This window comes from Rousettus aegyptiacus, unplaced genomic scaffold (assembly GCF_014176215.1).
Source record: "Rousettus aegyptiacus isolate mRouAeg1 unplaced genomic scaffold, mRouAeg1.p scaffold_m13_p_2, whole genome shotgun sequence".
Lineage (NCBI taxonomy): Eukaryota > Metazoa > Chordata > Mammalia > Chiroptera > Pteropodidae > Rousettus > Rousettus aegyptiacus.
In genome coordinates this window covers 15,587,133-15,659,221 of record NW_023416295.1, presented here as the reverse complement: position 1 = coordinate 15,659,221, position 72,089 = coordinate 15,587,133, and the positions used below count along the sequence as shown (strand labels likewise).

At 41.4% G+C, this 72,089-nt stretch overlaps 1 long non-coding RNA gene across 2 annotated transcripts; it reads left to right on the top strand.

The window, feature by feature from the left end:
- Window positions 1–13,941: 13,941 nt before the first annotated feature.
- On the top strand, window positions 13,942–66,474 carry LOC107516785. Of its 2 annotated transcripts, none has more exons than XR_001598377.2 (5): window positions 13,942–13,984; window positions 62,074–62,229; window positions 63,322–63,474; window positions 64,471–64,571; window positions 64,919–66,474. It is a non-coding gene; the product is annotated as an uncharacterized LOC107516785 (long non-coding RNA). The 2 variants fall into 2 exon arrangements; XR_001598376.2 differs by having other exon boundaries at window positions 64,895–66,474.
- The last annotated feature ends 5,615 nt before the right edge of the window (window positions 66,475–72,089 follow it).

Genomic DNA, 72,089 nt, shown 5'->3' with positions numbered 1-72,089 from the left:
TCAATCTGCTTATGAACAAAACCCAGCAGCTTTAACCCCCTACATCAGTGTTCAAGAAATGTTTTATGAGCAATAGGGGGCATAAGGGGTGTGCGTGATACCCTACTCTTCCCTCCCATGTTCTGTTTCTGGAAAAGAAAGGCAGTTTGGGGGAAGCACTGGGTCACTTTCTTGAGAGGACCACAGGGCTCAGGGGAGTGGCGGCTGAAGCCCAGTCCCCAGTCCCCATCCACTCATAACTCACTGGAGAGATATGCAAAGCTGGCAGAACTGCTGAAGGCCTCCTTGCCAAGGCAGGCTTCTCTCCAAGTGGGCTTCTATATTTATGTGAAACAGAAATAAAACACAGCAGTAAAAGGCAACAGATACACAGTCAGCCAACCCCCCACGAGTGCATGTTTAATAAAAGGCAAGATAAGAGGCTTTCAAGGGATCATCCAGAGCCCCATGATGGCTAGGTGGGCCTCAGTGTCCTGACCTAGGGGCAGCTGGAAAGCTGTATACAGACAAAGGCCAGGCAAGTCTTAACACCCCTCTGTGAACCTTTGCGTGGCTAAAATTATGACATTGGACCCTGTATTAGTTTTCTAGGGTTGCCATAACAAAAATACCACAAACTAGGTGGTTTAAAACAACAGATAATCATTCTTTCCCAGTTCTGGAGGCTCTACATCTGAAATAGAGGCGTTGACAGGGCCATGTTCTCTCTGAAGGAGCTAGCAGAGGATTCTTCTTTGTCTCTTCTAGTTTCTGGTGGTTGCCAGAATCCTTGGTGTTTCTTGGCTTGTAGATGCATCACTCCAATCTCTGCCTCTGTCTTCACATGCCTCCTCCCTCACGTGTCTGTGTCCTTTTGCCCGAATTTCTCTCTTCTTATAAGGACACCAATCGTATTGGATTTAGGGCCCAGTCAAATGCACTTTGACCTGATCTTAATGATTGCATTTACAAAGATCTTATTTCCAAATAAAGCCACATTTACTGGTTCTGGGTGAACATAAATTTAAAGGGGAAGGTGGCCACCTAGAGAAGCTAAATTCACCTTTTGTCAGGGAAGAATGGGAGCCAAAGAGACACAGTTTGCTTCGCTCTCTCAAGCTCAGAATATTGCACCTATTTGCCAGTTTAGCAAAGTCCTAAGGCAAGTGGGAAGGTGAAGGTCGATGGTTGTGAAATCTTTCTTTAGGCTTTTCACATCGGCAGGTCTTCAAGAAGTCCCAATACTTAAGCCCCCTTTCAACATAACCCAGACAAACAGAGTTATCATCGCTTTTTAAAGGTCTCCAAGAAAGGGTATACCCAGCTCATATCCTTGGTGGACAGAAGAAAGTCCACATTTTAAATGTAATCGATCAAATAAAAATCCTGTCTGAGCTGTGCCAACCCAGTGGGGTAGCAGGATATCTACTCTGAATTTTAGCTTTGCTGATAAACGTTCAAGCTCAGACAAATGACTCCTTTTTCTTTTTTTTTAAAGAAAATTTTGACTTGCTTGGTTTGTGCATTCTTAAATCCTGTTTTCCCCTTTTCCCATCCTCACCCTCTCTTTCTCATCTTAATTCTCCCCTCTCCATCTTCTGTTTTTCTCTAACTTTTAGTTTTTAAAATTTAAAAAAAAAATTCTTAATTGCTTCTTTCTAGTCCTTCTCTTGGCTCGTCTGCTGAATTGCTGAGAACAGCTCAGCTTCTCTCATGAGTGCTGACTCATGAGTGCTCACTCATTCGTTTGTAGCCTAGATGGCTCACTTGGTTGATGTAGATGGAGTTAGAAAGGAGAAAAAAGGAGATTCGAAAAGGGTAAAGGGCATGTAGGGAAAAATGACACCTCAGAGGAAACTGGAAAATGCCAGGAAATTACAGAAACTCAAGCATTGAGCCCAGCCAAGAACAACAGCAGAAAAAAATAAGAGAGAACTATGGAAAGAACCATGAAAACCTAAGCAGGCAATCTTGGGCTGCACGTAGTAAAAGGGAAGAGAAGATAATTCAGAAACATGTAGGGAAAAATAGGAAAGAAAGACAATCAGGGCACAGAATAGACCAGAGAGGCAGGAGCAGAGGATTGAGGTGAAGTGAAGAGCTAGCTAAATATTGCAGTCATTGGTTAAGTCTTATGGTGTATTCTTTAAAGTGTCTTACTGTAAAAGTCCTGAAATGTTCTCATAATCTGGCCTACTAAACCTTTGGCTTCCAACTTCATGTTGCCAGGATGAGGATATTAATTGATCACACCATTTAAGTTTCTTAGAGAATAACACTAAGGCCAGGAGTTCTCCTGTTTTTCTCAAGCTTCCAGGAAATAGAAGACATCTTTGTACTGTCTAGACTAGGCCTAGCAGAGTTCCCCCAGAAAATGGTACACTTCCCTACACTATCTAGACTAGAGCCAATGAGATTCTTCAGGAAACAGTTGACTTTTCCTACTGTCGATTAGAGATGATGGGGTGCCACAGGAAGCATGTCTATCTGGTGTCAGCAATTACAAGAACAGAACTTTGCAGGCCATGTTTTTTTTCTGATGGAATGGACCTCTCAGCACCTCATCTCTTCCTTTACAGGGATCCATAGACCCACCCTCTTTCATAACTCTAAACCTCTGGACCCCCCTCTCCTTTTTCATCATGATCAAGTCTATCTCCATTAACGCCCAGCAGAAACCACCTTCTGGATACTGTCCATTCTCCATATGCCAGCTGTCAGTCGTCTCCACCTCACATGGTTTACAGGTAATGGTTATTCACCAGGAGCTATTCCTGGATACCCTGAGCTTAAATCGCCTAAGCAGAGCCAAGCAAATCTAGCCAAGGGTCAGCGGATGGGGGAGAAGGATACAGGCCAAGCCACTCAGGCTTGACAGTATGCTATCAAAATTATTCTTGAATATTTCTTAGAAAGATAGCATTTAATAGTCCAGTTGCTTCAAGCGTTTCAACTGAAGCAACAGTCGTCTGCTCTGATATTTAAAAAAAAACCTGATCTTCTGAGCTTATCGAATATGTTATGTTGGTCGGAGTTTGGAACCACATTGAATAGAAAAATATCTTGGCTACATACAGATTGAACAAGCAGTTCTGAGCTGGAATGAAGGAGATTCTCACTTCATACTTTCTGAGATACATCTTACTGAGTCAAATAATGGGCAGTTATTTCTGTTTTTCTCTTTGCTGAGGACACGTGCTAAAATTTATGTAAGTTAAAAGTGAGCTTCAAGGATTCCTCTCTATCAACATGAGCTCCTTGGAGCATGTGCAGTTGGGAGAAAGGATTATGATGACTGTTTTCTAAGCGCCAGGGGGAGAACGTGGCTGGCTTAGATTTAGGTGCATCGATGTCTTCCCTAAGCCATCTCCTTCTTCGAATAAACACACAAGACGATAAGAGTGATCCTGGAGTTCAAAAAAGCTCCCTCTGTGTGTGTGTGTGTGTGTGTGTGTGTGTGTGTGTGTGTGTGTGTTTTGAATTGTTAACCATCACACTGAATTTTACTCAAACTAGAGCTTTGAAACTGAGTCAGTGATTTCTGATACAAATGCAGCCCCCAGCTCAGGCTCCCTGGGGAAGAATGGTATAGCAGAGGGGAAGGTGAGAGCTGCAGCTGGGCAAACAGAACCTGCATTGTTCCCCCCACAGCATCAGGGCTGCCGCCTGGGACGGGCACCTCCCCTAGAACTCAGCCAACAAGCACATGGCGCCTGCTGCTCTATTTACACAGGTGCCTTCCCTCCCCAGGGAAGCTGGGGCTCTGCAAACATGCATGACCATTCACTTCCATAAGATGGATGCTCACATCTGCACACTGCCAAGGGGAGAAACTGAGGCCCGGACTGGGAAAGGAAAGCTTTCGGGCTGAGCAAACCAATGATGGAAGCCGGAAGGGCAGGCAGGTGTTCAGACTCCCCACTGGCCTCTCTGGTTACCAGGCTGCCTTTGTCTTGTCAGACCTACTTTTGACAGGAATAAAGCCTTTGTGCTTCTCACTTCAGGAGATTGCAGCCGTTTTCCTTTCTACCGCACCAAGCTGACCCTGGAGCTCCCAGACTGTCTGGGGTGGGGGTTGGGCCAATGACATCCCTCCCACCCCACCTCCACAGCCACACCTGTTAGTGAAGCCCTCTTAGCAAAGTGGCAGGGGAGAGTTTGGAAAACATTGTCACATGCTTAAAAGATGTCCCCTTGGCCCTACTAATACCCGCTCCACCTTATTCTTATAATTCTCCTCTCGCTCTCCCCAATATCTTTTGAAAAACAAACTCTGCTGGAAACTGGAGAAACATGGCTTTATTCATTTATTTGTTTATCTTTTTTTTTTTAATTGCCCAATTCCAAACCCTTGGTTCAAATGCTCCAGATTCTTCAGCAGATGAGGCGAAATAGAATGAAAAGGGTGAAGGGAACCGCAGATGAAAAGAGACTGAAGAGACACATTACATTAAAAAAAAAAAAATGGTTAAGATTCAACTGTGGTATCTGAGGATGGTCACCTGGTGCTAAAACTATAAAAAGATGCAAAGAAGCAATTACTGTAAAAGCCAGGAGAGTGGTCACTTTCAGAGGTGAGAGGAGGGTTATGATCGAGATGGGACACATTGAGGGGGGTCTATTTCTCTACCCTGGTGTTGACTACAACAAAATATGCCTTCTATTAATCTCTCAAGTCACATATTTATTCTGTGTGGTTTTCTGTCCTTGTGTTTCATTTTACAATAAAAGGACTAAAACAATTGATCACTTTCCCGGATCCTTCAGGCTGTGAATCCATGTCATGCGCCTCTTCCCAGTTGACATACCCATATCATTGTAACAGCTTTTATGGGGGCAGCATGGCAGAACAGAGCATGAAGCAAGAGCCTTCAGAACATTGTCTCTTGGATAGCTGACATGTGCCTGATCCAAAAGACCTGTCTGCTTGAGGAAGCTCAGGGTACTCTCCACCACATCGATGCTGGCGTCCACCTTCCCTTCACGAATCCCTTTGGGGCTGTATCTGCTAGTCAAGCAAGAGGAAGAGACGTGCTCTTCTTCTGTCTCTTGAAGGACTGAGATGGTCACAGTGACTGCCTGAGGTGCAACTCTAACACACATTTTAAGAACTAACTCCTCTAAGTAAATGATCTGTCGATCCTAGCAAAGCCATCAGAGACACTCAAATATTATCCCAGCGTCTCCAAGAGCGCGTGTATGATTGTGTGCAAAGACTGTTTAGAATAAGACAGTAGGTTGCTAGGCAATGGATTTCCAAAAAGGAGAGTGTGAAGAAAAAAAGTAATAAATAAACAGATGACCAGGATTAAGATCCAAAGCCTGTTAGAACAAGAGCATGTGGGTCTAGTTCACTTGGTTTGATGGGAGTGTCACGGGGATGTCAGAGCTCACTCAGCTCCGGCATGAGTTTCCAATCTTGCCTTCCAGCTCCTCACCCTCATCTTACGTGGTGGGGAAAGCTGAGATGAAATATGGCTCTCTGGAGGGCCATGCCTTTGTAAAAGGCTATTACAGCTGTAACAAAACTTTTGTAATCTGCACCATATCCCATTACTTCTCCAGGCTCCTTGGGTCCCTTCCCAGCCTCAAAAAAAAATACACACACCCTTTCTCCTTTCTTTCTTTCTTTCTTTCTTTCGTTTGGGGTCTTGGGGCTCGTTCGTTCGTTCTTTTAGTCTTGTCTTCGGGTATTTGATTTCTGTTGTCGTGTTTTTTCTTTCTTTCTTTCCTGTCTTTCTTCTCCTTCCTTCCTTCCTTCCTTCCTTCCTTCCTTCCTTCCTTCCTTCCTTCTTACCTCCCTCCCTCCCTTCTTCTCTCTTTCTATTTTACTCTCTCTCTAGTTTTCATTCTCTGAAAAGTCATCACAGTTGTTCTTTTTATATTAATTTCTCTTTAACATTTGATGAAAATCGACCTGAAATAGGTAGAAAGGCTAGATGATACCTGCTTTAGAACTTGTCAGGTGATTGAGGAAGATGCACAGGCCACAGATGCAAAGCAGAGGTCACGGCAGTTCGTCATAATGAATAATTCAAAAAGCCTTCTCTCTCTCTCTCTCTCTCTTTTTTTTTTTGAATTTGCAGTGACATTTCTTTTCTGCAGCCCACAACTTTACTTTACTCATCATATTTAATTACAGCTTAAATAAAAGTTTATCTTCCTGAGGGTGGAGGAATTTTTAGAGTGATTGGATGTGTCATGGCCATAAGATAGAGGGCCGAGAGAGAGCCCTGCGAGGTAATTTCTCCATGTTCTTATTTTCAGTAATTTTTGCACAAATATGAGGCCTAGTATACCTATTGCTATGATTTGCTATGGTGCTCGGAAAAGACAATGATTGGTCTTCAAACCAAATTTTGATTCTTCTAAAAAACTATCAAAGCAAGGACTGTGTAATCTGTAACAAAACAGAGCTATCACCCAGCCCAGCAGATGGTTGGTTCTCCGTTTTATCCCACATTCAGGCCTAAATGTTTCAGGCATAACCATGGGAAGAACAGGGAAGTGATCTTTCCCTCCCCTGTCCGTCAGCTTGTCCACACACACACACACACACACACACACACACACACACACACACACACACACACCCCCACACACACACTTAATGCCCATTGATTATTGAGGTTTGGGAATTTGAGTGAACAGAATATATACAGTTGCAAAGTAACATCCAAGATCTTGAGCTCTTATGGCTCCTCTGGCAAAAGTGAAACCCCTCAACCACCCTGCTGAGACTTAGGAGCAGGAAACACTGCCCCAAACGCCTGACTTCCCTACATGTTTATCAATCCTTCTTTCTTTGTCAGCTCTAAGTCGATCTGTTTCTCGAACACCCTCCACCTTCACCAGTTTAGGGTTTTTGATAAAGTTTTGTTCTAATTTGTCCCGGAATCCTTTCTGGCCTTTGAATGAGCTGGTACTATTTTGGGGAGGCATCTACTATGTACCTAGTATACTTTGGGGTTCAGTTCTAGGAAATCTTGGATCTATTATTCACTCTCTTTCCTGGTCCTCAACAGTCAGGATGCGTTACGACGGGATGGCGCTGGGCTCGGCATTCCCTCTGCGTTTTGCCTGCATTTGGCTCTGCGGTCACGTTTTTCCGCAGCCCTCACATTCTGGACCGAGCACTCCGGGACCTCAGAGCCCAGGCTCTCCTCTCCTTGAGCTTCCCATCCTTTTCTGTTTCAAGGGCTTCCCACGATCTCACGGACTATTTCCTTCTCTCTCACGATCCCCCAGACACTGTGTCTCTGTACCCTCCCACACCTTTGCCCAGCTGTAAATTTTCATTTCCCCATATTAAGCATCCTGGGTATTGTCACATATCTTTGCTTTAGGTCCTTTGTGATCATGTGATGCAGAGCTGTCTTTTCAGGTCAGCTCCCTCCTGGCCTTCATTACAGATAAAAGTTTTTTAATGCCTCACATTTCGCTCTGGATTCAGAGCAGTCTGGCGCCATTGTCAGGAGCCTTTCCCTGGTATCTCTTTTATGCCAACACCACTTTGAGGAGTAGGCTATTTTGATCATCATAGAAGCCCATATCATCATCACAATGATAACAACAACAACAATAATAATATTAATAATGATACCAGATGGTACTTGAGTATTAATCATGTGTCAAACACTGTACTGAAGGCTTTGTCTTACTATTTCGCACTAACCCTATGAAGCAGGTACTATTACAGAGGAGGAAACTGAGGCCAGTAGAAATAATTGAGCTGTTTAGGAGCGCCCAGCAAGTAAGAAAACCTGGGTGTGGCTGGGCAGTCATTCTCACCTGTTTTCTTTACCATGGTGCAGAGACCCCCCCGGGGTGTAACAGCCCTCTCGCACCAGGACAGAGGGCAGCCAGCCAGGGACATAATGAAAAAGAGGCAGCTAATGTTGGAAATGTTCATGGATTATTTATTAGTTATTAAAGGAAAAGCTATGGGGAACCAGGACACAGATAGCGAGGCAGCAAAGGACACCAACCACCAGTGACTTAGCTTCACAGCATCATTTTTTCTCCTAGGTCAATTCGCTTCTACTTCACCCTGGTTCTTGACAGAGCGTCTGTCACCACCACAGCCCTGTCTTTGCTCTGAAACACATTACTATAAGCAGTCCGTCAGGCTGTGGTGAACTTGGCTGTCCTCTGTGAGCAAGGGGCTGCGCAAGAAGCAAAAAATTCTTTCCAAGGCAGCAACTTGGGAGTCAATGGTGAGAACCTTTTTTTTTTTTGGAACATATTGGACATGCAAAGGCAGAAAGGAAGCTTGCATTTAGCTGAATTGTTTTGCAGGCAGAACCAAGGGGCCACGGTCAGAGGCTCAGACCCTATGTGTGGCCATTCAGCTTTGCTCTGTTCTGTGGCCACAGCCCATGCTCTAAATCGTGGCCAGACATCTCATAATGCATGTGACACATTGTTATGGCGTCTGTGGGAATGGAGGAATAAGGTGTGGGTAAATCAGTTCAGCTCCCAATCTCTGATCAGAGGAGCAGCTCAGAACACACATCCAGAGGGCAGTGGAATCACGTGTAGACTCAGACACAGCAGCATCACTGTACTGTAGGGTGTTTCAGTTCAGGAGCAGGTTTCCTTGAAGAATGGCATCATTTCAAGGCCTCAGCAGACACGAAACATGGTTGGCTCTCTTCTTTGTGAAGAAAGTGAAATTGAGGCTGATGAAGGTTAAATGACCGAACTGTGCAATATGATGAGACTTTTAAGTTTTTTGTATTTAGGCAGAACCTTATCTATCCCATAGCAAATTCATAGAAAGACGTCTTTCCTATACTGAATTTAAATATTTGTCAAGAATCAACTACTCATAAATGTGGAGTCAGTTTCTGGACTCAATATTCCATTCCATTGATCGATGTGTCTACTTTTCGCCAGTACTTCATTTTACTCTCTTATTTATTATAGCTTTATAATAAACCTTGAAAACAAGAAGTCCCTCAGCTTTGTTTTTCTTTTGCTCAATTGTTTTGGGTGTTGTAGGCCCTTTGTGTTTTACATAGGAGATTTAGAATTAATTTCTACAAAAACAGACAAACAAACAAACAAATGAAAACTCTGCTTAGGTTTTAATTGGGATGACACTGAATTCACAGATCAGTTTGGGGTTGACTTGCTTCTCTGAGGTTTTGGCTGTTTGTATACCATGGAATGGTCTTGGGATGGAGCTTTAGCATCCATAGCACAAACATGGAGATATCCAGGACAATTAATTTTCGTGCTGATTTAAAGCTAATAAACATAAATACTTTCATTGACTACAGGCCACGTGGTGGCAGGGTTATTGGGGTTTTACTGATACTAATAATACTCATGTGAAGGGGAACTTTGACTCTCGTGAACTCCTACTACGAGACACATTTGTAAATTATAAGCCATAGATGTAAAAATATTTAATTACCACAAGAAGCCTATGAGGTAGGCATTACCTGCTCTACTTTACAAATGGAGAAACTAAGGTATGAAGAGGTTGGGCAATTAAGCTGAGGTCATATAAGAAATTAAGTGATAAATTTGACATTTAAATCCAGGTGTGTCTTATTCTGCTTGGTGTTACTTCCTCTACCTCAAAGGTCTTCAAATTGTGTCCAGAATGCCCCCAGGGGACTACTGGTGCCTCAGGATCCCTATGAATGTGTAACTGGGAGGTGGGAGAAGGGTCGAGGGGGAGGAAAATGGGCTGATTCTCAGTGCTCTAGACTCTGCTTCAACTAGTTTCCTTTTATCTGTTTTAGAAGGAAATTCTGCTTAAAAAATTAAAACAAAACAAAACAAAATAGTCATGTTGTTCCAGTAAGTTTGCAAAAGACTTCATGCTGCCTTTCAAAACAAAGATTTCTCTCATTTCTTTGTGGATAAAATTCCTGCAAGGTTTGGAGTGATGGTGAAATGGGTAAGGCCCATCGGGGTCCAGGGCAGTGCAGTAGGGGCTGGTTTACTGTCGGGATTCCAATACGTGCTTCGTCCACCTGCAATGCCTGTTGCCTGGCCGCTTGTGGCTTACCGGGGAAGCTGCTGGTCCCCCAGTCCAGTGTCCATCCTGACAGCTGGATCTCAGCCCAGGTTGACTCCAGTGCTGTGGGTAAGGCCACATCCACCAAAGCTCCTGATTGTTCTAGTCCTAGCGCCTCCTGAGCTTTGGCGACCTGTTACTTTTCACAGGCTGCTTCTCCTAGGCCTCCTCCTGTCTCTGTTCTTCATCAGCCTCACCCTTGGCAGCCACCCCAAGAAATTTAGCCTTCTTCATCTTCTCTCTCTCAGAAACTGGAAAGGTTTTTTTTTTCACCCCCCTGAATTCCTGATGCTCTCATCTTTGCCAAAACCCAAAAGCCCAGATCTGCCATGTGCCAACAAGCACCGGGAGAGGTTGTTTGGATGAATTCAGAAATGACCTTGAACCTTTGCTCAACACTCAGATGACAGGTTCTCTCCTTCCCCACCACACCCCGACACACATGCTTCTTGTTGGATCAGGAAATATTTTATTGCTTTTTTTCCTTTTCACTTTCTCAACCACCCTTCTTCATGGACACTTCATACTTATCCCTTTTCTATCACTTCTCTTCTGGAAAATTAATCAGAGAGCTAAAATCCCAGGAGAGGAAGTGGCCTTGGGAAGGCTCTTAATTTAGACTCTTGCTTCTAAGTAGCTGCCACACTTGCCTGTGTAAAGGATTCTCTTCTCCTTGTAGACTTTCATCAGTTTCCATACTTTCTCATTTAAGCATCTCTGAGTTTTACTCTTTTGGGTCTTAAAATGGAAGAAAGATTTCCTTTCTTCCATTCGGGGTTGTTTTGTAGGAAATGACACAATGCATTTTACACACACACACACACACACACACACACACACACACACACACAAATATAGCCATGAATGATGCTGTCACGACTTGGACAAAAATGTTGTGCTTTCTTCAAGCAGATGTGCAGATTCAAAGAGTTTTCTTGAGTCAAACAGGATTTCTTGGGAGTCAGATATGATCATGGGCCTGCATGGGTAAGAACTGGACAGTTGTGGTCCAGCTGTGTAGTTGACTGGCTTGGGGGAATCTTTGGCTATAATCAGAGGCCAAGATTAGATATAATTTGAGAGATGGTACAAGTATATGATAATGTCTACCAGATGCAAAAAGATTTAGAGGCCTATAACCAATACTCTGATGATTCAGTTTGAAATCCAGCTATTATGGGGCACAATGATTTATATTGATTGTCAGATTGACTAATTTTGGCTTAAAAACTATAGGTTGGCTCTGTGTATTAGGCACTTGCCTAACTTTTTGCTGTGCTGAGGATAGATTTCCAAGAGCATAAACATGTGGAATTTCACATTCTCTGTTTTTCAGAGACTTAAATAAATAGCAGGGTCTACCCCTCTGTTTTTCTTGACTTGTGTGTATTTTTGAAAATGCCTCTTCTTTTCTTTCATTTATCTTTTTTATATCCTGCTCGCTTACATTTTTCTCTCACTGCAATGTCCTAGACCTGTCCTATGACTGTTCTTAGTCCACTTTTGAGGAAGGATTTCTCAGCCTTGGTCCTCTAAAGGACAGGGAACCTCTCCAGGACTCCCCCAAAAGTTCTGCGAGAACATAACCTCCTACTTATGGTCTGGCTCTTCTGTCATTTGTGGAAAGATTGGGACTCTTTTGCAAAGTATACCACACTGCAGACTCCTCAGAAGTTAGCCTAAGTTTGAGGTGGGAGAGGGAATGGGTGTGTCTTGAGTGTCCAGAGCTTTGTCATTGTTTCAGGAAGAGGGGCTGGGAAGTCTATGGTCTAAGCAGAATTACCCTCACCACACATGGTGAAAGAAGAGGGGGGCACAAAATCACCTCACAGATTGAATTCCTGGCCCTGTGTAGGAGAGGGGAGTGAGCAGGTGGGGGCATTTAAAGAGGTGGGAGAGGGACTAGGAGAAGTTCAGAGTCTCTTCAATTCCAAACAATGCTTTTTATTTCAATTGTTACCCTCAAAGAAAAGGTCTAGTGTATAAGAAAGAGCTCAGTCAAAATGTCACAACATAAATGTTTGGCAAATATTTATCTTTGGTCCTATCTCAACCTGCCCATGGGGAAATATCTCAAAAAGATGAGAGCTGACGTAATTGCCCAAAGACAGCATCACATGGCATGATGATCCAAAGCAGGATCCCCTCTCCCTCTGTCATTAAGTCCCAAGGCCAAAGACATTGGACATTCTGGTAGGTGAGACCTTGTGGGTAGGTGAGCAGACCTAGAAGAGGACAGTCCTGCCCCTGGTGGTATGATTGTGTCATCTCTCTCTTTCCCTGATATTTCAGAGTAGAGGGGTCTTTCTTTTTTGGGGTTGGCATTTTCCCGTTTGAAAGGTATTTTGCTTTTCTTCATTTGCACAGCTTATTTCTCCTTAACCACTGCTATGTGTGGACAGGAAGCTCAGTATAGACTAAAAGGTTTGAGATTCCACAGAGTTTTGCTTTCTGCTTCTCAAGCCCTGACCCAACATGCCACAGTTTCCCAAGCCGTTCCTAGTGTGTTGGAAACAGTCATGGAGTCCTTGACCTGTTCTCTGTAGGTGCTGTGTGTGGAGGGGAGAATCTCAGAGAACTTCTCTCCTGAAGTTACAGTGCCCGTGACTCTGCAGTGCCTGACTTTGCTTCTATCCCAAGAAGAATGAAAGTTTTGCCATTAACACTTCCCCTTCCAGGAGGTAATTACCCTGAAATATAGAAGGAAAGGGAGCACCTGAAAGTCCTGTGCTGCTTTCTTGGCCCACATCTCTGAAGCTCTCAAGAACTAGGACAGGTACTGCTTTGCCACAGTAGGAACACAGGGAATACCTGTGAATGGAATTCTTCCTGTGTTAGAAAGCTAGGGCCACAATGGGTGTGAATCCTGGCTCTGCTACTTACTAGATGAGTGACCTGTTGCAAGTTTCTAAATCTCTCTGTGCTTCAGCTTCTTCATCTGTTAAAAAAAAAAAAAAGATAATAATACTAGCTATCTTATAGGGCTATTATGAGGATTAATTAAGTCAAATTTGTAGAATGTCTAGAACAATGCCTTTCAATTTTAAGCACTATATTAGAGTTGGATAAGTAAAATTACTACTGGTAAAATCCCATGATTCTAAAAAGTAGAAAATATGTAGTATAGCTATGTACCATGTTAGGTTATTGAAGTCAAGAAAGGAAATGACTTGCTGAAGTCTACGAAGCTGGTCAGTAGCATGGACAGGACTAAATATGTTTTTATTTTTACTCCTAGATATGATCTTTCTTTTTCCCAAACTGCCTGCCTAGCCCCAATTTCTTCTCGTTATAACGAATACCATTTTTGTTGTATAGCTGCCAACATTAATAGACAAAAATGCAATATTCTCCTTTTGGAAACTCTACTTAGATTGGAAGACAACTATGAAGCCACTTTTCATTCTTCCTCCACCTCTACCCTAATTAGCAACCATCTCAAGTTATTGCCACTGTGTTCCTTGTTTGAACATTTTGCTCTTCCTCCGGTATCTATGCAGGGAGGTCTGGTGAAGGCTTATGGGGTGGGTGGGGCATGGCTCATCAGTGGTATTTGGAGGTGTGGGTCTGTCTCTTGGCATCTGCTCCATTTTATTCCTACCTGCACCATTAACTCACCACTTTGTATGAATTTAGCAGAAAGGTTCCCCAGTCTCTTATAAGAAGCATGTACAGCTAGCTATTCTATTGTGGGGCTTTTGAATATACACAATATCCATGTCTGGAAGTCATTTGACAGCTCATTTCCTGAATCGCTTGCTTTTTTTAAACTTACCTTATCAACATATGTCAGAATGATCTGGTGCTTTGGGCTAGGGAATGAATATTCTTCTTAAGGATGGAGGGGGGAGGGGGAATTTTCTCTCTTATATTGTTTTTTCTCTGACTCTCTATTTTTTCCACCACTCCTGGCTCTGACTTGGGCCGATCTGAGACTGAAAGCCTTGACCTGAAGACAACTGAAGATATCAGGTACATTAAGCAGTTTCTGTTCATCTTGGTTTCCAAATATTGTCCTCTGGATTTGCCCACTTTTTTCTCTGGTTTCCTTTTTCAACTTCTTTTATTGAACAAATGATGTTCTGCTATGCCAACCCCTTTTATTTTGACACTTCCTTTCTCGCTCTTCCATTCCAATAAGAAGTCTTTCTTAAAGTACCATTGGCATGGAGTAGAATGCCAAATGAGCCAAAGTAATCTGGTCCTTGAACTTCGGAGGTTGATCTTAACAGAGAGTCTAAATGTGAATGAATGTAAAGAAAACGTGCAAATAATAAACCATTAAAATTCAAATGCAAAATTCTATACGGTTGGAAAGTTTCAGTATACTTAGAAGATCTGAGTCAAAATGACATAATGTCAACATTTGGTAAATAAAATTATTTCTCTGGCAGAATATACACTTGCTACTATTGAAATGGCCTACAGAGTAGAAAATTAAGGTAATTGTCTGGACACTGAGGCCCAAGGCAAGATGCTTTTAAGCAATCAGCCACATTTACAAAGTCTTAAGCCCAAGAGCATTGGGTGGAACCATTCTGTAAGCAAAGCCTTAGCTATGAAAACAACTTTTGAAATTAAGATTCAAAAGATAAAATCAACAACAGGTGTTCTTTGCTTTCTGCAGTAGGTGTGTTCTTGAAAAGTTGGGTGTCAATATTTTTTTTCCTCATTAATCACAGTCTAAATATAACAGGCAGGCTGAATATTTAAAGAAACCATGTAGTTGATCTCATTGTAAAGTTCTTTTAGAGTTTTAAAAGTCATTTTTCTTTTCAAAGATCAGATTTTCTTAGACTATAATTTATTAGAAGTAGAGACTTATGCCTACAATTAAAGAATGTAAGCATTGGTTTGTCACAGAGGGCTGGGGCTTTAGGAATTTTATATTTATCAAATATTTTATACCTATTTTTTATTCTGTTGGGACAATAGCTTTCCTGGGGTCAGAGAGATGGCTGATCTTCGTTTCTGTCTGATCCTTCCCAGTCTCGCAACCCTCATTCTTTCTTTTAGTCCCCTTCTGTCCCTCACCACTAAAAAACTGATCAGTCTTTCTTAATCTTATGATCTTTCCCTAAGCACTATGATAGATAATCCGGTGCTTTGAGTTGAAGACTAAATATTCTCCTAAAGATGAAGTGAGGTGGTCAATGACTCAGAGATCATCATGTGGTAGCAATAGTCACTTGAAATGTGGTGAACAAAACAGAGAATCGAATTTTTAATTTAGTTTAAATTTCTAATTTAAAAAACTGATGTGTTTCAGTTATTGGAGAGCATTTAAGTATATTTGAAACAACTTGATCATGGTTCAGCTATAAGTTTTATGGATTCTAAATATAGATCAGAAGTTTCTAAAAAGATTTTAACATTTGAATTGAGATGTACTCTAAGTATATAATAAATACCAGATTTTGAAGATAGGTAGAAAAATGTAAAATATTTTATTAATAATTTTATATTGGCTACATGCCGAAATGATAATATTTTGAATGTATTAGGTAAAATAAAATATTATTAAAATTAACTTTACCTCTTTCTTTTTTATGTGGCTAGTAGGATATTGAATACCATAAATGTAGCTCATATGATGTTTCTGTTGCACAAAACCGATCTGAAGTATTCTGTTGCCTTTCTTCATGACCATTCATTCCCCAGGTCTAGCCAAATGCAGCTAGCTAGACCTACAACAGGGTTCAAGGGTTTTAATTTGAACTCCTTTCAGCTGAAGAAAATGCATTAACCTCCCGTTTTATTTTTCGAGTTAGCTTTTGAATCCATACTTAGGTGACAGTTGCTCTGGAATCTTTGTGAGCTTTACAAAACTTTCTGTTTTGTAAAGCTCACATACATATGATTTTAAAAAAAATTGCAAGGCTTTCAGAAAATACTTAATGGAGAGATAGATTTGGAACAAATATTTAAAATTGTTACTTTGGACTTCTGATTTCATATGGGGAGAAAACGTGCCCAAGCACATTCTGCTCTGCAGCGGCACCTCTGGACCACCTCTGGTCAGGACCCTCCCTGTTAATTTCCCACCAGAAGTGACTAGGGCCAAAAAACACAGCTGTGGACACTATGACAGGTAATTACAAAGCACCAATGTTCATTAATGAAACCAGGTGATGGACCATGAACCACACCATTCAGAATCTTGGCTAGTTGGAATGGAATATACTGGGCTGAAGATTGGCAAGAGCCTGGGTTTGGGGTTAGGGGTTGGACACGAATCCAAACTCTGCTATAAATCTACTGTGAGTCACTGGTCAGGTTGTTCCTCACACCCCCTTGCTCATCTGTCAACTGAGAGGGTCAAGGCAGAAGAAATCTAGGGCTCCTCCCTTCTCCCAAAGACCAGGTCTCAGTCAAATTCCAGCCTCTGCCACTTCCAGCTGCAAGAATACCAAAGGCACAGCCACCTTGGTTTGAGAATTCCAAAGTTCCAGGCCAGCAATCTTGTCCTTCAAGGGGTGAGGTGCAGTGCTAGGACAGTCAGCAGGCTCTGTGATGCTGCTGTAGCCTCACCCTTGGTCACTGACCTGCTTAGTAAAGTGTTCCATCACACACAACTTTGCAGGGTCAAGCGCATTCACATTTTAAAGCCACCTGTAAAGCATTTATCAAATCAACATCCAGAAAACATACTAATTTTTACTCACACCATTCTGTATGAAAGGGCTTATTTTAGGGCATTGTAATTTAATTTGCTGCTTTGTGATTATAAATGACTTTGAACTCCCCCATCCCTCTCCCCCATATGTTAAGGAACTTTCATTTCATTTCTTATGATTTGACTACTTGCATCCTTTGCCCTGTTTTCTCAAGCCTTTTCATCTTAATGGTTTGAAAGAACTCTTTACACTTATAAATGTCTTTCTTGTTACATTTTTGCAACATTTTCTTGCAAACATTTTTTTCTAGTTTGCGAATTATTTTTTAATTTTTTGGATAAGTTACTTTTAATTTACAGATATTAACATTTTTAGATGGTCATATTTATCAATATTTTAAAAAGAAGACTGCTTGTTTTTGTACATTTGAAACACTGTCTCCACTCCCAATCAGATAATTTCACGTACGAGAGTGATCTATTTCAGTTATTCCATTCCTTCCAGCTTTCAAACCTATTCAATCTAACCCTTGTTGACATCACGGAGAAAACTTTTCATCTGAAATTTTAAACATCTCGGCTACACTGTATCAGTCCAGCTGGAATTACGTGTGGTTGTTAGAACGGGTGGTAAATATAAAATGGGGTGGAAGTAAAGTGAATTATCATTGATATGTGTAATGCCAAAAATTTGTGCATCAATGGAAGAATTTCATTAAATTATGGAACTTTTCATATATTTAATGGAAGTTTGGTTGAGGGTCACCGACCAGTTAACTGAGCTCCATTTATAAACATTTACCTTAAAATTTCTAAAATCAAGAGCAAGGTCCACATAGGTATTATGTTAGACATCATCTCTGGAATTGAGAGGATTTTCCCCACTGACCAGATGTTTGCCACTGCATGGACAAATAGCCCGGGGTCTACTTTTTGCTTTGAGTTATTTCTTCCTGAGCAGACACAATTTCTTTTCTTTGGGGTGGACAGTGTGGGGACCAAGTAGCTTCAGTGGGCATGTGACATCCTGAAAATGAAGGAAAATCATCCGCTGGCTCTCTGGGTCAGCCACCCTTTTTACAAAGCAAGATGCCAGCTACCTCTTCGACTGAAGTAAAGGGTCTCTGTAGGGCCACATGCTAACCATGGGGTACTACAGAGCTTCCTGAGCTCTTCCTCATCAGTGAGGTAGGGCTCAGCATAACATTTGATCATGGAAAAAAATTTCAAGTCATTGGAGTTTATGATGTCTGAGCCATTGAGAGTGTACCTTGTGTTCTTTTGAGGTCAGAAATTGCTTTAAATAAAGAAGATAAAATGAAATCAAACACATTGTGCTCACCCCATACATGCTTTGAGGGGCTCCAGGAAAACCCTAACACAGGACAAAGAGTCAGTGGAGACTTCTAGGATGACTTGCTTAGGCTAAATTGGCCACTCTGCTGATTCCTCCCCTGAGAACGTCTTTTCCTTTTCAGGGGCTGTTAATTTTATAGTCAACATACTTAAGTGCGTTAATACCAATCTTGAGTCCAGTTTGCATTATGTTTCTTCCCTGTGGAGGGGAGTAGGAAACTGGGAAATATGGGAATCGGAGTTGGCGGTGAAATGACCTCTAAACCACAAGCCTTCAGTTTGGAAAGTGCGCATGACTTAGCCTGCTCTCTGCAATGTCCCCCCTCTTGCCTCCACCCTCCCATTTGTCACAGTGTCCCTCCCTTCCCTTAAGACATAGTTTTAAATGCTTCCCATGTTAACACCAAATTAGAGAATATTTCCATTGCTCTTTCTCATGCTAACACCCTGCCTAACCCAACATCATATGTGAAAATCTAGAGAAACTCCGTCTATTTTGCATAAGGTCTTAAACTTTTATTATTTTCCTCTGCATAAGCTCCTTGGTTACAGGGTTGACATATTCAAACACACTTCATAGAGTCCAACTCAATATTCCTTTTGGAAATGCCTTAATTAAAAAAAGAGTCAAAGACTCTCATCTGTTTAAGTTTGTTACACATACACACTCACATAAACTCATACAAGTGGTGAAGAAGACTTCCTCAAGCCCCGATATCATTGGGATAATGGAGGCTCTGAAATGCTCGGCAGTGAGAATTGGGAACGTTGGCTATCCTAGGGAGGCCTCCATTCACAGACACATCCCTTCTCACTCCTGGATTTAATAGTGGAAAATCAAAATTGTCAGGATTCATTGGGTTGCAATGATAGATACCCATCTCAAACTAGTTTAAGCAAAACAGGGTGGTTAATGACCCTGAAAAGTCCAAGAGTACAACTGGTTTGGGGCACAGATGACTAGTTTCTCAACATTCTTTCACTCTGTTTTGCTTTTTTTCTGTGTTAGCTCCATTCTCAGGCAAGGGTGTCTTCTAGCAGTATCACCTTATAGCTTAAAAAACTCTAAGCAGAAAGAGAAAGCCTCTTTTGCAAGAGGTCTAGACCAAGTCCTGGGGATGGTTCTCACTGGCCCACCTTGGCTCATGGGGCCTCCTCTGAGGTGCTCATAGCAGCCAGTGGAATAAGCCCAGCCTCATCAAGGCACCCAACCCTAGAGCCAGGGGTTAGGGGCAGCCTCTCTCAAAACTGCATGATGGCTCACCTCAGGGACACAAGGCTGCTGTTCCCAGGGGAAGGGATGCTGGGCAGGCAGAACAGCTGATGTCAACTTTGGCCTATGGTAGGTGGATGGCATGGGGAAGCTTTTAATTCTGTTCTGGATAAGTCTGGGATCACCCTTTACCCTGGACAAACAAATTAAGTCTGGAACGTACAAATGATGTTAGGATGGTGCCAGAAACATGTCAGGCTTTAGGAGTAAATTGTCACATGGGGACGTAGTTCGATCGCAATTCAATCCTCCTTCTCTCCATGGCTCTGCCTTCCTTCTGTCTACTTCTAGGTCACACCAGCCACACCTTTTGTACCTTGACACCTTTGTGCAGCACATACTCAAGCTCAGTAGGGTGCAAACGAAGCCTTTAGGGTTCATTTCCTGCCAATTGATCTGTCTCTTCTCTCTGTGCAGGAGCATGTGTTATATTCCATGAAATCGCCATGTTCTCTAGTACACTGCCCCCCTCTGGATGTCCCGGCGGGAGGGGCATCGTTGGCCCCATTGGCGATCCTCTTTGTTTGGCAAGGATACTCTGCATCATGCTCTTCACCATGAGAATCGATATGAGGCGATGAAAGAGCACTGCACTGGGAATTCAAAATTGGGCTTCCAATCCCAGCTCGAAAACTAACTAGCTGGGTGATTTTAAGAAAGACTTTCAGTCGATTTCCTCCTCTATATTTGACTTTATCTTCTTCAAACTAACCTGTTTATAAGGTCCCTTCATGCTGTAGTGCTTCTCTAGTCTGAGAATCCAGTACATTAGTTTCAAGTTTTTCCTCTGAAAATTAGAGAGAATAATGCTTATCTCCTAAAATAATCCCCAGAGACTGGATATACGGAGATAGGAAGAAAGGTTGAAACCCAACTCATTCACTGAGTAGTCATGGGACTAAGGGTTAATTAATAACTTCTCTGTGGCTCACCTTCCTCATCTTTAAGATGGAGCTACAAGATGTCATGAGGATTAAATGGTTTACTACTTTAAGGGTGCCTGGGACATAGTTAGCATCAGTTATTGGTGTTATTGTTTTGTAATGAACAAAATAAAAGAAACGTGTTATATTTTAGGACCACATATCTGTTAAAGACTTACCAGTGACAAGAATTTATGTCTTATGAGGCAGGTCTCATTTTTAGTAGATATAATTAATAATAGTAATATTAATAATGATTATTAATTATACCTAATTATTGTTACCCTTGAAATATTTGAAGGCACCATCAGCCCTCCTCTTAAGCATTCCTATATTCTTCAATTCCTTTCCATTGCTATCATAACGAGACTGGCCACCCTCTATAGATATGTTTAGGTTTGTTAATATCTCCTCTAAATGAGGCACCTCTAACTTAACTTAGGTCTAGCAGTGCTAAACCTATCCCCTCCCTTCAACATGTAATCATACTTTTGTTAGTACTGCCTGGGCCTGGATTTCCTTCCTAGTAGCCAAGTCATGTTTTGGGCTCAATATTAGTTTGTGGCTAAGAAAGCTTGAATTATTTTCATATCAACCATTGGAAACTATTTTTAGAACTCATGTCCTCTGTCTTACCTGTCCAATGTTACCTTCTGGGATAAATATTGAAAATTCTCCAAATGAAGATTGAGGAAATTCTGACTCTAGGTAGTTGATGTCAGTTGACTACACCACATTTTGTTTGTTTGTATTTTAACAAGGAAGCGAGATATTCAGTGAGACACTGAGCATCAAGCTGGACAGGGTTGTGACGGTCTGATCCAGGGGAGTCGTTAACCAGCATCACCCAGGCTTTAGTCTGCAAAGCTGGAGACAACCACTTCAACACAATCATTTTGAAAACCATGCTTAGGCTCCTTCACAGGGTTTCTCGATGTGTGTTTGTTTGCTGTGGTGTTGTTTATGGGAAGTGAAAACTACCATTGAACAATCTCGGTAATCCTCTTCCGAATCCTAAAATATTCCTGGAATAAATCACTGAGTTTTTCATTTGAAGATACCGCCTTTTCATAAATGAATCTCTGCTTCTTATCTGAGGCATGATATTGATGTTTGGTAAGAATGTACCCAACACTATGTCCTTGTAGCCAATTACATTAATTGTCAAAATTGAGTTTCTGTTGTTCCATAAACAGGAAGATGTTTCCAACTTCAGATATTCCTCCATTCCTTAAGGGAACCAAAGCATACAGTCAAATATTAACAGTTCTTTATGTACATATGAAAACCGTACCTAAATGTTTTTATTATTCAGCCTATTTATCTCTATTGTATCTAGTGTAATAATTATAACACACACCCAGATATACAAAGCTTCTATGTATCTATACATAAATAGCCTGTATGTATACATATGTATATGTATCAATGCACCTATATTAATTTGTGATAAAATCTTATTACCCCATGTTGATGATATTCTTGTAATCTACCTTTTATTTTTTAAAACACATGTACTTTTCTTCCTCAGGTTTTGTTAGTGAGTGTATCTGGTTCTCAGTGATCATCAATTACTTTTATAAAAGCTCATCAATCACTTGTTTGGTGTCTGGAAGATAAATTCAAAGTATACATTGTTAATGTCAAGCTTACACATTTTGACTTTCTGGAACCAACTCTTATTTTTATTTCAAAAATTGAGAAAAACATCTCTCCGTTTGGATTCTTTGGGTGTTTCTCCCATTCTCCACAATTATTCAAAGGTTCTTGACCTGTGCATCAGAAGGTGTTTCTCCCAGCCGTCATCCCCTTTTCTTTCACCTGATGCCGTTAGTCCTCAGTCCTCCTGGTCTCCTCTCGTGCTAGTCCGGTTCCCATTCCTGGATCACTGAGCACTTACGCGGCCATGGCCACTGTGCACTTTGTGCACTTCACTGACCGAGCCCAGCAGGAGCCCTGTGCTCCTGGACTGCCCTTCATTGCGTTCTTGCAGACATTTCATCACACTTATTTCCTGTCTCAAGCTGCTAACCCCAGCCTCTTCAGGGGTCAGCCTGGGCAGATTACGTCACCTGAGATCCTGACTGTGCCGGTGGAGGTCCACTGCCCTGTACTGCTTTGCCTTCCCTTCCCTCCACGGTGTTCTAATCATTGTGGGAAGAGAGCGGGGACATAGAGGGAATGTTGTGGGCCCCATCGCTCTGAACTTGGACCATGAACCATCCTTAATTACATACTCAACATCACCATCCCCACTACTACCTCCACCTGAGTGCACATGGACCAGGAACCAGGAACCGCTCACCATCTATGGCCAAGGCACAGATCCTTCCATTCTGGCCTAGAGAAGACGTGTGTTTCTCTCTAGCCCTGTGGCACTTATTCAATGAAACCTTACACTAATAATTATTTTTGTATGTGAAATGAGAAATATTTAGATAGATGTAAGTTACTTGGCATTTGATTTTATTGTCTTCCCTAAACTGACGAGCTCATGTTCTCCGGAAAGTTTGTTAATTCTAGTCCTAAGACGATATGATTGATTGAAACTATAAAGTGGTAACAGAAGCAACGACAAAAACAAGATCTATCTGAAAAAATTATTAAAATAGCGGGTTTCGGGTTTTCCTGAAATTCACTCTCAAGGTTTTAGTCATTGTGGCTTGAGAGGGGTAGGTGAGGACTTTTCATATGCACTACTTAAGCACCTAGTTTTGAGTGGTGATGGCTGGTTGGAAGGAATAATGCAGAAAGAGCATGAGAAAAAATGTGAGAAATAAAAGGAGAGAAAGAGAGAAGACAAGGAAGAAGAAAATAAGCTGAATAAGGAGAGGAGAAGAAAAAGAAAGAGTGGTTTTAATTTCACATTCCAAGGAACACACTAGTAAAAACGAATCTAAGGACGAGGCAGGGGTTTTTAGTTTCCATTTATTTAGGCTTGTGGAATGATTTCACTCTGGCTTTCACTGTCTACATCGGCCAAGGCAGGTTTTCCAGACCAGTCAAGTTTCTTTCTCACCTGCTGGGATATCATTCTTGGATGTCATAGAAGGAAGTGTCCTGCCTCCTGTATCCCTGGCTGACTGGGTCAAAGTATTCATCAACTCGCAGATGTGCATTTGAGTCTGCTGGAGAGAGAAAGAATACAGGTGAAGTTTGTTTTTGTTTTTGTTTTTGTAAGTTTTTACCTAATGAGGCTTATTAGCCAGATGAAAAAATAAAACCAACAGGAAAAGATAAATACAACCTTCGGTCTGTAGCGAGTACCCAAGAGGGGACTATATAAGGAAGATCCAGCCACACAGATGAGAAAGAGTCATGGCGAGACCTTTAGGCGGGCGAGGAAGAGGGAAGAGTACAGCAGTTGGTGTTGGGATACACGGGTTCAAATCATATTCCTGCCACTTGCCGGCTATGTGACCTTGGCTACATTGTTTTATCCCACGAAGGCTCAGTTTCCCGGTGCGTAAATGTTACCTGTAATGTGTATTTTATAAAGCCCCTATCAAACACTTTATCACAGTCAATCCTTTTGGCCATTCTGTAAGGTGTGACGCGTTGTACAGAGTCGACTCTCTTTGTCGCTGTACTGGAAACTCGGTGGAGAGTGTTCTCAGGGGAGCATCCTCAGGGGGACAGGGCTTTCTTGCCTTGCATCCAGAGGAAGCTGTGGCCACTGAAGGAGGTAAGCTAGTCCATCAGACTGGGAAAGGCAAGAAAAGGACACCGGAAGTTTAGAGTCTTCTGGAGTCCCTCCAGCATCTTATCTCACTTCGGTTCTTTCCTGAACTTCCCAGATGTACAGATGTGCAGATGTGTAGACTGGAGGGACAAGCCAGGATGAATTTAGGGCTGAGAAAGTCAGCTGGCTCAACCTACGGGAAGTGTCCTCACCCCAAAGCGAAGGTCTCTGACAGCAATTTCCTTTCACTTACTCACCCTGGTGTTTTGACATTGGGATGAGGAGTGTAACTTTAAGAGTCCAAGGCCTCCGTCCAGCTTCTTTGGCATAGACAACTCATAAAGTAAGGGAACTATTACAGGTACACATGGAAGATCTTAATGAGATAAAATTTATGGTTTTGGCCCTAGAAAGAAGAGGAAACATACTCCTCATCCACTTTTTAAAAAACATTTTCTCCTATACCCTTCCTTTCGTACCTGTTTGCTTTCTCCTCTGCCGCTCTCGCCCTGTTCCTGGGAAACCCTTCTTAGGTGATGCAAGGTTCTTCTCTGCATGCACTCCACTCTCTAGCCCCAAATTTCCTTCGAAACTTGAGGAATCTGAGGCACAGAGCAGGTTGGACCATATTGTCTTGGAGGCTCAGGACAGAATAATATGAAGAAACTTTCAATTTTGGCAGAATGGGTAAATGAGATTACGGAATTTAGGTGGGACTTGTGGGGAACGTGGTGTGTCTTCATCCTTATCATCATCTGCATCATTTTTACGATTATGATGCTGCTGCTGCTGATGACAGTACAGTAATAACATGAATACTGGCTGAATTCCATTGAGTACTGTGCTAAATGCTGTGCATGGATTATATTATTTAATTCTCACAGTGTTTCAGATAGGTTAATAATAATCAGCTCTTCACTAATAAGGTGGTCAATGTTTAAAAACATGGCGTAAAGAGCCAAAGATCAAACATCAAGAAAAAGCAGAACTAGGATTCCAACTCAGGCACTTAAGCAGCAAAGTTCAAGATTTTAATTATTGTCTCTGGGGTCTTCCAAGTGACCAGTCCCCCCAGACAGTTTTACATCCACTGCTTCCAGAAAGTATACCACTCACCTACATACCTGAAGACCCTGTAGATTGACTCTCCTTCCAAAGAGTATGAATGTGGGCTTGAACCATGGACTTTCAATGTAATGAAGAGAGAAACCAGGAGGTTGATTCTCTCAGCCTTCAACAGGCCTCACACTCAGCTCTCTAAAGATGAGTAGCAGATGAGGTATGCGGAAACAGTAGGAGATGAGAGGGCTTGAATGGCTAATGCTACGTTCACAGGTCATTGCTCCATCTTGCTTCTTTTTTTTAACCCCAAATCTCTCAGAAGCCTCAGCTTCTTCCCATTTTACTCAAGCTATACTAAGGCTGATAGCTTTTATTTCTTCCTATCTCTCCAGTATCCTCACTCCCGTGACAGCCATTTAAGTATAGGGTACTCCCCAGAATAGGTCCGAAAATGAAACACACTAACAGAGTAGAGTTTAATAAAGGGTTTGTTTACAGAGTATGGGACGTTTAAGGGAAATCAATAAAGGATAGTGAAGCAACCCAGGGCTAGCAATGGTGGGATGCTGGTAGCACACAAAGGCTTGAAAGGGTTCTTCGGGAGTATTGGTTTCCAGAACCTAGACATGATGGTAGAAGCCGTAGCAGCGAAGTGACCGGCAGGAGCTGTGGCTTTCAGTAGAGGAGATGGTTGCCACAAACACATGGTACATCAGGCAGCTGTCCGTGAAATAAATACCCCAAGCTCTCTCCTCCCTTCCTGTAATCTCTCCTGCTGGTGCCTCTCGTTGGAAGGACCCAACCAGAGCCAGAAGACACAGGATAGACAACAGTAGAGTTGACCTGATAGAGAGTGGGGCAAAAAATTAAGGAGCCAACATCGATGCTTGCATTTCTTCCTCATGTAAAGACCTCATGCTTACTTTTCTGCATATCTCACTGCAATATGCAAAAAGGTCTAAAGACTCTTTCCAAGAGTTTAGTAAAGAATGCTAGCCTATCCACTAGGACATTCGAGCTTCCTCGCAGCCTGGTCACTGCAAAGTTCTCTCCCTCTAAAACTAAAATGTCCTGGGCTTTCAATGCTGTGTTCTCTGCGACTTCATAGCCCTGTCGACTCTGAACCCTGTCTGTTGACTTTTGCTCCTCCTCAGGAAGGGGGAGAAGCAGAGCCCCCTATTTTTTTCTTCTGCTCCATGTTCCTGGTCTCAGAACAGAACTTTCCCTCTCTGATGCCAGTGCCATGACTTCCTCCAGAATGGGACTCTGGAGAGTCCGAACTCCGCTCTTTTCTCACCCTCCACCCTCTCTCAAGAGCCAAAATGAATCACACCTTTTCTTGGCAACCCACTCTACCCTTGTCCAACTTCTCTAGTTAGAGCAAAAACCCCTTCGCTATTCAAAGAGTGGTTCATTGAAGTGCATAATCAGCTTCGCCTGGGAGCTCATTAGAACTGCAATGTCTCAAGACTCTCTGCCCACATCTCTGAGCCAAATCTGCCTTTCATAAGATCCTTAAGTCACTTGTCTAAAATTACTTTGAGAGATTATACTAATAGCCTAGACTCAATATTAAGAGATATACGAAGCCGTTTCGACTTCCTTTCTTTAGACTTTAATTTATAGTGGTTTCAAAAGCTTTTTTGAAGTTATAAAGAAAGTTTTGTAAATATGTGTGCTTTGAGATCTACATATTATTATCGCATGTTCTCAATAGCGTATATTTTGAAAAAGCTATTAGACTAACTCATTGGAGTCTCATTATTACTCTATAAAACGTATAAGTAGATAGAGGTTATTAGCCCCATTTTCCATATGAGAATCTGAGGTACGAGTAAGTGATCTGGGTAGTTCGCTGGTGGGATGAACGTGTGAGTAGATGTCAGGCCTCGTAACTCGTTTTGCAGCACATTGAACAGAGCGCTCTCCCTCCTTCCCCCACTTTTCCCACATCTGTGTTTTTCAACACGTGCTCTGCATCCCATCTGCATCAAATTTATTTGGAGGGGAAGAGATTTTTTTTTTAAAGTAGATTCCCAGGCTCCACCAAGATGTAATGGATCCATGTATGCTCTGCAAGACGTGAGAATCACATCCTCGTAGAGTTAGAAAGATCAGATTTAAAAGAATGGGTGGAGGGAATTTTAAGTTGATTGGGTTCACGTCGGTGCGACTTCAGACCATGGAAGACTTTGCAGAAGAGTAAGAACAATGTCTCCCAGCCTGCCCCGCAGATGTGAAGACTGCCAGTGGGGTCGGGAGAGAGTAAGAGAGAGCTGGTTAGGACAGCAAAGACTGGACAGCCCTTCGGGTGTGGCAGTGAGAAAGAAAGGATCCAGCTGTGGAAAGAAAAGCGATGTGACACCCTGCAAGTTGGAGTATGAGCAAGAGTTGGGAAATGAAGGGTTTGGGAAAGTGGTTGTCTGGGGAAACTGAATGAGGAGACAGAGAGAAAACATTGGCAGGAAAGGGAAAATAAAAAGGAAAAGGGAAAGTGGAGGAAAGGAGAAATGGAGAGTCAAGGAAAAGGAAACTGGTAGAGAGACATGAAAAAGTGCGGACAAAAGAAACGGAGGTGGGAATGGACAGAATGAAATCTGGAAGTGACTTGGAGCTTATGTGCTCCTTGGTCCAGGGTCTTGGGATCTGGCGATACTTACTGCTGCATTATAAGCTTGAATGGACAAAGCTGGTACATAAATGAGTCTGTTAAGTTGTCACTTCTGGACATTGTCCTTAAAATTCCAGTGACGATTGGATTCTAGATGCAGGTTTAAATGGCTTGGCTTCTTGAGTCACAAATTATAACAAAACTGGCTCATTTTATACTTATTTTAAAAATAATTTATTCTGCTGAAATACGAAAAGGCAAAAAAGAAAGAAAAAGAAAGAGAGAGGGAGAGAGAGAGAGAGAGAGAGAGAGAGAGAGAGAGAGAGAGAGAGAGAAAGAAAGAAAGAAAGGATAGAAAAAGAAAAAAAGAAAAAAGCTATGAAAGACACCCAGATTGGAAAAAGTAAAAATGCCTTAATTTGAAAGCAATATGGTCATGCATGTAGAAAATCCTAAGGAATTTATAAAATAGCCACTAGAACTAAGAAGTGAATTTAGCCATGTCTCAGAATATAAGGTCAATATTTAAAAATTATCGTATTTCCTCTTACTAGCAATAAACAATTGAACAATGAAATTTGAAGAGTTCATTTACAATAAAATATCTATTAACAAATTATAAATACTTATGTAATAAAAATCTTAAAAAAATTGCTGAGAGATATTTAAAAAACAAAAATAAGAAAAAACATTCATATTCATGGGTTGAAGCACTTAATATTTTAATATGTCAATTCTTACTGAATTTGTCAATAGATTTAATTCGATTAAATGCCAAACAACATTTCAGTAATCTTTTTTTTTTTTCAGACATCAGCAAGATGATTCTAAAATTTATGTGGAAGACAAAGTATCTAGAATAGCCAAAACAATTTTGAGGAAGAAGTAAAATAAAATTAAAGAATATATCCTACTTTACTTTAAGATTTACTATAAAGCTACAATATTGAAGCTAGTGTATCTCCAGCAAAGAAATAGACCTTGAATATATATATATATATTCAGTTGATTTTCAAAAAGGCGCTAAGGTAATTCAATGGGGAAAAGATAGTCTTTTCAACAAATGATGCTAAAGTTATTAGATATCTACGTACGAAAAATGAACACTGCCCCTTCCTTCATACCATACAAAAATATTAACTTGAAATGGTTTGGAGACCTGAACGTAAAAGATAGAACTGATAAAACCTGTAAGAAAACACAGGAGAAAGATGTTGCAACCTCGAGATAGAAACAAAAAATAGATAAGTTGCAAAAAAGCAAGGGCAATAAGAGAAAACTAATTAATAAAATAGTCTTTTGAAAGAGATGATTAGAAAATAAAAAGGCAAGCCACAGACTGAGAGAAAATATTTACAATACATATATATGTCAAAGGACTGGTTTTCTGAAACAATAAATTTTTTAAAATTAATGATAAGAAGAAAACAGCTTAATTAAAAAATGTGCAAAAGACCGGAACAAACACCTCACCAAAGAAGACTATAAATAGCAAATAAGCATATGAAAAGATGGTCAACATCACCTGTCGTTAGTGAAATACAAATTTAAATAAGGTCTACTATTCAATTATTAAAATGGCTAAGGCACAAAAAACCTGATAACACGAAGTGCTGGCAAGGATGCAGAGCGGCGGGAATTTTTGTTCATTGAGGGGAAGTGCTACGATAACTTTGGAAGATAGTTCGGCAGTTTCTTATAAGATTGAACATAGTCATACCATACAACCATGCAATTGCACAGCTAAGAATTTTTTCAAATAATTTAAAAACGTGTGTCCACATTAAAACCTCTATGAGAACATTTATAGTAGCTTTTTCATAATTTCCCAAAGCAAAAACATCCAAAATGTCCTTTAATAGGTAAATAAATAAAGTGTGATATATCCATGCAATGGACTATTTATTATTGAGTGATAAAAAGGAATGAACTATGCATCTGCCAACAACAATGATACATTTTAAAATGCATGTTGCTAAGTGAAAGAAGTCAGTCTTAAAAGGTTATGTTATTCGATTCCATTTAAATGATATTCTGTGAAAGACAAAACTACAGAGAAGAAAAACAAATCAGTGGTTGCCAAGGATTTGGGATGGGGGTTGAATAAATAAAGTATAGGGAGTTTTTACAACAGTAAAACGATTCTGTATGATACTGTAATTGTGGATTCATGACGCTATCTATACATTTACTAAACCACACAAAACTTTAGATCACAAAGAGTAAACCTTAATGTAAGCAAAGTAAAGAAATTTAATTAGGAGATCAGAAGATCGCAGGATGAAATGTGCGGACGGTGACAAAAAAAATCTGACCTTATGACAAATGTATGACATGACCTCACTGAAGGGAGTAGGGAGAAAACGTGATGGCCGAAGTAACTGTGGAAATGAATGTAAACTCTGTGTATAAAGACAAAAGGAACTACCCACCAACACTGTTGACTAGTTGGTAACGTTGTTTCCTGTGGGCGTAAGGATAAACAATTTGAAACCACTATACACGTATACTGAGATTAAACAAAAGTAAATAGATGGAGGATGGTGACGTTTCTCATTATTGGAGTGGCAGGTTACAGGTAAGCAAGAGTGAGGTTTCAAATGAACCACATGGTATTGGGTGAGAATTGAAGCCATCAGTATGATCTTATGGTTAACTTAATATAGATGCAGATGCATATACGTATACAGAAAATAATCACAGATGTGTGTGCATATACATGTTAGTATACAAATATGTATTTCCTAACTCCGCACACTGAGATGATCTCGAAGCAATGACAACCAAGTAACAAATGAGCACATCCAACACCCAGATCTTGTTTTCTAGTAAATAGAACCAGGATTCCTTGAAGAAATGGCTGATTCTAGAGCTAGGGTAGGCACCTCCTATCCAGACATGGGAGGCAATGGGAACTGATAGACACTTCTCAGAAATTGAGCCTTTGGTTCCTGTAATAAGCACAAAGTCACAGGGCCTGATCCCTCCCTCTGGGGAGGAAGATGAATGAGAACTGGGGGCCTCTGAAGGAGAGAGTGGGGATATAGACTTGTTGACTGTGTGTGCATATTATGTTTTAAATTAAGCCTTTTTAATTCAGATAATGTAGATCCATGTGCAATAGTAAGAGATACTATAGAGATCCTTTATATTCTTTATTCATTTTCCCTCAATGTCGCTGCCTTGCAAAATTATAATACAGTATTAAAATCAGGATATTGACATCAATATTGTCAAGACACAGAACATTTCCATCCCCACAAGGAACCCTCCTGTTGCCCTTTTATAGCCATACTCTCCTCCCATCTTTATCCCTCAAAAAAAAAAGAAAAAAAAAAAGCTAGAAATAACCCAGATGTCCTTCAGCTGGTGAATAGTTAAACACACTTGTTCACTTTCAAAGAGACAGGACCTAGAGCTATAATGAGAGAATCCTGTGGGTTCCAAGACACATGTGGGGAGTTGAAAGTCATTCTCCTTTGTTCCAGCCTTGTGTAGTGGGGAGGGCTGTGGTCAGGAAAACAGAGCAGTAGATGTGGCAGAATTGTCACGCTAGATTTACCTGCGGTGGCCTGTTCTCTGAAACCTGGTCCCGCTTCTGGCCACCTCTACTTTACCCTTCATGGCCTTCGAGAAAAATAGTTGAGCCTTCAGAGCAGTAGCTTGGGAGGTGAAGTAACATTTGTTGAATACTTGAATGTTGCAGGTACCAGCCAAGGATTTTACATGGGGAAATCTATGAAGTAGACACTATTTTTATCTGCCGAGGCTCAGAGACGTTAAGTCACTTATCCAAAGAAACACAGCTGTTAAAGCAAGCTAGGCTTTAAACCCAGGGATGTTAGATTTGAGGCCTGTGCTCTTTCCAATGTACCATGTAGTCTCAGACTGTAGCATCAGCACCAAAGAAAAGCCACTCAAGTGTCGCAATATGCTGAGATGGAGGCAAAGGAGAGTGAGAAAGGGGATGCTGTGAGGTGGTGGCCTTTTTGCTTTTGAGCCCATGACGCAGATTCAACCGCCTGGAAAGGACGGCCTGTGAGCCCCTGAGTTTCTAACGATGTGATCAGGAGTTAGCGTGTGGGCACGAAATAGCTTCCCTTTGAAGCTCATTATCTTTGGAGAGCTTTTCCACCCTCCGGCCACTTTTCCACTAGATTTCTTCTTTCCTTTTCTCAGCTCCTTGGGGCTGGCTTCTCATGTCCCTCAGTCTCAACCAAAGACAGAGGATCCAATGCAGGAGGCAGACAAATTTGGGCTCTAACCCAATGCCACTTGCTGTGTCAGCTTTGGCAAGTTGTTTTATTGTTTAATTTCTGGGGATTGTATTTTATGTTATATCATGTTATGTTATGTTGTTGTATTACATTACAGTATTCTTCATGGTATTATTATGAAGATTAATGAGATAATGTATGTCAGATTTATAGCACGTTTTCTGGCACATTGCAAATATCAGTAGATTACATACATATTATCTATGCAGACTTCTTGAACTCAGAGAATTTTGTTTCTTCTACCTCCCTCTGTGCCATAATTCTGTTCTTTTCGAAATGTCACTCCTGGCTCCCATTTTCCAGAAATTTTTGCCAGAGGAATCTAGTCCATTAAATAAGCAGCCAATGTTTTTGTTGTTGTTGTTGTTTTTTCCATCCAAATTTTCTTTTAGCATACTCTTCTGATTGTATGATGCAGCTACTGGTATGTTTACCTTACTCCCCCACCTACAACCTCCAGTGGTAAAAAGAATGCAAAGCTACTGACTAGAGGGTTGTGGCTTCTACTATTCTTTAGCTATGACCCTACAGGCAAATCGATTTTGCTTTTTTTTGCACTTGAGTATCCTCATCTGTAAAGTGGAAATAAGACCCCCCTAACCCACTTCAAAGGGTTATCCTAAAAGCTCAATAAGATATACTGTGTAAAATATTTAGAAAACATCGGAATGCTATATGACCATAAGGCTTTGTTATTCAAATAGAGAACATCTAAAGAGCTTTAATTGTTAGCCCTGTGATCAGTTAACTTTTGATGTGGAGCACACAACCACAAATGCTCAATGTCATGCAACAATAAACATTTATTTCTCACACATCTGTGGAGTTCAGCTGATGCAGGCTGGGCTGCCTCCTCCATCTAGGGGGTGGCTGGAGTTTGGCTGAGCATGCTGGGCCCGGCTGAGCCAACTCGGTTCCACATGTTTTTCATCTTCCGCCCGGGATTAGTGGGCTAACCCAAGCGTGTCTTTCTCAGGGTGATAGTGGAAGTATGACAAAGCAAATGAAGGCAGGCATGGCTTCTTGAAGCCTAGGCTTGGAAAGGGCACATTATCACTTTTAGTGGCCAAGAAAGTCACGTGATTGAACTCAGGGGTAGGGGTGATGCACCACCTGTTGTGAGAGGATTTTTCAGTTTCAGGAGAAAGGGCATAGATTCCAAGAAAGGTGACAACTGGGGACATTAATGCGAATCGGCCACACTATGTTTCTTGCCTAGGGCTCAAATGGGATTCCCTGGAGGCCCAGCAGAAGCCTAACGTTCTTAAAACGGATGCTGGGTGTCAGTGGACAGACAGTTCACCACCTTTATCATGGCAGATTGCCTCTAAGACCCAAGGTCAAAACTCTTTAGGTTTAAGTAGTGAAGAACAGGAAGTGACCATCATAAAGGGTAGTTGCTGTTTCTGATCCTACCCCTTGCTTTTTTGTATAAACTTAGATCAGTTTTTTTTTTCTTTTCCTGAGATTATTGCTTTGCAACAGTGGAAAAATACCATGATATTCTTCCACCCTTCTTTTCCAGGATTTCTTTAGATTCCTGAGGAGCTGGGAGAGCAACACATACAACATATGACTATGGGATTCTTGTCTGAGAACATTTCAATCTCGAGTCACATTCACCCCCATAAAAGTTTTCCTTAGAGCCAGTTTTATTCCTGAGGATACCAGATCTCCATAAACACATGACTGGAGCCACTGCGGGTTGCTGGCAATGAGATTTTTGCCTGGCGGGTTTATTTGTAAATGACTCCAGAGAACTGAGTGAAATATTTCAGAGCCAGAAATTCTGGGTCAGAAAGTTTCAAACCAGAACACCCTCTTCAAAAGAAGGTGCAGATGAGTAGAGAGAGAGAGAGAAAGAATGAGGGGTGGGGCAGGGGCGAGAGTTTAATGGTCTAGCTCCAGGACTACAGCTGTTCCTTCAAAAGAAATCTCTTAAGTTCCTTTAGCCCAAGTTACACAGTAAGTGAAACAAAAAAGGTCTACAGCATCTTTGATTGAGGTCACATGGATTTATTGAAAGTGGTTGTCAGGGAGAACTGAGAGGCAGGGGAGCTCACATATATGTATAAACACAACACACACACACACACACACACACACACACACCACACACACACTCAGGATTGGTGTCATCAAATGCTTCTTTTTTGCCCCAAGAAATTAAATCCAGGATCCGGAGTTCTACTCTTTAGGTTATCTTTATTAGTATTACATTTTAAATGAAACAACTGCTCTCTCAAAGAAAGCAAAAGAGAAATATATATCAGAGCAGTTACTAACTTGCACTAGAGTTAAGTTTCCCAAGGAGGAATATGTCCACACCTGTGAGTCTGGGAACTCAGAAAATGGTTGAGAAAAGAAGCTCCTGTCAGGGTTGCACTGATGTGCCTAAACGGACACTCAAACCTGCTATCAGCTCTTAGCTTTCCTGGGAATTTGGGGGAAACTCTAACACCCCACTTGGGGTAAAATATTCTATATCTGAAGAAGGCAGATGGTTCAGTGCTTTCTTTTCTACTCAGATCATTCATTTATTTATCTGATACTTATTCAATGAGCACATACTACCTACCAGGCATTGGGTTACTGTGGTTAGAGGTGAACAAAACAGGTATGGTCTCTGTTCTCCTGGGATTTGTAGTTTAGTTGGGGGGGGGGGGACACAGACCACAATTAATTAATTAATTAATTAATTAAATTTAACTTTATATAAGTGCCATGAAATAAGTAAACAAAATTCAGGGACAGAAAATAGCAGAGACCTTTCCATATAGAGTGGTGAGAGATGACTTCTCTGAGAAGGTGACATTTAAGCGACATATGCAGACTTAAATGTTCAGGAGAAGCTAGTCATGTGACAACCAAGAAATGAGGGATGCAGTGATATGTTAGGCAGAAAGAATCATCCTGAGAAGCCTTCAAATAGTGATACGATGTGAGTTACTCCCAACCACAGCCAATCGTCCAATCAGCCTTCAGAGAGATCTTTAAAAAAAAGTGATGTAGAAGCAGAAAGCAGAGAATCTAGTAGTAAGTAATATACTGACTTACTTGGTGGCTAGGGAGACTGAAAGAATAAAATGAATTTTGGAAATTTATCTTGGTGGTAGAATAAGTACTTGATGTTGGATTGAATGGTCTAGGTGGGTAAGAATGCTGTTGAGAAGAGAAAAGGAGAAATCGAAGAAAATTCCAAGATTTTCCACTTGAAACTTTGGGTAGATTGCTTTTTACTATAAGAACCAGCCCTTTTGTTGGAAATATAAATCAAGAATTTAGAGGTTTTGTATAAATGTCTAGATGTTGAATATTTTTTAGACCTTGACTCTGAACCTTAGGGTCTAAGATATTTCCGCTTCTCCCTCTGAAGCAGAGGAGGTTTTGGCTTGCAGTAGAGAAGGCTAAGGGATAATTTAACTAAGATTTTAGTTAGTTCTCCCAACTGCACTGAAAGTGGGTATGGGAACTTAATGTGCTCTTAACACACATGCCCCAAGGAGTATCCATGACAACATCTGGATTTGATGGCAGGATCAATTAAATCACAAGCATAGTTGTTTTTCATCTATTTTGATGGAAATATAAGAAGGTTGGAATCAATACAAACAAGAAGTTTGGTTAAAAACCAAAAGAACTTCCAAACCATGTGTGTCATGAATTCTTACTCTACATCTTATACAGGTGACTCTGAATATAATAATTGAGGAGTGGACTCACTTAAATGAAGATTAGATGATGGTAAATATGACTTGTTAGAAAATGTAGTGGACAAAATCCAACACCACATTCAGAAAATAATTTATTATAACTAGGTGGGATTTATTGCAAGAATAAATTTTTTTTTCAGTTTTAGCAAACCTATTAGGATAATATAATACATTAACATATCTAAGGAGAAAATCATGATTATTGCCATAGTTGTGGAAAAAGTCTTTGAAAAAACTTCATTTATTCCTGACAAAAGCGCTCAAGAATGTAGGATTGATAGCTACTTCCTTATAAAATAAAAATATATGATTTGATCTTAAAGTCAGTATCTTAGTGAGAAAACATTAGAGGCATACATATTAAGATCAGGAACAAAGAAAAAATGTTTATTATCTCCTCTTTTTTTTTTTTTTAACATTGTACTGAAAATATTAGCTAATGCAATTAGACAAGGTAAATCAATTAGAGGCACAAGAATTGGAAACAAAGAAGTAAGACCGTCAATATTTGCAGATGATATGATAGTATGTATGGAAAACTCAAGCAATACTAAAACTAACTGAAGCAATCAAATATTTTACTAAATTTAGAGAGAAATGCATAATTTAAAATTAGCACTAAGAAATCAATAAATGTTTTATACACAAACAATAGTAATTAGAGGGCATAATGATAGAGAAAATTACATTTAGAATAACGAGAGGGTAAAATACTCAGGGACGAGTTCAATAAGAAATAGGCACAATCCAAAGGAGAGAAATTTGTACAAAATTTGTACAAAAGTAGACCTGTACAAATGGAAAGACAGCCTTTGTTTTTGCTTAGGATGTCTCAATATCATAATGATGTTATTTTTCCCTTAGTGAATTTGTACATTGAATACAATCCCAATAAAATATTACATTTAAAAATTTTTACAGAAAAATTAATATAAAAGTTTATATAGAAAAGATAAACATGCAAAAATAACTAGAAATGCATGAATAAATAAAAATGAGTTTGATGAAGGATTGGTAGACAGACCTACCAATAAAATAAAATATAATCCAGAAATAGATCATATACACAGAAAATTTTAGTATATGATACAAATAGAAGTACTGATTATTGATAGCATTTAAAAAAAGATAAAATGAATCTATCTGTATCTTCAAACATATACAAAAATAGACTTCAAAGCTATCAGAGATAGGAAGTATAAAAATTAAGCCTTATAAATTTGTGAGCTAAGTTAGAAGAAAATATGAGTAAATCAATTACTAACTTGGATCTATCTGGGTTTAAGTTTGGCTTGAAATCCTCCTGTAATAATAATAATAATAAATTTGACTACATAACATTTAAAAACAACAACTTTGCATGGTAAATAACATGATAAGCAGCAAGTTAAAAAGTTAATGACAAACTGGTAGAAAATATTTTTATGCATATTACAGATAAAGAGCTAATGCCCCCAAATTATATAAAAAACTTTTGAAATCTAGGGAAAAAAGAAAACCAAAAACCCATTAGAAAAATGAGCAAAATTATTATAAAAATGTCCAAATTATTTTTTAAATAGTTCTTAAATATGCACACACAAAAATGCTTCAGTTTTCACATAAGAGTGATGAAAATTAAATCTAAAATGTGATACAATTTCTCACCTATCAGAATAAAAAACAAAGTTTAAAACGCTTGACTGCACTCTTTATCAAAGCTCTGAAGACACAAACACTCCCATGCCTAATAGCAATGAAAAATGATACAGCACTTTGGAGGGGAAATTGACAATATCTAACAAAATTACATATGTATTTATCTCTTGATCTTAGAGGAATTTACTCTGAAGATATATCTCCAACCCTCCAACAATGTGAAAATAAATATGCACAAAGTTTCTCATTGCGGCGTTGCTTATTATTACAAAATATTGGAAACAACCTAAGTTTCTATATCCAGTGAACCCAGTAAACTGTGATAAATCCACTCAATGGAGTACTATGGAGCTGTTACACAAAAAAGGGAGATCTCTATGCCTGATATGGAGTGACTTTTAGGATATCTTGTTAAACGAAAAAAGCAACAACATGTACACAGTGCTGGAATGTCTTCAGATCTATTCTACACTTTGTGGCTGACATCAATGGGCTTTCTTGCCCTCTGGCTTCCATTAAATTTGGCCAATGGGAAGCCCTGGCAAGTAGTGAAAGGATGTAGAGAGGTTGTATTATCTATTCTTGTGATATTCCCCCCTTTTGGATCACTTTATGCTATCTGTGTCCCTTGGCAGAAGGTCACACCTCTTGTCAGGCAATCCTTTCCACACAGCTTTCTCTGAATCTTGTAACACATGGAGTGTTGTATAATATTCATGGTTCTTTGAGGATAACTTCCTGGAAGAATAATGGGAGATATGCTCAGGCAGGTGAGACTTCGATTGACCTGGCTGTTGTGAGCCCCGTGGAAATGCATGCTGAGCCTTCCATTTGTCTCCAACTCTGAATAACTGTTCAGTCAGCAACATGTCTCCTATTACCATGGTGTAGATATTAGGGACCACCAATCTCTTTGAGAATTTTGATATGAAGCCTCTCCCTAAAAAAACTTACATACTCAATTCAGATATAATTTTAGGACTTCACAGATTCCTAAAATCTACTCATGATCTTTTGAGGTTAAAGACTTGTGCTCTAAGTAAAGAAAACTACAGTCTCTGGAATACTCAGGATCTCCAGAAAGTGGCCCACGTTGTGTTCTGTAACTCATGGCATTTGTTACTTTACCTTTACAAGGAATGACCTCCCTATCTGAGCATGTGGTTCTATGCTGCTTCTTTTTGACTTGGATTTTTCACTCTTGAGTTTGAACTCTATGTACCAGAAGGTCATGTGTCACCTCCCAAACTCTGTCTTGGACTGAGACTTTGGGAGTAGAGTGTCAGAGTATAATGGAAGAGAAAGGAAGGGGTAGCACTAATTGAAGACGTTCTTAGACCTTTTGCTACTGATAGCAATTTCCTTCCTTATTATCCAACGACCTTGATTTGCATTTCCAAAAACAGCTGTGTGTTTGGGAAAAGAGCCACTCCCATTTCGTACCTCTTTTGTCTCTCTCCTCCTAAGTGACTTTTCAGGACAAAGCAAAGTGAGCAAGCAGTTTAGAAGAACAAAACAAGGGACAGAAGCACAAACATTAAGACAACTCAAGGGACAGAGGATGTGGTTTAGGTAACACACAACCCCTTAACCCAACAGGGACATAGAACCAATAGGCAGAGACCACACCTGCTTCTCTAATTCATTGTATCCCCAACTGCTAGCCATTTCGTGGCACACTGTCGCCACTCAATGCTGTTTGTTGAGTAAATGAATGATGAATAGGTGGATCAGAGACTTTTAGCATTTAAATAAACTTTGAGGTGACTTAATCCAGTCTTTCCTCTGTTACTTAAACAATCTCTGTCCCCCAATCCAACATACATTTATTAAATGCTTCCTATGTCAAGGACTCTGGAGATTATCAAAATAAAACATATTTGGATCATGCCCTTGAAAACTTATAATCTACTGGAAAGTAAGATGCATAAATAGCTATAATACTAGAGAGAAAGTAAAAAGAAAAATGTCTGTACTCAATGATTAGTTTATCATTGTTCTAAAAGTTTCTGTTATAGGGAAGTAATTTCCACTAATAAAAGTTAATATGCATTGAGTGCTTAGTCTGATAAACACATTATATCATTATAATATTTATGCTTAGGTATAAATTATTATGCCTATTTTACAATGAGAAAATTAGAGTTCAGAGAGGTTAAGTAATTTGATCAAGGTCACAGAGTTTACAAATGGCAGAACCAGGACTCCTAGATTTTGATCCAGTCCACGTATAAGCCGATTTATTGCTAGAAAGGGCTTGGTGTTGCAGTAAAATCTGCCTCTCCTTTTTCCTCATTCTCCATTCAGAACTAATTCCCCCTCCAAAGCCACACACACAAAGTCTTTCGTTACTTGAAAAACAAATTAATGACACAAAGTACATCAAGTTAGTTTAATAACCAGCAATTCCCTATTGAAATTACAATTCAGGCGGTTGCTATTTTTCTCACAATTATTAGTCCACACTGAATTTCCTCTCTAGTCCATTGCCTTCTTTCTCCCTGATTTTAACTCAAAGAGATATGCTGAGTATCACTGCTGCAGCAACCTGGTGGTTTTTATGTCTTATGACTCATTTACCTCAAAACCATAGTGCATCTAATGCCTGTGGGTTTGTGGCCCTTTTCTCTTTGGTTCCAATCACTGTTTTATCTGGTTGTCTCTTTGTTCACTCATTCACTCAACAAATGTTTGCTATGAATTGCAAGCCCACTGGCTAGCAGACACTGTTCTGGTAATGAGGATTCAAGGAGGAAGGAAAAACATCATTACTGCCTCCAGGGAGATTACCATTTAGCATTCAAAAGCCAGATATACAAATAATTATAACACAATAAAAAAACGATGGTGAAGAAATGTGCCAAGTGTTGTGTGCTATAAAAGGGCATTCTTTAAATCTAGAATGTTTGGAAAGTCTTCACAAAGGAGATAACCTTTGGACTTAGGTCCAATGGGGAACTAGGGGTTTTCTGGACAATGGAATAGCACATGCCAGGAAGAGGAAACCACATATGTGAAGCCCTTAGGTGAGGCAGCCTGGGACAGAGCATAGTGAGTTCAGAGACTTGGAAGAGCCAGATATGGGAGAACTGCAGCGTGTCTGTGACAACGTGGGCAGGGGTTGGAGAGCAGGCAAGGCCAGCTTGCTCCTCTGCCTGCTGCAGGGCTGATTTTGATTCTAAAGAGCCACCAAGGGATTTTTAAGCAGCCTACTGTTAGGATTAGCTTTATATTTTAGAAATTTCACTCTTTTGGCCTAAGAGAGGGAATGGAATAAAGGAAATGAGGATGAAGGCATAAGACCAGTTTAGAGACTGTTCAATAACTCTGGTGAAAAAAGATAACTTGAAAAGGAGAAAGACGTGGAACCCATCTCACGACCGGTGATGTCTGTTGGGGATGCCTGATGCTGATGGAGCCTCTGCCTCCTTGCTGCCATGAAACAACAAGAGGACAGCATTGGTCAGGTGTGACATTGTCTCCTTAATCTCCTACGTGTGCACAATGAATAAGCGGGAGGGCTGTATCGTAAGATGAAGATAATCAAGGGCTCCCCACACAACATGTGGGAGGGAAGAGAGAATAGCGATTGGAACACAGTCTGCCCAGCAACCCCAGCGGGCACCAAGAGGCACAGCGGGCTAGGGCTCTGACCCAGTTTCCACTTGGCTAGCCGAATGGAAACAGCTCCTCACTGGACCACTGGATTTTTTTCCGAAGAACAGTGAAGAACAGTGGTTTGGGGTGGGTGGGGAGCGAGGGGCAGGCTGAGAGAGAAAGTCAGAAGCAAATGCAGACCCTGATGCCCAGGAGCACCAAAGAAGACCCGTAGAAGCATGGGCCAACCCAACCCAGGTGTGGGAAGGAGAAAGGAAATTTTTTAAAAAGACACAAATGCTAAATAACTGAAGCAAACCCTAAACCCCCCTTTAGATAAACAGATAATCTCCTCATCGAATGAACTGAAACCTAGAGTTCGACCTTACCGCAATCATAAGAAAGATGGCAGGCGGGCTCGCATGCCTGGATTGGCCAAGCAGTGTTTGTCTGACGTGGATATTTTGATGCCAGCCCCCTTTCCTTGGTGCTTGCCTCACGAGGTTTGATCTGCTTTCTCATCTTTAAAAGCCTCTCTCAGCAGCTATTTGGCCCTGGGTCCAGTGGAGTCTGGATGTTACTAGGGCCCGTGGAGCTGGGATGACGTCTCTCAGCTGACTCAGCTCAGACCCAAAGATATGGAGAAGGCTGGGTCTGTGAAGCTCTCAGTCACATTTTCCCACTTCGAATCCTATGGGGTGTCCGTCAAGCCTGGAAATATCGATTAGGCTTTCGTTTTTTTGCTTGTTTGTTTTGTTTTGTTTTGTTTTTTGTTTACAGATTGAAAATGTTTTGGGGCAACAAAATGTGTATTTTTCTATACTTCCTAAGTTTATGGCTAGAGGAGGCTGGTCAGTGAGAGTCATGTTGGAGAGCAAGTTATTTTTGTCTAATATTTATCTTTTCATTCACTCAAACAAGCAAACAACGTGTTTGAAGTCCTCTTTTGTGCTAAGTACTGCAGAGGACACAGATGTGCATTAAGACAAACTGCCCCAAAGCAGTTTACACTGTACTCTGTAGGAATGACACTTACACTCCCGTAAATAGGATGAGGCAGAATATGTTCATGCCTCCTCTCACTTATCACGAAGTGTGGTGAATGTCTTGGTCAGGAATCCCAGGTGTCAAGAAAGGCATCTGCTCAGAGCACTTATCCAGAAGACCTCCTCCTCTCCAACCCCCATCTGAGAAACCACCCAAAAGACCCTGATTCCTCCTATATGGCTTTTATCATCAAATCTGGACCAATCACTGGCTCAAGATGAAATACTCGTGTTGGCAATGCTGGGTCAAGTGCTGACCCGCGTTAATGCAATGAGGAAGAAGTGAAATCCCCAAATGAGGGGGTAGTGGACAAGCCAATCACAAATATCCCCTACTGTAACACACCTGTGAAAGGATGGTTTTTAGTCAATAGATAGGTAGTAGGGAAAAGATGGGTGAAGAATGAGATAGCTCCTACAGAAAGAAAGGCAGAGCACAGGAAAATGGAACTTGGGCAGAGTGAGCCATGGGGGTTGGCCAGATCTTAGGATCTAGGCAGAGGAGCACAATCACGTAGCTGAAGAAGCAGATGGGATGAGGTTTTAGAGAGTGTTGGATTCCAGGTAAAGAGTTTGTTCTTCAGCGGGACATGTGGAATGATTAAAATGATCTAACAATAGATTAACGTCAGGAAAATAAATCTGGTTTCAGAGTGCTGGGTAGGTTGAGATGGAAGAACTGAAGAGTCAGATAGTGGAGGAGGCTATTTCAATAATCCAAGCGAAGGTCAATGGGAGAGGGTCTGATTTGGGTAGTAGCAATGGAACTAGAGAGGAAGGACGCTGTGTAACCAAACTGAGTTTCGTCCAGTTGAACATGGAGAATCAGCAAGAGGAAGGAGTCAGAATGATGCTGTTTCTAACCCAGGTGACCAGCCACGATCAATATGGAAGTCCTAACAGAACTCGTGTCATCTCCCACGGATTTGTCCAGCAAAAGAGGTTTCCCCTTAAAATTCTATGGAACACTGTTCATTTCTAAAGACTGCGCTTCTGATGTTTTTGCCTTGCTCAGTTTCACTCGAGATTTATAAAACCATTGTCTTTGAGCAGAAGTGGTTTAATACAACTAACAGATCATGTGGTGTTTTCTCTTTCAAATGACTTTTGTATCGACCTGCCTGCCCTGGAGCAAATTCATTTTCTAGGACTCCCCTAATATTTAAAAAATGCCAATGAGCTAAGCTTGGTGCTCATTAATAAGATTCCATTTTACACCTGAGTAAAGGAACTCAGATGAAAGTGTTGGTAGCTGAGTTTAAGGAACGCTCAAAGACATCTGCTAAAATTTCTGCCACACCACGACTAAAATAAAACAGGAATTGGATTTGAGCAGCCAACCTTCAACTAACTGGAACATTAGAATGTCTAATTTGTCTGCTCCACGGGCCCCAGGAACCCAAAGCAAGAAGCCCAGAGAGGACCATGTACTCCTTACTCCTGCAGGTAACTCAGGGTTTTGTTTTGATGTTTCTAACATGGCTTGTAGCCTTCTACAGCTCTGTTGCCACAATTTCTGTTGAACTAGGAGAAAATGTATGCATCTAGGCTAGGGTGGTGCTATTGTGCGTCTCCAGGGGAGTGTGGCTGGGTTAGCTTAAGACTGAGAATGTGCTGACAGATAGAAAGAAAGTCAGAAGAAGCTATGGTGTGTGGTTAAGGGGCCAGAGGGACTGGCTTGGGAGGAGAGGTGGAAGTGCTGACATTAGCTTGCTCTGTACTACCAACGCCCAGTGATGTGGCCTGATAGAAGGATGCCAGCCCACGGTGGGGTGTGGGCCCTGGGGGAGGGGGTAGATTGTTGTTGTGGCCCGGAGGGGCTGGATTGGAGAGGAACAGAGGAAAACATCAGCTGGGGAAAAGCTACCTAATGGATAAACCAGTTAGGAGACAGGATCGTCCACTAAATGATGGGCATTAGCCGGGAGGTGCCTGAACCAGACAAAGATGAACTCTCAGCTCTAAACAGCATCCCACGTAGGGGGGAATAACACTGATGGTGGCACACGTGGTTTGGAAGGGTGTGTACAGTCCACTCTGAAATCCGAAGGGTTTGCCAAGCTCATCCAGGCTACTGCTCTTCTTATAGCTAAGGGCGGCACCAAGCCCAAAGAGAGACTGGTGGGATGTAGATAAAAACATAAAACTTTGCCTCCCATTACTTTCTTCAAAAATATAACACCTCATTCAAACTGGACTAGTCAACTTGTTCTCACTTCTTTGCCTAAGAACGTCTTTCCAGAACATCTACTGTACATGTCACCTTGGCCATGGGAACTTCTGTAGTCACCTTAGGTCAAGGCCATCTTTCCCTCCGCCGAATCTTCTTTTTGGTGCTTCTCTTACTCTGCCTCAAATGAAAATGTCTGTGTAATTATGTCTCCATTGCCAACGTGACTGAATAAATCCCTCCAGTTCCATGGCACCCAATACAGGGTTTAGTTACTATTCTAGTTGCTGTTATGATAAGAATTTGTTAAATGTCTTTATTTAGTGCTAAGTGGTATTATGCCATTTATTGTTCACAAAATATTAGAAGACAGCATTATTTTCTAATTTTTAGATAACATTACATATATATGTATGTATATATATTTAACATATATATGTCTAATAGATTATGCCTAATATATAATATGTATACATATGTATATATAATAGGCAATATTACATATTATATGCAATATTACATATTATATATACATATGCACATATGTATAATATGTAATATTATACATATAATATGTGTATATAATATGTATATGTAATATGTAATATACATATGTACATATATATATGCACATGTGTTGTCTTTGTTCTTGCCATTACATCTAAAGAAAATAATGTTGTATTGGGGGGATCTTTAGTGTATCTTTCTCATTCCTAATATTTCCTTCAAAATGAATGATATTTTCTTCTAAGTGCAGGACACGCCACTGAAGTAACACTCTTGGCCTCCCTTTATCTGCTCACCCCTCCTTGGAGAAGTAACCTAGCCTTGTGAATTTGGAAGGGAGAGTGTAGCCTAGCTCCTCCTTTGTTCTCTTTCTCTTGGAATGAGCCTGCCTGTGGGAAACACACACTCTATATCGACCCTTCAAGTCTCCAGTTTTCCAGGAATAGACTCCACTCTGCCTGAGTGCTTTCCCCAGTCCAGCCAAGTCTGTTTTGGGGTGGGTAATTCTGTACAATTTTGGGATTCGGAATGCGAAAAACCACTTGTCCCTCAGTTAAGGCCCCATTTACCACCTTTAACAGTAACAAAGGCGACATTTTGATCTTTATCTGCTTTATTTTTTATCTTATTTCTTGGGCTCAGAATTCTGGTGGATAAGGGGTACCATTTACGGAGCATCCTCAAGTGCATTGTCCCTCGTACATTCTTCATTACTCAATACAATCAACAACTAAGTGTGGAGCACTGTCGTGAGGAATATGATCCTCTCCCTGGGATCTTCAAAACATATCTCTTGCCTCATAAGTTTTTTTTCTCCCCTCTTCTTTAGGGGTATGAAAGTTGACAACACCATCCTGCCCCTCACCCTCCATCATGAAATATTAATAGAAAGAAAAGGCAAAGTGAAGTGATGATTCTAAAACAGATCTAGCTTTGTCCCCATCTTGATGATGATTAGCTAAAAGAGAGGTGTTGGATCCTGCATGTTGAGTGTGGGCTGGGGCAGGGATGGGAAAACATAAGAAGTTGCTGTGAATACTAAATACTAAAGGGCCTCTATCGCACAAGGGCAAGCAAGACGAGGTCATGTTGAAAAGGCATTAAAGAAGCTAGAGGGGAGAGTTAACAACTCATTTTGCCAAAATCTATAGTAGATCCTTGATGTAGACACCGGAACTCTATTATACAGATTTGAAACTAAGGTGAGAGAAGATAAATAAATCCCAGGCCATACAGTGAATACCAAGGAAAGTCTGAATTTGAATTTACCCCTGCCTGACTGCAAAGTCCTTGTTCCTTCTCTCGCCCTAGAGGAGGGGAAAGAGTGAGAGGGGGCCATCCACAGGGAAAAATGAGACACATCATGATTGAGTCTCAGGAGTAGGAGAGAAGCCACTGTGTCTGGGTCTAGGTAGGGGGATAAGATTCCTAGAAACAAGGAATGGGTGGAGATGACTTCTGTCCGATTCCACTTCCTTGATTCCTTTAGAATTTTCTCTATATCTGCCTTAAATCTACCAAAATGTTGCTCATGGCAGATCAAGAGAATGCAGTCAAGCAGGTATCTGGGCCACATCATGAATGTTCCAATGACCTGAATTTGGGGATAGTAACTGTGGTTTCATTGCTCTTCTTCAGAACTGGCTTTAGGCTTTGGGGTTTCCACCTCCTTCCACATTTCTCTGAACCTCCATTTTCAAGCTCCCTCCTCAGAGGAGCTGGGCTGGGAGTAGGGACGGAGACTCATGACATGCATGCCTGTGTGTTCCATGATGCTGAGACAAAAAGCAGAAGGGATCAGCTTGGAATGCAAGGCGGCCCAGGGCAATCTGGTAACCAACCAGAAAGAAGAAGAATCCACTGTACATTTGCACTGGCTCGGCATAGGAGGGGAGCTGGCAAAGGACTCCTGGCTTAGCTGAGACATGAGGCATCTCAGGGGAGGATTTGGCTGAGGCAGTGGAAGATGGCTTGTTGGGAACCGTGTCGCCTGGAGTGATAACCTCATTGCTTCTTGGTCTTTCGGCTAAGGTCACGTGTGGAGTTATGACCTCCCCTGCTGTTTCCACCCCACACTGGGTCAGAGTCCTGTCTTCTTGAGAGGCAACAGGTCCCCCCTTTAGCCTGTCAGATTCCTCTCCTACCTGGGAAGGGAGAGGAGACCTGGTGACCAGAGGCAGTTGTGGGCTCAGTGGGAACTTGGGAGGAAGTCCTGCTTGAGGTTCTATTTGATTCATTATTAGAAGGTAGAAACAAACGTAAACAATGGACAGACAGAAGAACCTGTCCCTCAGTCTCAGTTTTCTCCTCTCTTCAGTGAAGAGCACAACACCCTCATAGGAAGCTACAAGAATGAATAACAGAGGTAACTTGGGCAACAGCAGGACCCCGCTTGGCACATCCCAGTTCTTAAATGAATGCTGAACAGGGTAGCATAACATGGGGGTGAAGACCTATGGCCAGACTGAGTTGAATGGAATCTGTGGTCCTGTCTTTACTTAAAAATCTTGATATGTTGTTCATCATGGATTTTTGGCATTAACTTAGATTTTAAAAAAATATTTTATTGCATTAAAATATATTTGTCTCAATTATTGAATTTGTTTGGCGATCTCCTTAAATTTTGTGCCCAAGGCACCTCACTGACCTCACCAGAGGCCCTGCTGACCTTGTTTGTTTCTTATAATTAAGTCTCTTAATTCTTCATGCCACAGGCTCCTCATGTGCAGAATAAGAATAATGATTGCACTGCCACACAGGCTTGTCTGACGATGAGATGCGTGAATACACACGCCACACCTTCATTCTCAACCGAACTGAGTACCGAGGAAGCACGCAGAGAATGTCAGTCATTATTCTGGTTGTTGCTGTTCAAATTATTAATCATTTGTCAACCTGGAGAGAGAGACCCTTCCAAATGAGAGGTTCTCCGTGGAGGGAGAGAGGGTGGTAATGGGTGAGGTGAAGGAGCCCGGGACACGCAGGGCCCTGAGCCAGGGCAGGGGTGCGTGGGGGCTTCCACGCGCTGAGCAGAGGCGACCTCGTCAAGCCCTCGCCGAAAACGCTTGCGATGCAGCTGCTCCGATGCCACAAGTTGCCTCAACAGCTTTTCCTTTCGGGGCTTGTTTAACATTTCAAACAAGAATAAAATAAATAACGGCAGTGTTTATGGAAACCTAAGACAGAAATGAAGATGGCTAAGGAGAGAGCTAAGTGGAAGCAGGCCAGAAGGGGGTTTAGAAGATCCCCTGTTCCTTGGAGTTAGCAGTTTTGTGCTGCAGTTTGTCAGCCCTTCCTACCACACCCGTGTGTTTCTCCCCTAGCAACCTCTCCACTGACATGCACAAATACACACGACTACACGTGTGCACGCACATGCATGCACGTGCACGCACACACACACACACACACACACACACACACACACACACACACACTCACTCCCATCCCACTGGGAGGCACACACTTCAGACACCATCTCACACATATCTCTCTTTTTGAAAATGCTTCCACTCATTTTCTCCTTTATCTTCTTGGCTATTTTGGTTTTTTTTTTTTTTGAAACAAAAAACCTTCACTCATTCTGGCCAGATAGTGCACATAATTTTAACCCCTCAGTTCGGTGAAATTTTTGGCCTCGACCTTCACTCTTAACAGACCAAGACAGACTTATGTTTATGTGGCGAAGTCATTCCCAAGCCACAGTTCCCGGGAGGTGGGAGAGTGGGTAGAAAGAGGAGGTTTCTACAAGGGAGGACATCGGCATAACACTTTGCCTAAGGTTTGCTTACTAGTACTTTAAATGTATGCAGATCATTTTATTCTCCACTTTTTTTTTTTTTTTTTTGGTACCTTCTTCTTCACCTACCTGGTTTTGCTTCAGCAGACTCCATTGTGTGAGAGAGGCTTTGCCGGCGACAAAGATACTGCATGGAAAGTGGAGGGACATGATAAAGATGCGAAGACTTCTCAGGAGTCCGTGTGAAATCTCTGGGCCCTCCCCAGAGAGCACAATTCCAAAAGCCCAGTGCTCTGCTCCGGAAGCATGTGGGACATTTCTAGGAATCCAAGTGTCCAGAAGCCCGGGACACACACCTCAGTCCTCTTTCCCCCACTGGTGAAGGCACCCCGATGCCCACGACAGCACAGATCCTGGAGACCCTAGACCCCCTCCTCTTGGTTCTGGATTGCCATTGTGTCTCGGTGCAACTGAGCTGGCTGGCTGTCCACCGACAACCATCACCCCCATGTGTAAGGCTCCATGTGGAGAAGCAGAACAGGCTCCTCTCTCTTAAGTCCAGGGCCTAACGTAGTAACAACTGGGCAGCGTAGCAGTTTTGAACTAAGGCCTTGTCCCATGGAAGAGCTAAGCCGATGTCTGAAGTGTGCCATGAGCCTGCAGATGTCAGACTCTTCATTCATTTTGGCTTAGCTGGGTGACCAGAGACCTTGGGAAATTACTTCTCTTGAGTCTCAATTTCTTCATCTCTAAATTGGGAACATCATCACGCAGGATCGTGCAGATTATATTTAAACAAGAAATGTTTAGTAGAACGTAGCACGGCCCAAGGTGCTTTTATCTACATTTATTTCTTCTCCTTTTGTGCCCACTCCCTCTTTGAATAACTGCTGCAAAGATTGTAGAGAGACCAAGGGTTGCAGTAGACCAAGACCTTTAATGATTTTTAAACAGCGTTTTATGATGAATACCTTGGTATTTTTACATACTCCACAAAATAAAAGATTGTGTTGGTTAATATAGAAAATGTGTTCCTTCCAGATTCTCAGAGACTTAGATCAACTTTCTTATTCCAAACTTCTGTATTCCCTCCATTCCTCAAGCCAGGCAGAGGACTGACGATATTTCTCATTAAATGCAGGACCGTAAATTTGCCGTGGTCCATCTTTTTCCTGACTTGAGTCACCTACCTACAATCCACTAACTACATGGATAGTTTAAGGGCCTCAAGAGCAGAAGATGACTTTACTTCTCTGCCCTTGCTCTCTTGACCCTCCCCCCCCCCCCCCCACCACACACACACACACCCTGGGGAAGGACCTGCTCTGTGCAAAGCACGGGAAGTGTTGGACATGGTCCACCTTTTTCTTTAACACACTTATAGAGATGAAAGGCAGCCTTAGAGGAGTGTAAAAATGCCTAGGACACAAAGTTGGTTAGGAGATTGAACTTCTCAGAGAACGTTCTGAGGAAAACTTGGCATTTACTGTCAAGTTTGAAAGGTGAGTAATGTGTTGATGTGGGGATAGACAGATGTGTTTGGGGAGGTGCCAGGCAGAGTGAACAGCTGGTTACAGGAATGGCGCCTGAACACTCAGGTCCCCAGCAGGCCTTAGGAGACAAAGGCGGAGAGTTACTTAGCTGAACATTCTCCTTTGGACCTTCCAGGCTAGCATTCCCTCTTTTTTTCCTGCTTGTGCCTCTGGACTGCACTTGTCTGCTGCCTCCTTCTCTGGGCCGAGGGAGAGGGAAGGGGACAGGGGTCATCTTCTCGAGGTCCCCCCATGCCAGGCTGCTGGGACAGCAACCCTCTCTTATAGCCAGGGTGCTCCTAGCTGTTCCCTGTTCCTATTTCTGTGAGCCCAGAAGTGGCAATGGCTTTTTATAGTCGATATTGTCAGAGCAGGAGTCGTCACCACCCCTTGTTGATTTCCCTTCATTCTGTCCTACCTTGTAGATCACCCTTTCCTTAAACTCTCTGCTGTATCCCAGCCTGCACACTCTTTGTTCCTATTGGGATTGTGGTTGATACAGATGCTTTAGGGACACATTGTGGAGGCTACTAAATGATAGGGTGATGAGACTAGAGGCAGTACAGCTCTTTGCAAAATTCTGGGCATAGTAACGGATAATCAGCATGTACCTGCTGATTAAACCAATGGAGAGATCAAAATTCCTTGGGCTGACTTTTAAAAGAGGTCTTTGAAGTCATCGGCCCACGGGGAAATAATCTAGGTCAGAAAGACTGCTGGGGAGCGGGTGCAAGCTGGCATACTGGAGCTGACAAAGCAGACGGTGGTGCTCCTGCTGCTGCAAGCAGGCCAGCCCAGCAGTGGTGGGGTGGGCACGCGCATTCCAAGTCCTGGTGGAATTCTGTGCTCTAACTAGCTGGTTTGACTCAGCACTGCTGGGAGCCGCAAAACATTCCTCATTAGTAGTTATGAGCTCATTATAAGATTCTGAGAAAAACACCAACAAAGGGTGCTAAGTTCCTCTAGAGCTGGCTTTTTATTTTATTTTATTTTTTTAATTTGGAAAAAAATATTATGTTTCAAATAAAGCCCTAATTTGTAGAATTTAGACATAGCGGGCAGCCCTCCTTCCCCCCAACCCCCCGCCCCACACGGCCCCATTTTGCTATTTCAACTCCCTTTGGAATAATTTTGGGAATGAGCAAAAAGTCACAAGGGGAGAAAACTCGAGCCCATACCCACACCTTCCTGGCATAGCCCAGCGCTGGCTTTGTGGACCAGCCCTGCCATATGCATTTGGAGGCTGGGCTGGAGTGCCTGAGGATGCTTTGATTAGTGGAAGGAGCCGGGCACAGCATCTGAAGGTATATGTTCAAACCCCAGTTTTCAAGCTCACTAGCTTTGAGGTTCAGGTTCATTTCTTAACTCTCTCTGAGCTTTGGTTCCCTTGTCTATAAAATGGGAATGAGAAGCATATCTAACTCACTGTTTTGTTGTGGTAGATATATAAGTGGTAGCTGAACCAGAACAGAAAGGAGGAGAAATGGAGGCCAAAGAAATGAAAGATTTCCTTGTTGGATGGAAACTTACTTCATCACACTGGGAGAGCTCCTTGCGAGAGTGATGCTGAGAATGTTCTGTGTATATTTTTAATCTATAACAACATAAACCATATTTAGTATGGGTCGGTCATAGGGCAATTGCGCTAGAAAGACCTGGTTATTTTATGCAATTTTGCCAACAAGTGCCAAAATGAGTGCCTAGCACACAAGCCCTCTCTTGTCAGGCTACCTCTCATGCATAGAATAAAGACAGTTGATGTTCTTAACCATTCGTTAGCATTTTAATTTGGCATCTCCATCCTAGAATTCTACTGATCTCCAGTTGTTTGAGTCAATCCCACCCCAATGGAAAACACACACACACACACACACACACACACACACACACACACACACATCCCTAGATGAAACAGACTAAATTGTCCTTACATAAAAAATAGCTCCATTCTTTTAGCCAGATCTTGGTTAAAAGTTAGACCATCTAATACATAATTAACCTCTATTCAGTGTTTACTACTTACCAGGCATTTATTCCAAGCACATTTTACATGGATTATATCATTCAAGCCTCAGTCTAACTCTGCAAAGTAGATACTGTTATTACCCTATTTTAAAGATGAGGAAACTGAGGCACAGAAACATTAATGGATTTACTCAATTCCTACTGCAAGCAGGATGGCCAGCATTTGAGTCCTAGCATTTGCCCTGAAGCCGTGCGCTTAGCCACTCCACCATCTGCTATATGGTGGAACTGATTTCATGGGGGTTCACTCAACTAGCAGAATGTGCTCTTGTTAACAGCTTTATGAAACCCATGGTCTGTTTGTTTGTGACATAATTATCCATCAGCTCACTCAAACCATAACCATACTAGTTCGAGATGCCACTTACAGCAACACACCTGGATCAGGTTTTCATCTTCATTACAATCCTGTAAGAAATGTCTTGTTAGCTTTATTTTTCAGATGAGAAATTCAATCATTTGACTAGTCATATGATAAGGAAATAGTGAAGCGGGAATTTCAACCCATTTGCTTTCAATGTAAATCTACAGACTGGAATTGAATCTCAAAGAATGTATTTTGTCTGTTTTATTTATTTATTTTTTTAGTTTTCGAAGTGATTGGTTATTAAACAACACCAACAACAACAATAACAACTTTGAGTGTAAAACAAGGTCACTTCAATTAACATAAATAATGGGCACTGGCTCTTTCATACATTTACTATATGAGACACCTATTATTAATTCAATCGGTAGTTTTCTTTCTGTAATATGTCCCTTCAAATATCCTTTGCTATCTGCACGTCTGTCTCAGATACATAAGGACCTTGTTCTGCTGTGTGTGTCTCTCAGAATGGTGCCTCTTCTCCAGGTTAGAGGCCGGGAGGCCTTTGGCGAGTGCCTTTGAATAATGCTGACATGAGGATGTGTGTGACCACAGAAGGAGGGCCCATACGCCAGAGTCCTTTGCAGAAGTAAGCCATTCCTTCCCCAAAGTTATGCATTTTTTTTTTTTGTCAAAGCAATACTCTAGCTGAGTTGTCAAAGAAAATAGATCTGTTACAGTAGAAATATGTACAGCCAATTGTTTTATCTGCTTGTAGAGCACATTTTAAAACTTCGATTGCCAATGGAGGGCTTTCCATGGAGCTCAAAACTAACTCCAAGTCTCTGCCTCCAGGCTTCAGGGCTCATGCTCCCCAGTTGACCACCAAAAGTGGACAGTTGTAAGAACTGAGCTTCAGTGGGCACACGTTTAAGGTTGGCAAGCCCATTTTCTTCCTAATTCTTTTTCAGTATCACTCAGAAATGAGCTTAAATCTTCTGACATTAGGTATACATCCATTCCACATTAAAAAATTACAAGATTTCCGCCTTTATTATCCCCAAATTTCTAGAACATGAAGATCCAAAACTGTCTGGTTCCTTGGAAGCCTGGCTTAGTATGGATGTCAAGGTCCCTTTTAGGCTTGAACGAGAACTTGAAAGAGATGAGTAGATCATAATGGAGGTAGAGAAAGAGACAGCCCCTAGGAAGGGGTGGCAAAGAAGTTTTATGTCTACCTGCTTACTAGACTATGGGAATCCATCTATTTATTTATTTAACTTTTTTGTTGTTGTTATTACTGAGATGGAATAAAAACTAGTTACTAAAATAATCAGATTTGAACTCAGTTCAGATTTCTAATCTCAAATTTCTTTATGCAATACCATGCGGCCTCTTCATTATTGTCTACTTAATTTTTTCCCTTTTTTTCTCCTATATCCAAATCTCTCTCTCCATCTTTATTTTTCTTTACTCTTCTTGTTTCTCTCCCCTATTCTTTATCCTCAGTAAATATGTAAGACAGAGCCCTCACATCTAATAAAGTCGTTATTGCTCATCTATTAGTTACCAGAGACACTCTTGGGGTGGTGGGAAAGTCAGTTAAGAAAGATATAGATGACACTGGTTTCCTTCAAGGGAACATGTTTATGGCAGGCACACTATGGCCACATTGCCTGACCTGTACAACTAACCTTGATTGTATCTTATCTTTGAAGAATGTGGTAGCATCTCTGGTAGCATCTTCTCCTTCTTCTCATGTCTGGGATTAAAGACTAGTGCTTGCTCCACGTTGGGTTAAAATTTGGGCTTTTTATTTTAAGTATTCACCTTTGTCTGATCAATAGAAAGAGGGCTAGGTTCTTGCCCAAGAGTTATGGGAACTAGAATTTAACATGAGAACACCCATCTTCAGAAGCACCGAGGAAACTTCAGAACTGCTGAAAACATTCTTCTTGAAAAACATATGTATGTTCCTTCTCCACGCCAATGTCCTTTCCCAACCCCACCGGCTTGAGCTTGATATCCAGCTTGGATGGAGAGCTCCCTTGCAAATTTGTCAGATATTCATTGAATTACTCTTTAAACTTCTGACAATGATCAGATATGTGGGTGACCAACCCAATCCATCCTGACCCAATTGAACCCAATCAGATATTTGCTGTTTTGAAATAAACTTGAAAAGAGTGTCAGGAATTTTAAATGAGTTGTCTTTATTCTTCTCTTTCTCCCTTTTCTGCCAGTAATTATTATTAAATTGAATTTCAGGGGCAGTTCCTATCTGGCCCAATGGTCTTTGCCCAATAATTCTCTGGGCTCTTACTGGGCTATTACTGCCTGTGAATGGTGGAGCCTGAATGATTCTTTCCATAACTTCTGTTTGGTCATTTTAACAACAGCTCTTAGAAGGACTCAGTTGCAGAGACCTCTATTTCCTTCAGCTCTAAAATTTAGGGATTCTAAAATAGTAAAGGATGACTGACATGTAAATACTGGTCTCTCTAAATCTGTACCTGTAGAATCTCATCTGTAGCTCCTGAAAACCTTATTCATCTTAGCATTGGACTGAGTCTCCTATGAAGTCATGCCATGCTTAGGTTTTAATTTTGTAGTCTATATCTCAGTAGGCAAGTGTGAGATATTCTCCCTCCCTTTATCCCCTACAGTGTGTGTCTGTTCTAATCAGATTGTTGGCAAGTTTATCAACTCTTTTCTAAGCAACTTGGATTCAGAACAGAATGATCTCTCATCAACGCCAATCTAAACAAATGTCATCAACTTTCATCCCAGGGAATATTAAAAACAGAAGAGTCCTTTTGTGACTGTGATTGGCTTTGTGGCTTTTTTGGGCCAAGTGTTGGTCTCAGGCTTGTGTCTTCTAGTCATCTAAAATGTAGGTGGGCCATGTCCCACCGTAACCACGGTTGTGAGCTCAGAGGACTCATTGAACTTTTATCAAAAAAATAAAATAATAATAATCATATGCAGCTGTGTGGTTCACAAAGGACCCCCACCATCATCACTGACTCTGATCCTCATAATGACCCTGTGAGCTCAGAGAGGTTGAGAGACTTGTCTGATTGCACATAACTGGAAATTGAACGCTTGGCATCTGATGCCAACTTCTGCACCGCATGGTGCTCCTGTCGATACTAGAGTGAATACAACATGAGTAGGTACGTACATCTTTTGTACAAAGTCATCTATTAAAAATATGGACAACCCTTTGGGTTATTATGCGTTGTGCCCCCTTTTTATTTTTCAGATCGCAGAGCTGAAAGTACCTTCTGTTTTTAGAAGCAGAAGAATGTAATATAGGGCAGGGGAAGATCAAGGATCCAAAGCTAAGGAGAGTTGCTGATCCCCTCAATGTTCTTGCTGCTCTACTTTAAGAAAAAAAAAATGTGTTTTATGGCTACTCCATTTATAACTAAAAGTCATAGTTAATATTTAATAAGTCCATACTATGTGCCAGGAGCCGTGCTAATGTCTTACATGCTGCCCATATAACAAGACCCTTAAGTCACAGGGTATTTTCACGTGCCCTCTGCCTGGAACACCTCCATATATACTCTGTGCTCGCCCCCTTTCACTTATTTCCATACATATCTGTTAGAATGTCACATATTCAGTAAGCTCTTTCCTGGCTTCTTTATTAAATAGCTCACACCCCTCTGCTATCACTCTCTCTCTTCCTCTTACCTGGCTTGATTTCTCTTTGCTACCACTATATTCTGTCTTCCTTTGTTAATCTCTGTGTTATCTTTCTCTCTCCACTAGAATATAAACTCTTTGAGAGCAAGGATGTCCTCCCTCTACCTCTCCTTCCCCAGATCCCCAGGACCTAGAATAATGCCTGGAATATAGTGGATGTTCAACAAATATTTGCTGAGTGGATTATCTCATTTACGGATGAAGAATTTGAAGTTCTAAGGGAGTAAAGCATTTACCTAGGATGACAAAACAAGCAAGAAGGAGAACAGAACTCTGAACCAAAGCTGTCTGACACAGGAGACCCAGCTTCAGATCTCGCCTAACTGTTCTCTCTCAGTCTTATTATGAGGGTCATAAAATGTTTGGGCTGTATGAGCTGTGTCTAGTCCCTGCCCAGTCAGTGCCTCTCAGGCCAAGATGAAAAGACCCAGCTCTCGCAGCCATCCTCCTTATGATACCTTTGCCTGCCGTCGGTGACAGGAAACGGCCTCAGCCTAAATCCCGCCTCTGTCTCATTCACCCGCATCATTTCCCTTCCACTGCACTGTTTACACCCTTGGATCCATGTTGATACATACATATCACAACCTCCTTAGTCATTGTTTAGCTATTATACTTTACCGGGGTAATTTTCCATCCCTCTGTTTATATTATATTTTTGCTTCTCTTCTCCTCCTCCATTTTTAAGGACAGAGAAAGACATGTTTGGTAATACAAGCAATAATACAGTTATAATTAAGATAGAAGCATTTTGCCAAAAGGAGGATTTAGCTGTGATTTGTTGAATTCCACACTGAGTGGATTATTTATGAGGAAATTCGTGACTCCTTTATGAGGCTTTCTGAATAGAGCAGTCTTCTGACACATCTGTCTCTAGAGGCTTTATGCCAGCCTTGGGGAATGGAGGATAGGCATGGGAGAGCTGGGGACACTTTTCTAGCAAGGTCTGGTTGTAAGAAAGCTTAAAAGAGCCTTTGGGGACATCCTGGAAGATGTTCCAATACCTCTTCTCTGACCCTATATCCTCTTACATGGTTAGTCATTTCTTTTGGTAGAGAATGGGACTAAATACTTGTACCTCCATGTGAGAACACACACTTCTAACTCAGCATCGGCTCTAATATTCCATGATCTGACAGAAACTCATTGCACTTTACACAGGCTAGGATTGGACACACAAACTAGAGAGGGTGGCAACCCTAATGTTAAGGAGAAACACGCCCAGGATTAGAGCTCGATAGAGTTGAATTTGGATGTGAACTTGAGCTTCGTTCTCTTGCAACTTTCTTTGCAGTCCCAATCTCCAATCTCTCTAGAATTTACATCCTATTTGTTCAATGGTTTGGTGGGGATGTTGGCAGCAGGGACACAGAGGAGGGAGAAGCGGAAGAAGAATGCATGTGGGTTCTGAGCCTGTTTTTCATCAGCAGCATCTCTCACGTTCCTCTGCTCTGCTGGGTACTTCAGAGGGCTAATCATTTTCAGGTTGCATTTCCTAGGCTCCCAGATCAGCTGGCTTCCAGCTGGGTTCACCCAGCAGGAGGTACTGAGTAGAGATGGAAGAGAAAGAAGAGAAGCCACGTTTTTCTCCTTCACCTTCTCTGTGGTTTCTCCAGTAATAGCTACCTGTCTTCCTGAACTCCAGATCTTACTAGACAGCTGTGCTGTGGTTCCAGCTTCTATCTGGTGGTCCCAGCCCCAGAGTTCTGATAACATCACTTCCTCCTTTGCCCCTGCAGCTTAGGGGGTGATAGTTGCACCCTACTGTTGCTGTCCTCTGATTTACTTCGTTTCCTGTCTAACTTCTCAACTCTTCCATCACCTAGGTAACTAATTCCCTGTAGTAAAATGTTTTAGATATTCAAGTATGATTTTTACCATTTTTGTTTGGATATTAACTAACACGAAAAGATTTATCTTTAGAAATAAAGCTGGGTGAGCATTTTCTCTGGGTCAGATTTTGTTTCTCCTTAATTATGAGAAGATAAACATGAACTCAACGGCATAAGGATGCATATTTGTGTACATGCCTACGTTTTTTCTCTTTTCACACCAGAGTTTGATGAAGCAAAGGATCAAAAGATCTTTCAAAAGTAAACAGCTTTCAAGAGTAAGAAAGTTTAAGAAGTTTAAACAAAAAGTAAAGATGGCTAGGTATCTTGTTTTCTCCTCTTTTCTTTCTTTCTTTTTTTTGAAACCAGGCTTTTTTTACACCGTGATTTGACTATGATTCAAACTTTCTCTTCTACCTCCAGCCCTTGGTTTGTAAAGAGAAAGAGGGAGAAAGAGAGGGTGAGAAACAGAAATCAGTCTAGCCGTCAGCAAACCTAACATGCAAACATTACGTGTTAACACTGTGTGCTTGGGTTAGCCAGGATTATTCAGCTGAGACAACACGAAACCTCCACTTATTCGGGCTTTGGGATTCAACTTCATTGGAAACTAAGTTTAGGAGAGAGAAAGAAGAAAAAAGGAAAGAGAGGGAGAAGAGTGGGCAATGTAGCACATTCTCCCTTGGCGACAGGAAGTTATTTGTCAGGAAAGTGGTTTATTTTGAGGGTAGGATACCTTCGTTATGCTCAGGTGTGAAGCTGGCTTAAGAAGTGAATTTAGCTTGCCTGAGTGTTTTTACGAATGTGTTGGCTGCTCAGCAAATTCAGTATGGAAACATTTAGATAGGCAGAAGAGAAAATTATATTTTAAAAAAGTCAATTTAACAGAAGGTCAGAGTATAGAATCAGGAATGAAAAAAGGAGATTCTATGTACTGAAATTTTAAAAAAGAGAGTGTGTGTCTAATTTAGACCAGCTGGGGTGATCTCACAGGGATCTCATGGGCCAGAGCGGCCGTTCTTCTGTTGAGAGGACATCTCCCTTGGAAATGTGTACTCAGGTGCAGTTGAAGGTCTGAGGTCATGGCTGAGGCTCTGGCCAAGACCCTCCTAGGCTTCAGCCTCTGCTTCCTCTAGAATCCGTTGGTCAGGAGCCATCCTTCAGATGCCAGAGCCAGACCATGCATCCAACGTGCATGAGGACAGCATGAATTATCGTTGGAGACCAGTGGGCCCTGCAAATCCAGACATTGTCTTTCTTCTTGGAGAAGTTACACGTCTGTTTTCACTCTTCCTATTTTCTTCTTCCCTATTCCTAGAGCTTGGGTAGTAAATATCTCTGGGGCAAGTTATGAACTTCTTCAGAAATGCAAAGATGAGATAAACCATTCCTTGGGCTGCTCTTTCACCTCTTTTTGCTCTTCCAAAGCTCTGGTGAGCCTGAGATTAATCCAGAATCCAGGGTGTTGTGCTTTCTAAAAAGACTAAGAAGACCCACTGATGTTAGGCCCAAGAACAGGAAGGGAAAAGAAACAAAAAGGAAGAGAATCTCTTAAAGGGGATTGCATTATAGACTGTTATGTCTAGAAGGGACTGGGAAGGCCATTTCAGTGGGGCCACTACATTTATTCAACAGTATTCATCTTCTTGAGTTTTCCAGGAGACTGAACACCTTATAAGAACTGAGCTTGGTTTCTTCTGCTCAATATGATATCCTTAGTTTAAGCTAGAGCTTTGGACATGGGAGAAGAGCTCTGGAGTCACCCCAGGATTCCAATAATACAATGAGCAAGTGTATTGTGTTTGTTATTTGCAAAAGGTTCATGAGGGCTTTAAAAAATGTATTTGTCCAGAGCATGGTAGGAAAGTAAGGAAACTAGTATTGAACACCTACTATGGACTAAATCCTAGGTTTTATCCAAGGTGTTTTTGCAGAGGCAGAAAATCAGGGCTATTGTTTTCTTGAGTCACAGTGGCTTCTGAAGATGTGAAGAATTCTGCAGCTCAAACAGAATCAGAGAGAAAGCTAAAGTAAAGCATGATTTATGAACTAAATGCCAGCCAGCTTAAATTAGTGAAGTGAGATGGGTAAGGATTATGACAAAATGAATAGCACATGTCCTTACTTTGTACAAGGCAGTAGTTCCAGTGTAGGAGTGTAGCCAAGGTGTGGCCAGATCTTCAAATATTTCAGGACAAGCCAGAAAGTTGATATTCATGGACAATATCCTGAATTAATATATTGGTGACCTATTACAAAATTAATACAGTTAACAAAATAAAACATATTTGCAGACAGGATCCTTCCTGCCAATTTTTGGCTTCTGTTCGAATGAAATTCAGGCTGCCCCATAACAGTCCACCCTGTAGTAACACAGTTCTCTTCTGTCTTTCTTTATATTTTTTTTCATGTAATTAAAGAGAGATTTTCATGAGTTTGAGGGATAGGAAAACTAGTAACACTACAATGAAGCCGAGGTTTTTTTTTTATTTTTTGTGGCTTATCGTTATTCCTTCAATTTCTTGAAGGCTTTAACTTCTCCTGAATCCTTCATAGAATGTGTCACAGAGAGGTCACACACTACATATATGTTGATGAAAAAAAAATGTGACTTTCCTCTAGGTCTAGCTAAATGGGGAACTGGAGGATTTAGGGTGGATGGAAATTATTTAAATGATCTGCAACCGAATTTTTCTGTATCCTTTGTCTTCCATTCTCTGAAGCTTGAATTCGATATCTATTGCTATGTAACAAATTATCCCCAAACTTAGCTGCTTAAAACAACATTTATTATGTCACACTTTCTGTGCCTCAGCAATCCAAGTACCTCTTATCAGGAAACTTCTTCCTTCAGGTATCTCATAAGACTATGGACAAGGTATCAGCTGAGACTATGGTCTCATCTGAAAGACTGACTCCAAATTCACTTATATGGTTGTTGGCAGGATTCAGTTTCTCACAGACTGTTGGACTGAGGGCCTCGGTTGTTTTCTGGCTATTGACCCGAGGTATCCTTCAGTTCTTTGTCATGTGGGCCTCTCTATAAGGTGACTCCTAATATGGGAGCTGGTTTCCATTAATTAGAGCAAGTGAGCAAGGGAGAAAGCAAAGGAATGCAAGACAGAAGCCACAGTCTTTTTGTAACCTAACTTCAGAAAGATATTCCATCACTTTTCCCATATTCTGTTCATTAAAGAAGGCTCGCTAGGTCCACCTCACACTTGAGGGGAGGGAATTCTATAAATTATGTGACTGTCATAGCAATAGAACCATGGAGATTAATGCCTTGAGCTCTTCTCTCACATACTTCTTAGCCTTCCTCTCTGATCTAGAATTGCTATGAGGTCCTGGGAGTTTTCACTCCACCTCTCCCCAAGATATTCCAGGAATTGTAGTCATTTTTTTGTCTTTTCATTTAACTCACTTCAATAAGAAAAAAAATCAAAGAGGTAAATAAATTTTAGGACTGAAATTTGGGTGGTTTATGGGGAAGATGTGGGAAGGATTATGTTGATTCCGAGTCAATCAAGCTAAAGAATTATTCTGCTTGTTGTCAAGATCAGATGAGCTTAGTCCTATAGAGACTGAGTATCTGAGAAGTAAGAGATATTGTTATAATGGGTTCTTATATCTCAGGCATCAGCCAGCGGGCAAACTTAAGTAAGCTGTGATTAGAACCCCAGACAGACTCTTTTTTGGAGAAACTCAATAGGTCTGACTAGGAAGTAAGTCCAGTAATCAGTGTCAAGAGATATAAATTATAAATCCAAGGTTATTCCAAGTGTCAAGAGGGTAGGAGCACCATTGGCTGAGGATAGATGCAGATACTAAGATCCAGAGAGTCTTTTCAGGAAGAAATGACACCTTGATTACCGGAGGTCCAAGGGAAAGGCAATCAGTAAGAATAGGCAGAAAGCTGGCTTAAGGGACAATCTGGCAGGGACTAAATTAGAGGTCATAGGCAGGGCATCCCAGCTGCTAATGAGACTGGGCTCCAAGGCAGGCTCCCTGGGGAGACTGGGAAACAAGCCTGGATTTCAATCATTGCAGATGGAGACACAAGACAGGGAAACAACCTAAGAGAAAGCTAGGGCTTAAGACAGAGGCTTGATCAAGAAATAGGCAAGAACCTGATTATTGAGGTACAAGAGATCTACAGTCAAGTTGGACCAGTAGCAAGACAGCAAAAGTAGACAAAAAGTTGACCTCTGCCAGAACCAAAGATTGGTCTCAGAGTTTGGCATGGGACTGAGACTACTGGTTGAGATCAGGCAGTCTCACTTGCCAGGGGTAGAGTAATGCAGGAACCTAGCGCCAGGACTGACATTGAACTCTGGCGACCCTGTGACCAATTGCACTCAATACTCTGTGATACCTCATGGGAAAATTAGACCAGTGTTGTTCTGAGAAGGCAATTAGGTTTCATGATTTCCTTCCCTAGGCGGACATCAGCATGAAATTGGAGGGTTGGCTTTCAAGCTCCCATCTGCTTCTGTCCACTTTTCTTCTTGTGAGGGACAGGGTGAGAAAAAGGACATAACAGGACTGAGTAACCCTCTGCTTCCAGACCTCCCAGGGAAGATGCGAGAGTAAGAAGGTGAGTGAGTGTGTGTGTATATGTGTGTGTGTGCGCGCATGTATGTGCATGTGTGTGCGTGCATGCGTGTGTATGATGCACATGGCTTTCCCTACCTCCTCACAAGTTACTTCCCCATCCTTGGATTATTCTTCCCCCCTTTCTGCCAAGACATATCCTCCACAGGACTCAAACATTTAACTCTACTTTTGGCTTTTCTAGGAATCTTCCCAAATCTCTTTTTCTCACCCATCCCCCACCTCTTCCACACCACCCAAAGTACCCACCCAAACATCCTTTCACTCATGTTGTTTTTAATAATGCAAAATAATTCTTTTCCTTTCGTATTTTCCCAACCTGCCTGTATTTTCCTACTTTATTCCCACAACTATGGGATGGAATATTCCTTCCGAATAGGGTCATGTTTTTTTCCTTCATAAGTAACCCCCAGTGCCTAAGCTGAGCTCAGTACACAGTGTCTTCTCCAATAACACACACTAAAGGGCTTCCTAGTTGAAAGGAGGAAAAATCAAAGTGTCTCTCTAGGTCTCTTAGATCTGCTTGATTTGCATTAAATTTTTAGGCACAGGATTTTATGCAAATTTGCAGCATTTACTGTCTCTCCCCAATCCCTACAACATTTATCACAGCAAAAAATGAGCAGCTTGAGGGGAGTGGTCAGAATACAAACATTTCTCCATTGTTTATAGAAACTAGCATAGTATGGGCACCCCCAATTACTGAAGAAGTCCTTGCTGAATAAAATGGAATCTTCCTAAAGTAAATGCCTTGTGCCTAACTTTAGAACTGGACTTTCTTGATAAAACAATCAGGAGATTTAGCTGAATTTTCCACTATTTAACTTCCTTTGTTGGGGTCATGTAGAAACAACCTTTAAGAACATAACAACCTTTTAAAAAAATCCATCTGTGAGGTCAGGGTTGGTCACTAGTCCGTGTGCAGATCACTACTTACATTATATACTTTCCTCTGTGCTTCCCAGGGCGAGGGGATATTTGGGGGACAGTCTGACTTTGGTTATCTATAAAGTTGATTTATGGAACCAGACCTTTTGAACTTTACCTTTTGCAAATCGATTTTTTTCCCCCATAGTAAATTGAAAGGACTGAAGAAGAGCAAAGCAACCAGGGAAATTTTCCCATGCAGGCCCAGGAATAATACTTGAAGAACACCGTCGCATGACTCCTCAGACTTTCCTGAGATCCACGGAAGGTCAGGACTGCTGCCCTGAAGATGGGGAAGGAGGTGAGCACCAGGAGGTCTTGCTATCTCTGAATGCACTTGGCTCTAGCACAAAGCTCACATGCCAGCTTTGTAGATTAAGTGTATTGGGGAAGTAGAGGCTGCTGAGAGTCACCAGAAATGCCATCCCCGGCTTCTTTCCCACCCGAGTGCCTTACTCTTTTATCTGAGCAAGACATAAAGTCCTGCTGTTTGAGTTGGCTTTGCCCTGCTCCATGATTTCAGTCCCTTGTCTCCGTTCTCCAGTGTGTGGGCTCATTTCCGTCTTCTGAGCACTATTGTTTTCCTGACTCGAAGAGTCATCCAGAAAACCTCAGTAATAGGGCCTTTGTATCATGATTTACTTTTCTAATTATATATGTCTTTTCCCTCCCCAATGCTTGAAGACATCAAATTGCAGTTGAAGTAACTGCATGAGGGAAGAGCAGGAGCAGCAACAACAAACCACTTCACTCCTCTGGGTGGAAACATGCAATCATACCAAGAGGGATAGGGAAAAAACTGCTCATGTTTGGAGAAAGAAGTCGGAATAAGGGAATGAGTGCAGGGAGGCTACTTTGGCCTCTGATACAAGGGATATAAGAGAGTAGCTCAGTGCGTTACTAGGAAAAGTAAGGCTGCTAGACCAGGCCCAGGAAAGGCCTTTCGCAGGGAGTTCCAAAGGTCTGGCCTGGCTGGGACCCTCTTTTTGGATTTTAGATCCTTGATATGATAGTAACCTCTTCTGGAACTCACCCTGCTATGCCATCCGAGAGTCAGTCTGGGACCTTAGGAAACTAGTCTTATTGATGAACCTGATTTCTAGCTCTCCTTATTAACAACTTGAAATTGAGGGTTGATATGTATTCCCAGTAACGATGGCATTTCAGCAACATGATACAGAGAGAGACTGCGAGTAGATGATTCAGTGGAAACTTCATAAAAATGATGGACACCCCAAAGTCCTTATTCAGAGCTCTAGGACCTAGCATGACTAAAATGCTCTGTTCCATTCCACAGCGGACATTTGTCGTTCTTGCCTCCCAGCAATCATCTCCCTACTTTTACTGGAACATCAGCCTTATTTTCCTTTGAGAAACCATCCCTCTCCCATTCTCAAGGTATGTTAAATCAGGTGATGTTGCACAAGTCATATCTGGTCAATCATCTCATCTCATACTGCTGGCTATACTGACTGGCTCAGGCTAGGCAAAGTACCCAAATTTGTCCATTGCAAAATTAGCCTTTGAGTTTTGATGATGAGAAAAAATATTCTTGTTTGAGTATTTGGATTAAGCTATGTCTGAACTTTTAAATGACATAACTCAGTGAATGTCCTTATTTATTTAAGTCAGTTTGTCAAGTTTTTTTCTCTTTTAAATGAAAGAGTGACATGTGTTCATATTAAATGCCAGTCACTGATATAGCCTATTCCCTATTCTAGCCTGGCTCTCCTTCTCTCACACAGTGCCGAGCAGATATTAAGTCCTCCATACCGGTAAGATGCATAAAAGAGCCAACGAACAAGAAGAGAAAGACATGGTGGCTAATGGTTGGTCTGTAATTTTCTTAGTTCCACTGAGTTTATTCTGGCTGTGGTCTAGGAAGTGGAATCCATGTCCTTCTAAGCCCCAATGTAATTGCAGCTTCTGACAGTTCTAGATCTTAATCTACAGTGGATTTAAGGGGAAAGGTGGGTGGTCCCTGTACGCCCTCTGTGGAACTACTCTTTTGGTATTGGTTTTAGAATGTACGGCTAAATGAGCAATTGAATTAGGGAGGGCCACCAGTTTTCTCTGAGTGCTACTGATGGAAGCAATTCATGCCCAAACAATTTTTACTATCGTCTTGCAGATACTAAGTTGACACCATAACTGATGATCCCCATTCTGAGTGGAATGGGTGGCCTTGGCTGAGATTTTTTGGATATGCTGCACAGTATTATTCAAATTAACCAGGAGAATGCACCTTTCCTAGAGGGTAGTATATAGTAATTGGAACTCTGAGTAAGGGCAGAGCAAGAAGTCTCCCAAGAGGACTGGCCGTGATGCAGAAGTCATCCTTAAATCAGGATATTTCTACAAAATAATGGATTCTAAGATATTCTAAAGTTCAATATTATAAGTAGTTTTTAGCTTTCTGTGATAATGCATTGCTTCTCAATGAAAACGTCTCTGATTATCCTAATCGAGAGTAACTTTTTTTCCTTTTTATATGTCACACAAATGTTATAGGATCTTTTTATAATTTTTTTTTAATTTTTAAAATTTTTCATTCAAGCTATTGTACCACCTGAGAGTGTTCAGTTTATTTCCATCATTATGTTAACAAATTGAAGCAGAGGTTACAAGTTCTGCATGGTTCTCTCTCTCGACATTGTTTACAATGTATCCCACAAAATGGGTGCTTAATAAATATCTGTTCAATGAACATCCAATGTTCCACCATTTATATCCTTCCCCTGACCATGGAAAACATGGTTCCTGGATTCCAATTTATGCCTCGAAAATGAATAGCCTCTCTTTATTCTAACCAGTTTATCCCCAAAATACATTCAATAAAAATTACTGGGCATTTTTTAAGTGACATTTATTATCGTCATTTACTATTGGCTTGGTGACACAAAGTAAATAAGAGAAACATGGTCTTTTCTTTCAAAGAGTTACAATTTCAAATCACAGAACCATGGACAATAAGCTCTGGGATGGCTCAGTTCTTTTCTGCTCCAATCAAACTAATCCTGAGTGAAAGGACTTGCTCAAGCCTCACAGTGGAAAGAACCACTCCTGATGCTCTCAAGAGTTCTTCTCTCATAATGTCATCATTGGCTCTCAAACGAGCTTCTCCCTCCCCTCAAATGTTCTCCAACATTCCTCAGAGTCTCCATTAGGCGTTAGCCAAGACTCACTCTTAAAAATAACTGTTTTCCTTGTTTACCTATTTTCTCACTTATTTGAGGATATTTACTCCTGACCTTTCTAAATAGAAAGACATTGCTAATCCTGCCCCCTAGGAAGGTGACACCGTGGGTACCCCCCAGGGAGAAAGTTAGGGCATGTCAGTCAGGGTCCCAGAAGCTCTGGGTGAACATAGATGTTTCCCTAAAGTCTGTTAAGACTGTCTCCCCCTGGCAAACGTGAAGCTGGCATTCCAGGCAGCCTCGCAACTCCTTGGGCTTAGAATTATGATCACCGTCATCACCACATGGGGTCTGGTTCCATTTACATTTGTTGAGCCTCTTTCCTTCTTTTTACCGCAATGCTGTCCTCACCTCACCAGGTACAGAGAACAGCCAATTGTATCCTAAAACTACTCAGCAACCCTCTTGGGTTGATTATTGCTCTCCCTCTAAATTCATGTCTACCCGGAACCTGTGACTGTGACCTTATTTGGAAATGAGGCCTTTGCAGATATAATCGAGTTAAGACGAGGTCATGCTGGATTAGGTTGGGCCCTAGTCCAATGACTGGTTTCCTTATAAGAAGAGGGAGACTTGGATCCAGAGGCACACAGAAGGAAGAAGGCCATGTGAAGACAGAAGAAGAGATGGGGTTATTCTGCCATTGCCAATGAACACCAAAGATTGCCAGCAAATACCAGAAGCTAGAAAGAAGCAAGAAAAGATCCTCCCCTAGAGCCTTCAGAGAGAGAGAGAGAGAAAGCATGGCCCTGATGAAATCTTAATTTTTGACTTCTAGCTTCCAGAACTATAATGAAATGAATTTTTGTTGTTTTAAGCCACCTAGTTTGTGGTAATGTGCTATGGCAGCCCTAGGAAACTAATACAGCAAACAATCACTGATTTCCACAAAAATCTAACACAGGAGGAAAAGACAACACAAAACAGAGGACGTTTAGTTTTTTTCTAGCTAAATTTCTGCCCCCAAATTTCTGTTATGCATTAAATAATGATTGAGAATAATTAGAGCATTTGGGGATTATCTACCCTGTGAAAAGGTCACAGACTATTGGTATATTAAAAGTCTTAAGATTCAGCCTGAACTGGTTAATTCTAGAACTGATGACTTGAATTTTAATTTGGAGCCGTGTAAAAATGTATTAGTTATGGTTCTCTGGATTATATCTCCTACTGGTTCTCTTTTTCTGGAGAACTCTGACCATTATATGTGAGGAGGGAGGGAGGGAGGGAGGGGGAGAGAGAGAGGTTTTAAGGAATTGGCTTATATGATTATGAAGGCTGAGAAGTCCCAAGATGCAGATCTGCAGTAAGCAAGCTAGAGACTCAGGACGGCTGATAGTTTCATTCTAGTCCAAGTCTGAAGGCCCAAGAACCAGGAGAGATGATGGTATAAATTCCAGTGTGAAAGCTGACAGGCTCAAGACCCAATATTTCCGTTGCAGTTAAAAAACTGAAAAAGATCAATGTCCCAGCTCAAGAAGGCAGGAGGAATTCTCTCTTGTCCAGCCTTTAGTTTTATTCAGGTCTTCAACCGATTGGGTGAAGTCTACCCACATTAGAGAGGTGAATCTGCTTTACTCAGCATACCAATTCAAACGTTAATGCCATTCAAAAACATTCTCATGGACACACTCAGAATAATCTTTGGCCAAATGTCTGGGCACCCACCGGTGGCCCAGTCAAGTTGATGCATAAAATTAACCATTACAGAAGGTACTTACATATAAGATCAGATCCATGTTGACCCTGGGCGACTAGCCTCAAGAACTTATGATTAATCAGGAATGTGTTGGTTGCAAGGATCGCAGTTTTCCTCAGCGTCTTGGCCTGGGATCCCTAGGAATAGAGTATGAGACAAAGACTTGAGGTTAGGTAGTTGCTTTGGGTGTATGATCCCAGGAAGTGAGGAACAGGACAAGAGGAGTGAAGTGTCAAAAGATGTAAAGCAATTCTAGGATGTGTTAAAGAGCTGATTATCACTACAGGTGACTGGTGCTCGGTGCTGCTGTATCAGCTGGCATAATTTTGTACAGTATGTTTCAGAAGCATCTGTCTGGGGGACAATAGAGAAGGGTTTATCCATCTTTTCCTATTCCTCCTTAGTCAAAGGTGGACTCTCATGCATTTACTTTCTCCCAATGCAAGTTTTGCCATTCCCACCCGACAATGCCAGGGCAGGATGTGAGAAGTGGGAAGCCTGGGGCTGAGGCAATGATACCTATACAAAGTCATTCAAAGATTTATATTTCTGATTGGCATAACAGGGGTTAGAGAAAGAAGTATGTCAATTAGAGAATTTTGGAATGATGCACTAGAGTGCCCAATGTTCTTGGGGATACTGTGCCATTTTGTGTGGCCTCCTTTCTCTTTTTGGTAAAAATGCCATCTTTATGGCAAATTCTACCTCTTGCTATTGGAGGTAAAAGTGCCAAAACCCTATAAGCAAGGCCGGGTGGGAAAGTAAGTGCAAACATCTTAGTCCACGCTAAACTAATCAGATGGAGGAGGACATAGCCTAGGCCTGAGATGTGAAAAAGATGCTGGTCTGGTGTCAGAAACACAACCAAGTCTCAGGTAGAATGAGGACAATCACTCCTCTCCCCTGACGGTCTTGCTCAGTTACTTCCTTTTCTGTTGCCTTCTGAAAGGCTACATTGCTAACTCATCTCTTAGGAGGCCTCCTGCCCTCCTTAGGAATGCCTGGCTTAAGTCTGAGCCCAGGACTAACTGCCCTCTGTAATTTCTGATACAAAAGTTCTGCTTGGCCCAACTACTACTTAGAGACAGCCCACAAGTCTCTCTAGCTCATGGATGCACTGCCCCTGGGTCAAGTGTCTATTCTAGCCCAATCAGTTATATCTGGAGATGGAGTCAGAAGGCGTAAGACTTGGAGAATAGAGACTAAGGGTAGAGGTCCTCCAGAAGACAGGACACAGATACGAATGAAATATTCAAGTAAAGTATTTGTGGCTGTATATTTTGGTCTGGTCTGGGAAACAAGAGACTTTAGGTCTGAATTCCAGGTCTGCTCTTGTCACGGCCTCTGTGATCCCAAGGAAATCAGATAACTTTCACAATCTTTAAGACTTCACATAGAAAAATGGGTCAGGAAATCTTCAAAACCTCTTCCAACTCTAAGACCTACAGGCCTTACTCAGAGCCACACTTTACTCCACAGAGTGGAAGCAGAGTTATATTGTCACAATTTGGGCCTCTTTTTGGAAGGAGAGGTTATTAGAAGACACACTGCCAGACACATAATCCTTCCCTAGGAGATGTTCCTAGTAAAATCCACCAGCTGCTCCTTCATAACTCAGAAGACCTCATTTTTTTCTCCTTTCTTCTTCCTTCCTGTTTATCTGCATAACAAGGATATCTGTGTTATCAGTTATGCAGAAAGACTTCAGGCTATTCCAGCCTTAATGCAGGTGTCTCCAGCTTTTAATCTCACTCTGAAGAAAATGTATTCATCTACTCTTTTTATACTGTTGCTCCCATTTTGGTCATCAGTGAAAGTAAGGTCATAGAAGGGAGGCCTCTTGAAAGAGGTGTGAGCCATTGCAGTGGCAGGAAAAATCTGACACTTAGAAAAACAAACCAGCTCTTTCCATGTGGGTGGCTTTGATGACTGTAGTTTAAGATGGATTTGTTGTTGTTGTTACCTGTAGTATAAAGTTGTAGTAAACAAATCATTACCATGGGCTTCAGATTCTAGGTTTAAATGCTCTTCAGTTGTTTCAACTTGAAATGGGCCCTTCTCCCATTCTGCTATTGCTGAACAAAGTTTTGATGAGGTTGCAGGACTCAACAAAATATTTTTCACAAGACATGCTCTCCTTTAGGTAACAGTGACATAGAAATCATCTTGCTCCACTATCTGACCCCAATAAAAACAACACGCCTCTTATAAAAAAAGGAGTTGACTCTTCTCCTGGAAAATATTTTCTTGTTCACTTGACTCTAGCATCTAAGCCACATAACCCTACTGAGCAGAAGATCATAATCTTGCTTTTCAATTGATTCAGGCCACATCCTCTGATCTCTCATAAGGTGGAGGGACCATTTATTATGTCCTACATAAAATACTTGAGGCTGGAATTGCAGTGTGTTCTGGTTTCTAGGCCAGTGTTTATAATCACACATGCAGTTACATGGGTCAGCTTGTTCTTCAATCTTCTAGCACTGTTTTTCAAGTTCCTTAGATACACCACGACAAGAAATCAAGTGAGTGAAAATTTCTCTTCTAGAAAACCCCAAACTTGAGAGGGTTAAATTGACTGTAGTTGCCGTGTGCTGCAAGTGGTACATACTCTCTGTCATCAGTATTCCCAGGATATCCACCTGGTCCCACAATGGTCTGCACAAACAATAGCCACTTCCTTCACTTGCTTGCTGAATTATCCTGCTTCCAGAGACTTTCTGGGAAAAGGTGGTCACAAGTCACAGAGGTTTCTGTGGATGGCACTACTCATGGAAGGGCTCATATTGCCCCTGACTTGACTCCCATCAGTTCTAAAATAAGGGGAAAAGCTTCCAGGAAATAGGCTGAATGGGTCGTCTAACCAGGTAGAGGGGCAGGAACTTGGGGTGAGGTGAGAGAGAGCAGTCAGGATTGTCTCTGTTTCTGTTCCACCCTCTGGTTGTGGCCAAATAGACAATATTGTTCCTGGCAGAACAAAATACAAGATTTGGGAGGATCTGGAAAATCAAGTCCATTTTCTCTTCTCATTTTACTGATAGGACTCTGAGGTTCAGTGAGGGGAAGTGATTTTCCCAAAATTTGAATTCACAGTTGAGGTTCAACTCAGATATGAAGTGTTTTTAGACTCTAGTGTCCCCTGTATCATGACATCTGCTCCTAAAGAAGGAGCTTCAGACACAAAAAGCAGCTCCAGAAACTCTTTCCATTTGTTGGCTCTTGGTTGAAAATGATTAAGCTGAATTTTTTTTTTTTTTTTTTTTTTTTTTTTTTTTTTTTTTGCAACATACACTATCTAGATGCTGGCAGGCCCATGATGCTAAGACCAAGTTTTGGAGCCATTTTCCAAGTTTTCTCTACTATTCTCCTTTCCTCCACCTTGGCCATCCTTCCCCAGGCGTTGGTCTGCTCCAATGTGGAGAAACATAAATCATGGTGGTAGAGGCATCGGAGCTGTGTGGCCAGGACTCTAGGCCAGCTTTGCCTATTTTGCAATTCCACTACGCACAAAACATGATTTCCCCTCTAACTTCCACCTTCGCTTCCCTACCTCCTTCACCTTCGCTAGAGCCCGTGGAGGTGATTTGGTGACACCTCTCCTCCTTTTGTTTTTTCCCCTTGTGACGTGGACACTAGCCCCACCCCATCCCCCCAAATCTTTATGCAGCTTTTCCCTTTCCTAACCATGCCAAAGAGCAGTAAAAGGGAGATTAGCAAATGTGAGAGGGAGCCTTTAATGAAAACACGGTAGAATTGAAGGTAATTTTACATAAAATGTCTTGTCCGACTCCATATTCTAGATGAGAAAGCCGATCTCCTGAGATGCCATGCATATTATGACATAATTAGAATTTAATAGGTTGCTTTGAACACAGAATGAAGTATTTTAGAGATAAAGAGGCAATTTGTTTCCTGTACAGGCTAAGAAGAGAAGGTATTAAGCACATGAGAAGGTTGGATATTAGATGGCCATATTTTAATAAATTCTAAAATGTCTCTCTCTCTCTCTCTGGCATTATA